Genomic DNA, 72,089 nt, shown 5'->3' on the forward strand with positions numbered 1-72,089 from the left:
CCGCAGGGTGTGTAAAATAAAGCTTTAAAAAAATAATTCATTGATAACTTTCCAATTTCTTAAAGAAAAACCTTTTACGACAACCCCATAAAAGTGTCAATCATCCAGACCCTTTAAAGTATCAATAGCTGAAACTGCAAGCACTTGAAACCTATTTATCTTGTGTAAATAAATATTGTGAAATTGACAGAATAGACCAGAGAGCCAGAGCTGTCAATCAAGCAATGTTTTCCCTGAGGCTCCGGTGTTTCAACAGGCTATTGGGTTTTAGGGCTCTCAACTAAGCCTCATTATGTTTTCTTGGCTTACAGCCCAGAAATCCATTAGAATAATTAAATGCCTGAGTTCCAGGGAAAACATTGATAGTTCTGGCCCTATAATCTATGCTGCCAATTTCACAATCTTTGTTTACACAGGGCAAAGAGGTTTGCAGTGATTGCAGTTTCTGCTATTAATACTTTAAAGGCTCTGGATGATTGCCACGTTTATTGGGCTGTAGTAAAAAGGAAATATTTTTCAGAAAATGGAAAGTCATGAATGAATAACTTTTTTAAAGCTTTTCTGACACATTCTACTGTCACTCTAGTGTTCATTGCTTCTATATAGTGTATAATGGGTAAATTGGCATAGAAGTGCCATAGCTTGGCATGGGGGCATGAGGGGCCATAGGGATTGTTTGGGGGGCATAGCTTGGCATGGGAGTGGGTAGGGGACATGGTGGATGGGGCATGCGGAGTGTGTGCGGGGCGAGGGGTGCGAACTTGAAGGCCTTTCTGTTTTAAACCCCACTGCATCAAGGCAGACCTTTTAAACAGCCTGCCTCTGCACCTGACAGCCTCTGTGGCTGCCTCTGAACTTTTTTCTGGGTGCGCTGGTCTGACTGCAGCCCACACCTGATCCCCAGAATGAAAATCCCATCCTTGCGGACACTTTCGCCCAAGGCAGCAGGGCCGAGACGGGAATTTTCCTGATTCCCACTACCTGCCTCAAGGATGAAATTCCAGCCCTGGATCTCTACTGTTTCTAGCTATCCATCACCTAGAAAACACTCTGTTCTATCTTTCAAAGGTCCAAAGTGGAAGACCTCACATTTGCCTAGGCTGAAATACATTTACCACATTTTTGCTCATTTAAGAAATCTATTAATATATCTTTGTAATTTTATACTTCAATCTGCACTACTGGAACCCAACAAAGATGTTTGCGAGAGCTGGGCCGAGAGGGGATCCCATGGCAACACCATCTACTTGTGCATAGATGGTGTCATTAAAACTGAACTCAACTGCATGAGTCGTCGAGTTCATAAGTTCAATGAATACTGATTCACGCAATGGTGGCAGGTCTAGATCGCCATGATATTATGCCGCAGCGCAAATATCTATGGCTTCCTTAAGTGGAACATTGGTGAATAGGCTGGCAGTGTCAAATGAGCACATGGACAAAGCATTGCTGTCGATATGCAAGTCCTGTATAGCCTTCACAGATGTGAAAGAATACTTCACCGTATATGTGGAAAACTTGCTCAAAACTGGTTGTGACAATTCATCCAACCATTTGGCCAATTCATGTTGTGCAGAACCGGTTATAGATAAGATAGAGTGTAAAGGGACATCACTTTTGTGTGTCTTGGGCAGTCCATGCCTACGCGGACGCAGCAAGCCACGAGGACGAACCTTGTCATATATATCACACCGTAGCTCATCGCTCTTACACAGTCCAGCAAGTGTTTTTTTTAGCTTATTTTCAAGCAAGGCTGTCCAGTCATGTTGAGTGGATACAAATTTAGACCCGTCATTAAGAATGGTGTGCATTTTGTTGACATATTCACGTCATCAGAGTGGACTGGGAGCAGCTACTTTTAGGTAAATCTGCGTCAGAGCAGTGGGACTCATTCAAGAAGGAAATAGGGAGAATGCAGGGCCAACATATTCTAGTAAAGATAAAGGGTGGAGCCAACAAATCCAGGGAACCCTGGATGTTGAGGGGTATACAGGATTGGATAAAGAGGAAAAGAGAGGATAATGGCAGATACCGAGGGCTCAAAACAGCGGAAGCTCTAGAGGAGTATAGGATGTGTAGAGGGGAGCTTAAAAAGGAAATTAGGAGAGCAAAAAGGGGGCATGAAAAAACATTGGCAGGTAAAGTAAAGGAAAACCCAAAGTTATTTTACAAGTACGTTAAGAGTAAGAGGATAACTTAGAGAAAGAGTAGGGCCCATTAAGGACCATAGTGGTAATTTGTGTGTGGAGCCGGAAGATGTAGGTAGGGTTCAAAATGAATACTTTGTGTCGGTGTTCACAAGTGAGAGGGACAACGTGGGTATGGAAATCAGGCAGAAGGACTGTGATATAATTAAAGAAATTAGCATAGAAAGGGGGGAGGTTCTAAGTGGTCTGGCAGGCTTAAAGGTAGATAAATCTCCAGGCCCAGATGAGATGTACCCCAGACTGTTGATTGAGGCAAGGAAGGAGATAGCAAGGGCGCTGGCAATAATTTTCAATACCTCTCTGGCCATAGGAGAGGTGCCAGAGGACTGGAGGACAGCCAATGTGGTACCGTTATTCAAGAAGCAAGGGAGGGATAAACCAGGGCACTACAGGCCAGTCAGTCTAACCTCAGTGGTGGGGAAGCTATTGGAAGCAATTCTGAGGGACAGAATTAATCTACACTTGGAGAAGCAGGGATTAATGAAGGGCGGTCAGCAAGGTTTTGTTAAGGGGAGGTAATGTCTGACCAATTTGATTGAATTTTTCGAAGATGTGACCAGGTGTGTAGATGAGGGCAATGCATTTGACGTAGTCTACTTGGACTTCATCAAGGCTTTTGATAAGATCCCACATGGGAGACTGATAACGAAGGTAAGAGCCCATGGGTTCCAAGGCAGTTTGGCAAATTGGATCCAGAATTGGCTGAGTGTCAGGAAGCAAAGGGTGATGGTCGAGGGGTGTTTTTGTGACTGGATGCCTGTGTCCAGGGGGGTTCCACAGGGATCAATGTCAGGTCCCTTGCTGTTTGTGGTGTACATATAAACGATTTAGAGTTGAATGTAGGAGGGTTGATTAGTAAGTTCGCGGATGGCACAAAAATTGATGGGGTGATAAATAGTGAGGAGGATAGCCTTAGATTACAGGAGGATATAGACAGGCTGGTCAGATGAGCTGATCAGTGGCAAATGGAATTTAATCCGGATAAGTGTGAGGTGATGCACTTGGGCAGGACAAACAAGGCACGGGAATACACGATGAATGGTAGGACCCTGGGAAGTACCAAGGATCAGAGGGACCTTGGTGTGCATGTCCACCAGTGCCTTAAGGTAGCGGGACAGGTAGATAAGGTGGTTAAGAAGGCGTATGGGATACTTGCCTTTATTAGCCGAGGCATAGAATATAAGAACAGGGAGGTTATGCTGGAACTGTATAAAACGCTGGTTAGGCCACAGCTAGAGTATTGCGTGCAGTTCTAGAATCCGCATTATAGGAAGGATGTGATTGCACTAGAGAGAGTACAGACGAGATTTACCAGGATGCTGCCTGGGCTGGAGAGATTTAGTTATGAAGAGAGGTTGGATAGACTGGAGTTATTTTCCTTGGAGCAGAGGAGACTGAGGGGGGACATGATTGAGGTGTATAAAATTATGAGGGGCATAGATAGGGTAGACAGGAAGGAAATTTTCCCCTTTGTGGAGGGATCAATAACCAGGGGGCATAGATTTAAGGTAAGGGGCAGGAGGTTTAGAGGGGATGTGAAGAAGAATTTTTTCATCCAGAGGGAGGTGGGAATCTGGAACTCACTGCCTGAAAGGGTGGTAGAGGCAGAAACCCTCATAACATTTAAGAAGTATTTGGATGTGCCCTTGCAATGCCATGGCATACAAGGCTATGGGCCTAGTGCTGGAAAGTAGGATTAGAATAGTTAGGTGCTTGTTCGACCAGCACAGACGCGATGGGCCGAAGGGCCTTTTTCTGTACTGTAGACCTCCATGACTGTATGACTATTCCATCCCTTTGTCAGGTTTACTGAAGTGTATGTCTGGGTTGGTCTTAAAGCCTTGCAATTCTGTAAGACATTCATGTTGCATGTGAAAGTCAGACAGGTCGTTCGGATTATTTTTTCCCTTATATTGGTATTCTTACAAAGTGTCCTGATGAATGCAAGACAGAAAGCTTTGACGTGTCTTTTTCTTCAGCAATGCTTATCATATTGTTAAAGGGTACTTAGACTGCAAGGGACAAGACTTCAGTTTGTGCGGTGAGTTTGATTCTTATCTACCATGCATATGCAACAACTTCACACATTCAATGCATTTCAAAAGTGGGCCAAACAGCAGGATGCCAATTTTGTGACGCTAATGATGGAGCAGCATAACATGGAAATCTGCCACTCATCTGAAGCATACCATTTGTGCATTAATAACAAATGCACCATTAGCCTCAGCGTTATTTTGACAGGAAAAATCTGGGCCAATATTCTTCTTCCATGTTGCGTCATACATATTAAGTGATGTTCTCTTGTGAGCTTTCCCTATTGTCTTAAAATGAACATTTCACTAGTACAGAAATACTTTCTCATGAATTTATAAATCAGCCGAAGCTTTTTAACTTTGTGTTTATTGTGATAAACTCCTTAAGGGTATCTGAGAATCTGCAAATGGATTGAAATAAATCTTCCACAGCATCTCCAATTTTGAAAAGCTTTTTTTAACTTTTCATTCATGGGATGTGGGCATCGCTGGCTAGGTCAGCATTTATTGCCCATCCCTAATTGCCCTTGAGAAGGCGGTGGGGAGCTACCTTCTTGAACCGCTGCAGTCTATGTGGTGTAGGTACACCCACAGTGCTGTTAGGAAGTGAGTTCCAGGATTTTTACCCAGCGACAGTGAAGGAATGGTGATATATTTCCAAGTCAGGATGGTGAGTGGCTTGGAGGGAAACTTCCAGCTAGTGACTCCCATGCTTCTGCTGCCCTTGTCCTTCTAGAGAATAGTGTTCATGGGTTTGGAAGGTGCTATCTAAGGATCCTTGGTGAGTTGATGCAGTAGGTCAATCATATCTCACCACGTCACCAGAAACTCGCTCTGACATTATTTGGCTCTTCCAATGGACCCAGCCACAACTCTGACAGAAGATCTCAATTTTCCATGGCTGGCAGTTCCACTCCTTCAGTGTCAAAAGAAACCAATACAAGTTCGTCTGGCTTAGGCACTGATTTCTTGACTAAGCAACCATACCATAAATCATATGGATGTTTTTATATATATCCTTTCACATTCATTCACTCAATTCATTGCAAATGATTACATTCTCTCCTTCCAACTATAGTTCTTGTATGTCTTTCATTTTGACTGTCAGTTTTTGATAATTATGGCGGTGAGCTTTGTGACATTCTAAGTTTATGCTTATGTGTTACTGTAACAACAAAAGTAGCAGAATGGGTCATTCACCACAGCATAGTCCTCTTCATAACAAGATATACTCCTGAAGATGCAGAAAATGGCCCAAGGTTCTTCACAGATACTAGAAAAACATATGCTGAGCCAAAGGAGAGATTAGAAGGGCTGACCAAAAGCTTGGTCAAAGAAGTGGGTTTTAAAGAAGATTTTAAAGGAAAGGACAAAGAGAAGTGTAGGGATTTGAGGAAGCAGTTTCACTAAGTGGGACCTTGGCATCAGAAAGCATAGTTATTGTTGCGGGGATCTAGTGGCGCAGTGGTAGCATCCCTAACTTCAGCTAGAAGCTCTGGGTTTTAGTCCCACTCCAGGAATTAGTGGCCATGGAAGATGCATTCATAACGTGGCCAAACTGGTTAATTATCAACCTACAAATGCTTTCAAAACATCTATGGCAGGTGGTGAGGGCAGGAGAGTTTCCTACAAAGAATGGGGTGAGCGGGAACTTAAATAGTTTGAGAGCCCTTGAATTGCAGTTTTAGATGAGCTGGAATTTAGTGAGGATATAGATTGTGAGGTCAGAGGACAACATCATAGAGGAATTACTTTGATGTAATATATTGGTCCAAATCTTCCGTTCCCCAGGGATTATACCCCGGAGGTACTCCGGAAGATGTACTGGAGGATCCTCTGGAAGTTCCCTTGCAATGACTGCCTGGGAATTACCTGGGAAGTTTAAATTTATGATGGGCAATTACCTTGCACTTGGAACCAGCCAAAACTCCAATTTAAATCAGAGACTTCAGATGGTTCTGACTCTCTTATCAGAATAGTTACCAGGAAAAGTTAGAAAGATTAAAATCGCTTCTAATTCCTGGGTAACTATGGTTCTGAACCCCTCCGACCACCCCCCAGTGAACCACCCGACTATACCCCCTACCCTCCAATTGCCCCCCACCCCCCAATTACTCCAAACCTCTGACTGCAGCACAGCCAGGTGCATTCTGGATGATGTAGTCCACCCTTGGTCACACCAAAGGGCTACAGGAGTCAAGGTGTCAGAGCAGGCCAGGAAGGCCAGGAAGAGCAGTGGTTACAGCAACAGCAAAACCCAGGACAGCTGGAGTGTTAGACAGGGTGGAGAGGAAATGCACCTTGCCACCTTCACAACTGTCCAAACTCCTCCTCAGTGATATTAATCCCCCAAACCTTCCGGGCCTGGGGGTGAGTGAGTAACTGCCGGTTGTGAAAGACCATAGCAGGATATAGACTGTGTAGCTTTGAACACCCTCAAATAGACAAGGAGGCAGAGTTAGGAAGAGGAACTTGAGAAGTTTGGGCTTTTCACTAAAGCTGCAAAGAGTGAGCCTGTATGTGTGAGAATGACTGTGTGAGAGAGTGAGTATGAGGGTGAATAAGTGTGTGCAAGACTGAGTGTGTGTGTGTGAGAGAGAGAGAACCCTGAGCCTGGGAGTGAGCTATACACACACACACACACACACAGACACAAAGGCTGCTCGGTGCAGGGGGGCACAACCTCCCCCTTCTCTTCTTCTTCCTTCCCCAAAAACTTATCCACACACTGGGCTGGCAGAGGAGGAAAACCAAGGTTGAAAGGCAACCTGCTTCCAACCCCCACTTTCATATGAATCCTGCTGAGGCCAGCACAGAGTGTGCGCCACCAGACGTCAATGCAAGGTCAGTGTTAGTTAAACCCAACTCCTTAGCTCAGACCCGGTCTCCTCCCCATTCCCTGGAGACCAAAACTTGGGGCCTAGTCTGTCGCTCCCTAGCTCTGCTTCTTAAGCGAAAAGACAAAAAAAAGTTTTATTAGTTTGGCATGTTTTAATGGTCGTTTTAATAATTTTTAATTTTTTAAATCGTCAATTTATTGCTTTGATATTAATGTTGTTTATGTTTTCTTCATACCTGAACATTTTGTTTTTAAATTCACATTTAATGTTGTGCCAAACCAGATCTCAAGCAGCTGCTGCTGGGTTTCTTGCTGAAGGAGAACAAGAGACTCACAAGAAGTCTGATTGCTTTTTGGAGGGCTGGTAAAAGGGGTTAATTTTGCTCCAATATAAATAGGCAGTGTTGAAAAGGCTCAACACATCTGGCGGCATCTGTGCAGAGAGAAACAGAGACCCTTCATAAGAACTAATGCAGATCATGAACTGAAGTATTGACTGTTCCTCTCCCCACAGATGCTGCCTGGCCTGCTGAGTATTTCCAGCTTATTCTATTTATATTTCAGATTTCCAGCATTTGCAGTACTTTGCTATACAACTATATGCTCTGTGCTGGGCATTTGTAAGTGTGGTTAGTTTCAATTTAAAATGAGAAAATATTTAACACTCAATGTATAATTTTTATGTTAACAAAGCCCACTTGTGTAGACAGAAATAGCACATTACTGCAGGTGAATTGGTTGGTGCTAATTGACTGGTAGGTTTTGCCATTTTTAAACTTGGAAGTGAAACTAGGAGTCATGCGCCAATAGAATATGTCGCTGTTAGATCAAGATATTCTCATTTGTGCATAGGATTGTTGTTTGCGATGCTTGATGTTCAAGTATTTTGGATATTCCTGCCAGATATTGCATAGGGCCAGGTTCAAAGAAGCAGAGCTAGTTGCATAATATTAATGACTAACTTGTGTGTAATTGTCTGACAAATCCGTGGTTGTAAAGTGTATCACACTGAAACCTGAGCTTTTGATGGACTTTATAAATAGAAGCATAGCGTACAAAAGCCAGGAAGTTTTGCTAAATCTATATAAAACAGTTTGTCCCCACTGTGACTATGGTTCCCAATTCTGGGCACCTGAAGAATGTGAGAGGGGTGGGTGGGGTTGTTAAAGGGTGAGGGCAGGGGGTGGGATAAGGAACTTGGAAACAGGAGAAGCACCAGGGACGGTGATTTCTCTCCCTGACCCCAGTTAAAATTATTCATTATTTAATAGATCCTGGTCTAGTCACAATATATTCTGTGATATCACCTCAGAATAACTCAGAATTTAAATGGTTTATGTGTAAATTGTTTCATAGATTCAGACTGATTAATTATTCTTCATTATCCTCCTCTTGTTCATTTACCAAATGGGCATTCAGAGTTGTTTTTCGAAATACAAAATAAATTATGACTTCTCCTAAACAATTTTTTTATTCATACACTGCTGCCTGTTGTGTATAATGCTTTATTTTGTATAGACTGGAATTTAAATTATAAAATAATATTTTGCTAGATTTTATTTGCTATGAAGGCAAATGCTTAAATTGCAAACCTCAACATTTTTGCAACCTACTGCATTTTGATCATTGATTGCAGTCCATTGAGTTTGAACAGGAGTAATCAACCAAACCATGAATAAATGTTAGGTTATGTTATGGACCTAAAACAAGAGAAGGCCATTAGGCCTAAATGTGATTTATACTTCATATATGTACTGTATATTGCCTTCATCGATCTTACCAAGGCATTTGACCATGTGAGAACAGGTGATCTAGTTAAGCTGCTGGAGAAAATTTGCTGCCCGCCAAAGCTGCTCAATGTGACCTCCTCTTTCCATGACAACATGATGGGCAAGGTCAGCTATGACAGGGCAACATCAACAACGTCTGCACTGACTCAGTCATGTTCAAAGGATGGATGAAGACCCAAAGACCTTCTGTACAATAAACTAGCCATTGGGTCATGACCTCCTGGGCATCCAGGTATCCATTACAATGATACACCTATAAGCGAGATATGAAGATGGCGGACATTGACCCTGATAAATGGGAGATAGTCGCTGACGTTCGTGGCCTCTGAAAGTTGACTGTTCAGAGGGCATTGGAAAGGCGAGCAGAGATGAATACCTCAGCTGGCTGAGAAGAGGGTCCAGAGAAAACAGCAAATCATGCACCTTCTTAGCCCACTGTCTACCTTGCAGCAATTGTGGCAGAGGCTGCCATGCCAGAGTGGGGGGTCCTGAGCCACACCAGGTGATGCTCAATACTGAGTTGACCACCACAGCTCAAACCATCGTCTTACAAGATGGAAGGCTGCCACATAAATGTTAAGCACTTTAGACAACAGAAGGCCATTAGGCCTAAATGTAATCAGCCCAAATTTTGCTGGACTCATTTCACTGTTCCCTTCAGCAGCTCCTGAAACAGAGACGTAACATATTCAAGAGCCTTCTGTACAAACCTTACTCTCTATCCCCTCCGAGTCGATCAGGCATGCCGCAAGAAGCCCGAGCCCATTAATTCTTAACCCCAAGTTTTACTATCTTCCTTGAAGGATCACAAGGGGGCCAGAGTTTCATGATAGACTCAGGAATCGCAAGTCGGGCCATTTCCCAACTTTGTATTTCTGAGTTCTGAAAGAATCCACATGCACAAGAATGTAATGCTCCCCACCGCATGAGTTTGGAGGCAGGGGGCATTTAATTGGCAGAGGGTGCTGGCTGGGGCTTCCGGCTGCCTTACCACCAACACAGATTAAGTCTGGGGCAGGAAGGCCCATTTGCTTATTGCGGCCCTCAAGTGGGTAATTAATGCCCACTTAAGAATCTCATCCCACCACCGTTGGCATTCAACCAGCAGCAAGCAGCAGACTTGCTACATCGGAAGCCCAAAAATCAAACTCTTGTCAAGTTTGCTTGTGGCCGCTGAAAGACACCCCCTGCCCTTGCCTTAAACTCCCCTCCCCCCCCCACTACACAACCTCCATCTTACCAGGCCCACTCCACAATCCACATCTGTCTTCACTCACCTTTGGCCTCAGGACCTCGTTGATCCTGGGTCTTTGGAAGGCTGCTCCCAGTGGCACTGTTTGCAATGGAGAGCTGCCAGTCTCTGATTGGCTGGCAGCCCTCGAGGTGGGGGATTTCTACCCCTAGGGTCCTTAGTATTGTGGGGGGCCTCTTAGATGCCTGATAGGCACTAAATAGGGCAGGCCTTCCCCCAACAGAGGCAACATGGGGCCATCACCAGCTCTCTAGCCAGTGAGAGAGACCCCTGTTGTATGGATTGAATTCCACTCATTAATTTCCCCCAAGGGAGTTGGAGATTGTCTGGAGTTGGGGCCTGCGTCCTGAAATAGGCCTGAGTTGGGAACAGCAGCATGTGGAGGCCAGGCCAGCAGCTTAGAAGGACTGTCTCCATTCAATGGGGTTGAATTGAATCATTGGCCCAATTCTATAGATGCCTGTTAGGCCCCCTAACCCTCACCCCCACCCACCCCATGCCCCTTCCATACTGCCCATGCCCACTTCATGTCCTCATGTGTCCTCCATATGGCCATGCCCCTACCCCCTTTCTCCCTCCATACCCCCATACTCACTCCTATCTCCCATGCCCCCTCCATACCCCCCATGGCCTCTCTATCACCACTCACCAAGTATTGACTATTGACAGGACTCTTGAGCCCTATAATAATACTGGGAAGTCTTTGGATTGCTCATGAAATAAATAAATAATTATCCATTCAAAATCCACCTGAACAAATTGCTTCCTTTATTGAGCATAAACTGTAGGTTAAACACACAGCCATTCAAACTTCATTTGAAAAAAAACTCACCCCTATTTAGTGCTCATAAATCTGTCAAAATAAATATATAGTCATTCAAAAGCCACTTCAAAACACTTTAAACCTATTAACTGCTCATAAAACTGTCAATGAACAATGCTCACAGTCGTCTTGACAATTGTGTAAACAACCCCTACTGAGCTAAATCCATCATTAGTGTTTGGAACTCAGCCAAGCATCCATAAGGCAATTTCATGCCACAATTGTATAAAAAAAAAACTCCAGAGCTCAATATAAAAAGGCTTTTAAAGTCACTCTGTTAGTTTTTTCAAAGGCTGAATAGATATCTGAACTTTAAATCAATATAAAAATCAAAGCACAGAATCCAGGTGACATATTGATATATGATTCTCAATATTGTTGAATGTAGAAGGGCACTTTATTCGCTGGAGAAAGTATTCTTTTGCAATTGAACACTTACACAGTGATGCTCAATTTAATGGCCACTTAGTTTTTAAGGACAAAGCCCAATGATCAGTCGCTGCTCTAAAAACATACTTAACTTATCATACATATCAGACATACAGCATATAATTATGACATTTGAAGTTGGTAAGATCATTTAAACTTACCCGTCAAAAGGTTCCTGACTCCACAGGGAGAACCCAAGCTTCACAAACTGACTGACCTGACATGTTTCACACAGTCTTCATGAAGCCACCTACCTCACGGGGGATCTCAAAACTCAGGGAAATTCAAAATTGATGCAGGCATGCAAAAGGTTGAATCCATTGTCATTTCGCTAGCGCATCGGATTGCAATCTGCAATGTTTCCAGCACCAGTCAAAATGGCGGCCGGCGGGGATCATCTGGCAGGTTTAAATTTACAGTCCCTCCCACCTCCATTTTTGGCCAGCCAATGTGGATTTGCCCAGCATCAGGACAACAAAATCTGGCCCAAGGAGCCAGCACTCAGTATCACCTCTACAACCCTGTTCCACAGTTTGATCACTTCAGAAAAAATTAAACACTGAATACCCAATCTCATTTTGTTTTTGCAATTTAAAGGGGGTCACCTAAAACAAATGAGCTTCTTCTTTTTACTGCACTTACTTCTACTCGTGGGTTAGTGTCACATTTTGGGAATGGATGTTTTTTAACTTGTTTTCTATAGGATGTCAAAAAAGTGTTACTTATGATGTTGGGAGTTAAAGGAATGTTCACAAAAATTTAAAAATGGGTCTGAAATAATTCATTTATAGGATGCTAAGGAGCTAGCCTTGATGTTTCCCCTTAGAATGTAAATAATCAGCAATTTGTTAGATTGTCATAGCAATCAAATACAGTCTCACAACCATTGCATTATTAAGTCTTTAATCCCTTTTTGATTATGAATAATAGATGATAAAACATGGGAGGAGTCACTTGGGAGAGGGGGTTCAATCTCAGGATAAAGGCGGGGCAGGTGAGTGGAGTCGATCGGGGGAGCGGGGAGCAGGGAGCAGTATGATCCCAGGTGGCTGCCAATTCTAGGATCTCGGGTGGGGCAGGGTGGTTGGAGTTCTTATGGCAGGAAGGTGACAGAGGGAATTCTGACCTCGGAAGGGGATGGAAATTCTGGGGGGACATAAAGGGAACATTGGAGGCCTTGTAGGAAAGATTGGGGCAGTGGGAGATGCTGGTGACTGATTTCTGGGGTTGCTCAGGCATGCTGGATCCAGCAGGTAGGTGTAAAGACACTCACCTCCTTGATCTGACAGCTCTCCTCTGCAGGAAGCTGTTAGGTTTCCCAAGGCTCACGAAACTTGGTCATCCATACTTAAATTCAAAAAGCATAATGACAACAAAGCTCACAGCCTCATTATCATATTTGAAGTACCAACCCACCTCCTTGAAACTGGTTGGTCACCTACCCAGCTTCTCACTTCAGTTGAAGCCAGAAGTGGATGGGTGGGAGGCAGGTTTGGGTTGGGAATCTAATTTTCAAGGCTTTAACCCCCTTGCCAACCCCAAATCCACCCATTATTTTTACTTAAACGCCACCCACCACCCACAGCAACAACGCTCCCCCCACCCCAACCCTGACAATTGAACTAATGTGTTTCTCATCTAACATCCAGATATGTACACTTTCTAGCAGGAGGTTAATGATTAGTGAGCATAAGTATGAACACCAGAGCTCTCTGATGTCGTAGAAATTGTATTCAACAAGATGACAGTGCTTTTAACATAGAAAAGTGTCTCAAGGTGCTTCTTGGAAGTGCAATCCGACAAAAGGAAATCAATACTGAGCAAAATACAAAGTTATTAGGAAGAGTGGCTAAAAGCTTGGTCAAAGAGCTTGGTTTTAAGTAGAGTCTTAGCGGGAGATAGAGAGGTGAAAATGTTATGGAAAGGAATGCCAGAGAGCAAGGCATAGACACCTGAAGACACAATTGCCAACACTGAGATGAAGGGACTGGGCGATGCATGAACCCAGATTTGGAAGAACATAGAATTATCAGAGGGTTGTAGGGCTGGAGAAGGTTACAACAATAGGGAGGGGTGAGGCCATGAGGGATGTGAACACTAGGATGAAAAGATATTGGAGAACTAGAAACCAGTGTAGGTTATTGGATCTTGGGGCAAGTTATGATATGGATCATTTGTTAATGGTGGCATATAAATGCAAGTTGTTGTATCAATATTTTGTGTTGCAGGCAAGAAAATGTAATCTACTAAAAGTAGAAGCTAAAAGTTGGCATTCAACCAGCGGCAAGCAGCAGAGTTGCTACATGGGAAACCCAAAAATCAAACTCTTGTCAGGTTTGCTTGCAGCTGCTGAAAGACACCCCCTGCCCTTGCCTTCAACTCCCCTCCCCCCACTACACAACCTCCATCTTACCAGGCCCACTCCACAATCCACATCTGTCTTCACTCACCTTTGGCCACAGGACCTCGTTGATCCTGGGTCTTTGGAAGGCTGCTCCCAGTGGCGCTGTTTGTAATGGAGAGCTGCCAGTCTCTGATTGGCTGGCAGCCCTCGAGGGGCAGGATTTCTACCCCTAGGGTCCTTAGTGTTGTGGGGGGCCTCTTAGATGCCTGATAGGCACTAAATAGGGCAGGCTTTCCCCCAACAGAGGCAATATGGGGCCATCACCAGCTCTCTAGCCAGTGGGCTTTTTTGATAGAAACATTTTGTCACTAAAATAGACATTTATTTAGCATGAAATACATGATTTAATTCTTATCCACTCATTGCTAATTAATTTATTTGTATCAGGTTAGTTGTGCAGAATTAAGCTTTTCAATCAAATCATGGGTTTTGCTCAAAAAATAAAACTGATCTTATGAGAACATCTTGGGCTAGCAATTAGAAAGCTCCATTTTTTGGGCAGGGTGTCATGGTCCATATTTGCCTTCACCGGTTTCAATATTTCCCTAATTTCCACGATTATAGTATAGCCTCAAGTGGATCCTGCGCTGCATTCCTCCCTGTAGCGCTGCCAGCAGCCTCTACGCAGAGCACTGGGTCCAGTAGCATTCTGAACAAAACACGTGCTCCAGAAAGCCTTTTCTTTTCAAAGACACTGTTGGGAAGCACGCCACTAGATAATCATGTAGGAACACACAGGGCCAAGGAGGATATTCCACCATGCCTGGAACTCACTTCTTTAGTGACACTATCCTGGAAGCACTGGTCAGACAAGTGTTGGCCAGGAGAGATACCATGTTTTTTACCTGGGGGCTGAAAGATTTCCGGACAGAGCCTCAGGAAGGAATGAGGGCAGGTGGCAAGGGAGATTAATGCCCAGAAGGTTTCCCACAGAAATTGAACCAATGCAAAGAGGGTTGGTGGCCTCACTTAAGCAGTCAAGATGAGTAATTGCCACTGTGCATCACATCTCAGACAAACCACACCACCTAGACGAGTTCTGCTGCAGGGACTCAAATGAGGACCTTGTTGGGATGGACTACAGGAAAATGCTGTTGGTGATGCATGCTGAGATGCTTGGTGCATTGACAGAACAGCCAGAAAGCCTCGGTTACTGTGTTGGAGACGGAGGAGTCCAGTTCAACCATGGCACGGGGTATTGTGCAGAGCTTGGAGCCCATCCTTTCCACTTTTGGAAGTTTTGGGCAACTCTTTGGAAGCAGTGCCAGACCAGCCCATAATTGAGTGTCTGCTAAATGCTGTCTCAGCTTCCACTGCAGCACAGGTGGAAGCCTTCCAATGTCTCAGTGCTGCAGTGGAAGATCAGATGGGGGTCCATGAGTTCCCTGGCTGCTGGAATTCAGGCTCAGACCACTGCCATTGTGGGTGCGGATCTCAGCACTTAACAGGGCATACAGGCTCTCACAGAAGTCCAGCAATCTATGCTCCAGCAGTTTACCAGGATTATTGAGGTCCCGCTGCAGGGAATTGCCAGTCACACTGTGGATTGCAAACCTGCTGTCCTCTATTAAGATGACAGTATTCCTATTCCCATCACTGCCACTTCATGCCCTAAATGATGCCTCAGCTGCCAGCCAAGACTGCTGGGGTGATGTTGTGATGCTGGTGATGAAACCAGGCTCTGAACACCCAGAGTTGCTCAAGGTGTCCTACAACGCCATTTGGTGACTCCCCCAGTGAAAGTCAGCAGCCTTCCATCAGCCCAGGTGCAGCCACTGGGGTAGCACTGCATAGGAGCAGTACCTCAGGCAAGCAAGGCAGACACTAAGGGATGTGCAAGGGTGACCAGTTTGGATTTTTTTGTATTATTGATATGTGGCTGGATGAAGTTATTGAGTGAAGGTTTTTACTGTTGGCCTTTATCGAATGATGTTGGCCAAAGGGACAATAATAGGAAGTCTGATATGGATGAATATTTGAGGAATGGTGGGTCCAGGTTAGGGTGGGGAAACTCAGTTAGCCTGAAGCAAAGCCTCATAATGTGGCCCCTCTTTCTTTGTCCAGTCGGGCGTGGTGAATGTGGTCTCCTTCCTGCCTACCTCTCCTCTCCTCCTCTTGAGGAAGCCTCTGGATCCCATGTGGTAGTGGCTGGGCCCTCAGAATGGCAATGCTGTGGAAAACACAGTACCACACCACAAACAGGTGTGTACTGCAGAGATGCCCCTAAGCAATCTGAGCAGCTTAAGGAAGCCAATGGCCATCGCGCAGTATGACGGAGGAAGGGGGTCAAGAGCCATGTGTGGAGGGGTATCCCTTGCCACCGAGCACCCATCCTGTAGTGCACCACAGCTAGCTGAAGCTAGTGGACTGGCGCAGGGCAGAAGCATTGTGGGTGCTGCCAGATAGTGGACATTCACTGAGCTGAGCTTCTTTGTGTGGCACACCAACTATGGTAGAGCTTACAGTTCCTGTATCACTCTCAGGTACGTGAGAAACCTGCAGTTGGTGTTGAAGCTGCATGCAGCTGATGGCACCTAGCATCATCAGGAGTTCTGCTTTCCTGACAAACCTACAAGTCCTTTCATCGTGGTTTTCCCTCCTCAGAAAGAAGAAGATGAAGTCCCCTCTATTCACATTTGGTGCTTCTGTGACTTCCCTGTGCAAGGCGAACTGCAAAATGTTGTTGATGTCATCTGCTACCCCCAGAAGGATCTGCTGACAAAGAAAGTAAAGGCAACAGTGACCTTTACTGCCACTGGGAGTGCCATCCTCATCCTGCTTTAAGCACCACGTTGGTGTGAAGGAGATGGTACAGCTCGGTGCAACCTTCTTTTGGAATCATAACCACCTCAGGCACTGCTCTTGACCCATGGCTAAGTTGGAGCGATGCTCCCAGTACACCCTTTGTGGGTAGTGACTTTTATGGAGAACTCTCCTCTTCCTTAATCCTCGCAGAAGTTCCCCTCTCTGCATTCTCTGCTCCATGTCCATACTACTCATGTTGCAGATTAAGTGATACCATAACAGCTGCTGCTATACCAATTTAAGGAAATGGTCTTCACCTCCTTCCTGTGTGCAGCAAAACTTCCAAATTGCTCCAGAAACTTATCATAGTGTTTCCACAAACTTTGTCTTCACAAAACTAAATCAAAAGGACCTCAGCTGCAGCTTGTTGAGTTGCCCTTTAAATTGCACCAGAACAGGACCCATCTTGTTTCGTAATGTTTGTTGTTTCAGGAGTAATTAACAAAGATGTTGCCAGTACATGTGTTAAATAAGTTTAATATCCTGGCCATGCATCACTAACATCATGATCACATCAATTCAAAGGCCAGGATTTTCTGTGTCCACTGGTGTCAGGCGTGTTTGGTGGCATGGGCGGACAATATGTCGAGAAGGCCAAAAATAGGTTTCATGACGTTGTGAAACCTGTTTGCGATCGTCTGCACCGCCCGCCGATGGCATTCCACGTTCTCCGGAAACCTCATTATAATACAACAGTATATCATCATAAGGCCAGCCCGCCGGAATCATCCCCTCTCTGCTAGATCATCTGCCCATGTTGGTGGGAAAACACGCCGATGTGTTTCACAATAGCATAGAAAAGGCGTGCACTTGGCGGGCTGCACTTGGCTCGGGACTTCAAGGTTTTTTTGCCTACCTTGCTTCAATCAGCACTCGCAGTCATCAGCGGCAGGTTTCACAGACAGCACCACATCACTTTTAGGGGGCCTCACAGGTAGGTCTCTACCTACCAGATCAGCCGTATGTGGGTGGCTTTTCAATGGCTGCAGCACTAGGGCTTGCTTGGTAAAGGGGGAGAAATGGCCTTAGGCAAGGGAAGAGGCTGCAGGATGAGAGCTGTACTGGGGAAGAAGAGTATCCCAGGGTGTATGTGGGGGCACATGTTGATCTATGCAAGTGCCCTCCAGATGGTGAGGGCTGAGGAGGCAATCTCCAGAGGAGATGAGGCCAAATGGACATGTGAGGGTATGTGTATGAGAATGGGTGGTGATGTCACTTGACCTGTCAGTGAGTGAGATGCCAGTGAATGTGCTTGAGTGTGAAAGTTTAGAGTGATGAGATGGTTGTCATACCCTGGTTGCACGGATGAGATCATTCATCCTCTATCTGCATTGGATGGCCAACCTCTTCTGTGCAACATTGGCACTGATCACCACTGCCATCGCCTACCTAGCCGGAGTGCTAATGTAGTTGCCCCTCCTGTGACTAGACTAGGCGCAGAGGACATCACAGCGGGCCTCCTCAGTGTCCAAAAGGCACTCGAGGGCTGCAGTCTTCTTGCCTTTTGGGGCCATGTCTTCTTTGCTACAGTCCTGGGCTGAAAGCACCGGGCGCAGCTGTACTTTAAATGTGGTGCCTGGCGTGATGAAGCAGTGGCGTGATGGCTTAGCGGGTGAATGAGAGCCCACCCGCCATGGAAACGGCATGTTTCCTGGGAATCATAAGTAATGTGACAGGTTTGGGACGATACGGTGTGAAAACCCGCCATTGCGGCCGGCATTGTTAATAGCTAGATAATCAAATAATGAAATGTCGTTTTACCCGCTCACTACCGCATTTAGTGCAAATCTGGGACGATTCCGCCCTTAGACTTTGGGCACACACAGGAGACGCACCTGCGTGAACTTTAGTAACACAGTGCAGGCCATGCAGGAAGTGGCCTGCTGCTCAGCCCTCATCCAAAATCTCGTGGTAGACCATCCTACCACTGAATATCATACCCTAAGTTATTTTGCATTAAGATTGATTATTATTTCAAACACAGAAAGTAGGCAGAGAGAGAGCCATTTCAGATCGCAGAAATATCCCAAAGTAGTTGACAATGAATTATTTAAAAATGTAGCTAAGTAAGGTGTACAGGCATTCCGTGAGATCCCACAAATAGTAATGAGATGATTGGTTAGTCATCTTGTTTCTAGTGGTGTTCTTTGAGGGAAGAAAATTAGTCAGAACATCAGGAGAACACTTCCTTTGAAGTACTGTCACAGGATCGATCTTTCTCAGTCACTAGAAACAGGCTGACTGGATCTTGGTTTAATGTCCCTTCCAAAGAACATCATTTTCAACTAAGCTGCACTTCCTCAGTACTGCACTGGAGTGTCAGCCTAGATTTTAGATAGTCTACAAACTGAAGTCAAATTATGTTATTTGGATCTGAGTGGTAGCTCAGCATGGAAACACCTGAATGTAATCTAAATGAATCTGTATTTATAAAATGTTTTCAATATCACAGCAGATAGCTTTACTGTAAACAGCAGGAAAAGCCCAATGGATGATGTACAATTTAGCATTTAGATAAATGGTAAGATAAATGAAAAATGGATTATTTGGTAGATTTAGATGAGATGTTAGATAATTTCCAGCAACTTGTACATTCTGTATTTTTTTAAAATCTGACTTTTCTCATCATTTTTAATCAATTGAAAGTCATGCTTCCTCTCTTCCTGTAAAATACAATTCAGAGTATGCACCCTTACTCTGTTTTGAACTCATCTGACTTTGAACTTGGCTGTTTGTTTTGAACACTGTCTACAATTCCCAAGTTTTGTATGGTCTCTGTTAAGACAGGCATTATCTAATCTTTTCTACTTCCTTTTTCTTTGTTCTCAGTTTGATTTTGGCACGCTTAGTGGTGGTGCCGTAGTTTGTGATTTCCACTTTCTAATGCCACCTGAACATGACACTGTGAATAGGGAGGCATCAGCTTCTTCATTATTAGCATTACCAATGGTATAATTTCATTATTTGAATATCTAGCTATTATGTTAAAATCATAGAAGATATGAAACATCAAGCCAAAAAAACCATGATTACTCACCCAGAAAAATTTCCATTTATACTCATCATACTTTGATGTGACTCATAGCAGAGCTATTTCACATGGTTATACAACACAAGCTATTTTTGTCTTTTGATTATAAGTTTCTGATATTTGTCTAGGGCGTGAACAACAGGAAGAAGCTTAGCAAATAAAAGCTACAAATTTGGCCTTATCCATTACAGTATTGCACCATGAGACTGACAAATGCCAATGTGGTCAGCAAGAAAGGATGTTGGCTAAACTCACAATACAATGTTAATACTGCTGTCATCTGCTGAGATTAAATGTATAAAGCTTAATAATGTTCAACAAAACAGTTCAACTATAGTACAGGAAACAATGTATCCACCTGGCTCTTTGGCAACACTTTTCTAAATAAAGCCATTTGCTGATTAATTACAATTGGAAAAGCAAGTTACTTGAGGCATGGACTTCCCAGAAGGGAAGCAGAGTAAATGCCCTTGAGATTAGCTGGGTGTGGTGCCAAGGAGCCAATGCAAAAATTAAGTAAATGGGGGTCGGGTGCAAAAATCATTCCAGTTGGTGGAATCATACCTCACAAAGAAAGATGGTCATGGTTATTGGAAGTCAATCAGCACAGCCCCAGGAAAATGCTGCAGGAAATCTTCAGTGTTGCTTCATCAATTACCTCATTTCTTTATCATCGCTGGGTCAAAACCCCAGCATGTTTCACGGGAGCACCATCTGGTCTGCAGTGTTTCAGGGAGAAGGCCCACCGCTCTCCACAGGCAAGCATGGATAGGCAATAAATAGTCTTTCCAGTGACACCCACTTCCTGAAAACAATTAAAAGAGTGCTACAAACAAAACAATGAGAAACTTGACGGTCACCCAGAAAAGAGAGGTTGTGTGATACAGTTGGCCAATTACTGGCTTAATTATTGAATTTCCTTATGGGTCTCCAGGTTTGAGTCTATTCCATGTAAAATATGATGCCCCGCATGAATGTCTAACACTATTTCAATCTTAGCCAATTATTCACTAGAATTGAGTCCACAGCGTCCAGCTCTCCAGTACCTTGCCAAGTAGCCATTCTTCAAGTGTGAGCTGAGATATTGAAGGCCAAAATTTCTGTCTTGTTTGGGGTCCAGATTGGAGGCAGGCAGGCCCACAATTTGGTGCTACTGGTCATTGTGCCAATTGCCTGCCACAATCCCGACCCCGACCCATTCTCAAAGAGGTCTGGTCAGGGTCAGGGTCAGAGTGGCTGTCCACCAGCAGGTAGCAAATTATTGACAAATTAATTTAATTGTAAGGCTTATTAAAGTCCCGTGCCTATACTGACTGGAATTTCCAGCTGGCAATGTGACGGGGGGGGGGGGGGGGATGGGGATGGGGGAACAGTGGGGGGGATGGGGGAACGGGGTGGGGGGGTGGGGGGCGCACAAAGGGTGACTATCAAGTTTCTAATTGTTCTGATAATATTCTTTTACTTGTTTTCAGGAAGTGGGTGACTATGGTAAGGTTGTTTATTGCTCATCCATACCTCCCAGCTGAGAGTATCAAGCCTTCTCCCTGAACTACTGCAGACCTTGTGCTGATGGTGCTCCCCCGAGACTTTCTGGGTTTTGACTCAGAAAGGTTGCACCTCCAGGATCATACCCAGGCAGCTGTAGGTCTTTAAAAAAATTTTGAAAATCATATCTTGCCTTTTCCCTCACTGTTTCCATCTTTACCTTGGCAGCACCCACCATGGTTGGTACAGCTGCCAGTCTGAGTGCTGGAGGACCTCCCACTGGCCCTCCAGCATCATGAACCAGCCCACCACGCTCACTCCCTGGGATTTTACTGGCTCCCCATTTCAAAACAGTGGAAGGCTTGTCTAGAACATGCTGTGCAGGGTCGAGGCCTGGAACTAACCCCCATGTCAGGTTTCCAAACCCGAATGAAAATTCAGCCCTGAGTGTTAGCAAGGGGTGAGATCATCAGAGCCAAGAATGATCCTGTTGCCATTTAACATGTACTTTCCATCTGAGTTCACTGAATAGTGATTTTTTTTTTCCCTTCTCTAGTCCATGGGCACGGAAACCAACAGCAATTTTCCTACCATCCCAGCTAGGTCAACTAACTCAGTACAGATTATCGATCAAATCTGGTCCTCCTTAGTGTGCATAGTACAGTACTACACCAGGTGCTGCACCTGTCCATTAAGCTCAGAAAATGTGTATACATTGTCATCAGAGCACAAGATGGAGTGTGCATAGTGAGGTGCCTGTGTAACAGGTTACGCTTCTACCTGCAGATGATGTTGCAACTATGATTTCTACTTTCTATTTTTAAATTGCATTATATAGTGCACAAAATTACAGTGATAATGTGCCACCTGCAGAGGGAACTCTTCTAGAATTCACATTTTATATAATTTACAGTGGTACAGGGAAGGCAGTTAGTTCTCAGTTCTAATGTGATGTCCACAACAGAGAGCCAAAAGTTCTCTGAAAACTACTGAATCAAATAAGAAAAAAAAACAGAAAAGTATTGCAATATGAATTTGGAGCACTGAATACAATAGCAAAATACTCTGAAATTGGAAATAAAACTGAAAATGTTGGAGATAATCAGTAGGTCAAGCAGCACTTGTGAAGAGAGGAACAGAGTCTCCTTCACTCTTCAGGTTGATGACCTTTCATCAAAACTGGGAATAATTAGAGACATAGCAGGTTCTAAGCAATCCCAGAGGCAAGGAACATGGGGAGAGCAGAAAATAACAAAAGAGTAGCTCTGTGGTAGGGTAGAAGGCAGGACAAATTGAATGACAAAAGAGATGATATTACAAGGAGATTGGGTGATTACTTTGCGGAACACCTTTATTATACACCAAGTGTGACCCTGAGGGTGGAATCATCCCAGATTTGCACTAAGTGCAGTAGCAGGCAGGAAAAACGATGTTTTACCCACCAGTTGCAATGGCAGCTTCTCACGGTGAATTGTCTCAAATTGTGCATTTCCAGGAAACACATGGTTTTGAAGGCGCGCGGGCTCTCATTCGCCCACAACGCCATCACCTCGCTGCTTCATCACGCTAGGCGCCATATTAAAAGTGCAGCTATGAGCGCACCTCTCGGAGCTCCCAGCCCAGGACTGCCGCATGGAAGACAGGATGGCCCCGAAAGGCAAAAGGTCTGCAGCCCCTCCGGTTTAGTGATGCACCCTCGAGCGCCGATTGGACGCCATGGAGGCCCGGCATGATGTCCTCTACCCCTGCTCTGGCTGCAGGAGGGACAGCTGCATCACCAATTCAGCATGGGAGGCTCTGGCAGCGGTGGTCAGCAGCAATGCCCTTCAAAAGAGGCAGCCACCCAGTGCCACTACAGGATGAATGGTCTCATCTGTTCTGCCAGGGTAATTCGCTCTTCTCATCACTCTCAACTCACACACTTGCAATCCCATCAGACATGCACAAGGATCTCACACCTCAAGAGACAACAACACTAACTCTCACACACACCCTCATATCTCCATCAGGCTCATACCCTCTCGAGCTCACATCCTCATTCCTGTCCATAGCTCCGCTCAGCAAACAAACATTCCGTGCAGTGCCATGTGTCTTGCTCACACGCTCTCCATCTGTTTCCATGCAGGAAAGGTCTGCTCACATCAGCAGGGATAGATCCCAGACCGGGTGTGGAGTGGCCCACATTAGGCCCATCACTCACTTTGAGGAGTGTCCCATTGCGCTGACTGGTGACGATGCGGACCGTGCCTGTGGTGACGGTGAGGTCGGCGGTGAGCACCCTCGTGAGGATCCTGCACCACAACATCCCTCTCTCAACACAACTGTGAGTGCTCTCCCTCCTGCTTTTGACTCTGCTGACATGCATTAATTATCTCTACTTTGGTTCACAGGGACCTCTGCCAAGTGACCGACACCCTCAGCCAGCCAGTCGTTCAGCTCCATCTAGGTCTTCACCTCCAGCCAAAAGTACACCTCCTCCACTGAAGAGCTGGAAATAAGCAGCCTGGAAGACCCGTCACAGCGCTTGCCCACACCCTCCACTAGGGCAGAGACACACACCTTGGTGAAACCTAGATCCAGAGCAGGCTTGGGTTCACAATCTGGTGATCACCGCATGGACACATGTCCGCAGCAGGAGGAGGCAGGTTCAGTCCATTCCCTTGGCACTCGGAGGACTGTTGGGGAAGAGGCATCTGTGAGGTCTGAGTCAGATTACAAGCATCTGGATTTGGCCTTCCAACTCATCCTGCAGAGTCAGCAGAAGGTGGGGGAACATCACATAGAGTTGTTGGAAGCCCTCAGCAGAGTAGCACATGAGTCGGAGGAGTGCATCTGCCTGCTCTCTAATGAAGTGGTGCCCACATGTGCGCATATGGAGGTATCCATGGGGAGGATGAAGGGTGCCATGGAGACCCTGATCCAGCAGAATGCGGAGATGTGTACAGACCTGCACTCCATCGCGGGAGCCACGGGTGAGTTCCTGCAGTGGCAACATGAGAGAGAAATGGGACACCTCGACATCTCTTCAGGTGCTCCTTTGCCTCAAGAAGCCAGGCCAGGCCCCCTGGGCACCTGAAGGGAGGAGGAGCAGCAGCTGGACACCCCTGGGTCATCCACTCAGCAATCTCAGAGGCTGTCCTCTCCCTCCGAGTCCTCTTTGCCGGTGAGCCCCTCAACCTCATCCCATTATTCTCACCCCACACGCTGGACTCTGCCCCCCTTACCCCACCTGGACTCCACCTCCACTTAGTCCTTCCCCCTTCCTGACTCCTTCAGACACCCTTACTTCTTCCGTCACCCTTAGACCTCCCCCCTCCTGGCTCTTTCCTCCAACCTTACTTCTTCCTCGAGCCTTACTTCTTCCTCCAGCATTACTCCCTCCCACTTCCCAACTCCTTCCTCCACCCTTACCTCTTCCTCCAGTCTTACTCCCTCCCCTCTCTGCACTCCTTCCTCCTGCCAGACTCCCTCCCCTCTCCACACTCTTTCCTCACCCTGGGCTCCCTTCTCTCTCCGCACTCCTTCCCCTCTCCGAACTCCTTCCCTTACACCTTCCACCTCCCTTATACCTACCTCACCAGTTGCTGTCTTCTCACGTTACCCCATCTTCCCCCCGTACTCCCCCCCAAACCCTCCCTGACACCTTCATTTCCCCCCTCTCGACCTCGCCCCATCTTGACACCTCTTCCTCTCCAAGTCGATCCTAGACCTTCCTGTCCATCCCCTCGACCAATATCCATTATGAGCAGACCCCCAGCGGTGACTTTCCAACTTCCGTGAGCTGCTTCGCAGCAGAGCCATGTCCATGAGAATCCACCCAGCATGCAATGGACTTTCCTCCATTGTGAGGTTGCTGTCGGCCTCCAGCATCTTCTACTCCTCGGATGTCCGCGATGTGTGCATGGCCCTGCGGTAAGTCCCAACTTCTGCATGTCACACTTGTCAAGATGTGTTCTGCAGCGGCGTGCCAACAGCTTCCGCCCTGAGCTTCTGATTGCATGTCTTTTAATTCTCCATCACATTCCCACTCTGACCACTCTGTTTTCAGTCTCCTTCACTGTTTGAATGAGGCTCAATGTAAGCTTGAGAAACATCACCTCATCTTCAGATTAGGCACTTTATAGCCTTCTGGACTCTACACTGAGTTCAACAATTTTGTATAATAATTTCTGCCCCCAGTTTTTTTGGGCAGAGGCTTTTGGTTATGATTCTGTATTCCCATTTACCCCTCCTTTAGGTCCATTCTTTTGTTTCTTGACTTGACGCATTACTATAGTAAGGCAATTAGGGATAGACACTAAATGTTGACAGCAATGCTCACGTCCCATGAACAAATTAAAAACAACAATCTACTTTTGCCTTGCATCATCATCCTTTTTGACATCACCAGAAACGTTTCTCCACAGATGCTGCTGAGTATTTCCAGCATTTTCTGTTTTTATTTAGGATTACAATATGGTTTGCTGCACTCTTACACACACAGGTCTATAATACTGCAACCAAAAAAAAAGGTTAGTATCTTGTATCAGCTTCTGGGCCCTTTCAATCTTTACCATCTGAAAGAAGCATCACCCTTAATCTCCCATCCACGGTATCTGGGAAAGAAACTGAAACTAGTAAGTGATGGTTGGAAAGGATGCCTAATCATAATGATATCAAATAGTAACACTTTGCATTAATGTTAATTAAGGTCACAAAGCTGAACTCAGAGTCTCTTAGAGAATCAAGCAGGATGCAAAGTGCTCCACCTTATTTCCATTTATTTAATCATTCTGTTATGTCCCTTACATGCCCAAAGTGTGGGCACAACATATACAAAAAGTGGTCCTATTATATTCAGTTGTGATAGATGTGTGCGTAGGAATACTTAAAACAGTTTTGGACCAAATGAGCTCTACACTTTTCAATATATAGAAGTGGCAGAAAATTCAAACCAAAATACAGAAGCAACACATTAGATGTAATTTTCTGTCAATCTGCTGCTATCTTGAGTATTGATAACAATGAAGCTTCTAAGGCAACTAGAAACTTGTGTGTAACTTACTCTACTGTAATCTGTTTTCTTACAGACCTTTCTTAGAAAATATACCATTCTAGACTTATTCCTTCTGTCATGCCCAGGAAAGGCATGTCATATTATGAACTTTCAGTCAATACCTTTAAAAATTAAACACAAACAAGCTGTTAATATGGCTACCACAAATTATGTAATTTTTGGCATTTGGATGACAGACAGCATCATGTCATCGGCGAATGCCTAATTAAATATGGACATAGGGAAGAGTACCTCACAGTCATTTGTGGAATTCAGACATTCCACTGTTTAAGAATGGGCCAACATCTAAAGACTATGGAGTTTCCAGACTGCCTGTCTCCATGTTTCATTCTGGACAAAAGGGAAGGTCGAAACTCAATGGAAACTGTCAACTAGATTGGGTGGGTCTCAGAAGTGTTAACCCAGCGGTCATGTGATTGAAACTGGTTTCAGGGGCTGCACCCTTACTATCCCACGATCCAGCAGATCTATTAGAACCATCAGTTGTTAGCCACTCTGAGAACCACACTCTAAAACAAGCTACAAGTCATCAAACAGCCAGTGTACTTAACCTGTTCCCATTTCAAAGTTCACCTGAGAACCAACCTCCTAGATATTCGACTACAAGAAACCTTACAACCTCCTGTGAACCCTTCACTTTACAAGACCCTCACTTCAACTTTAAATATCTAATCCATTCAAGAATTCACAGGCCTGCCACTTGGGAGACCTGACTGAAATCATAAATCAGAAACTGAAGTAATTGTAATCTGTAAAAATGCATTATCTTTATTGGTATCCAATTTGTGTGTGTGTGTGTGTGTGTGAGGCCAAGTGTGACATTGTGTTAATTTGGTATAAGTGTGTGAGAATAAATAACTTTCTTTATTTTTAACTCGTGGAAGCTTGCTGCTGAATAATTTAATTGGGATACACACTCCAAGCGTAAGAAAAGACACACCTTTTCCTGTACAAAACATACTGATCACGGGCAGTAAGAGAGCACATACATTCTGTCTGTGACACTTACATTGCACAATCACCAGGAATTTTTTGCTTAAATGGATAACATTTTCTTAAAACATTCTTTACAAGAGTACACACATAAGATATTTATAATTTGTATGTTATAATCTGACTTATATTTACAAACTTTATTCAAAACAGTCTCAGTAGCAGGATCATCTTTAAAATAAAAATTCTGTTCCTGTAAATGTTTAAAATTAAAATTATTTCAAAAATTGTAGCAGACTGAATCCACCTATATCACTCTTGTTATTATAATTGTACAGCTTCATATGGAGCCAGGATCCCATTATAAGCACAATACCAATAGGAGTATCATGTTGCAATTACTAGTAATTCTGTCCTACTGCTCCTAAGGGCGGAATCGTCCTTGCTCGCTGGTGTCAGGTGTGTTCGGTGGCGTGAGTGGACAATATGGCAAGAAGGCCAAAAATTGGTTTCATGATGTCATGAAACCAGTTTGCAATTGTCCGCTCAGTCCATCGATGGTCGGCCACATTTCCCACCATCGGACGCCGGGAACTTCATTGTAATACATCAGCATGTCATTATAAGGCTAGCCTGCCGGACTCATCCCGCCTGCTGAATTGTCCGCCCACGTCGTTGTGATTGCATGCGACATGTTTCACAACGGCATATAAAAGCATGCACTTGGCGGGCTGCACTTTGAGGGGAACTCGAATGTGAGTGTACAGTAACGTTGCGGAGTGCTCGAGAGGGACGCCTGTTGGACCAAGGTTTAGGGACATTGGGGGGGGATAAAGGCTGCCCTGCAGTTGAAGTGATTTTGGGTGGGGGGGCAAAAGCTGCCCTGTGGTTGAGGCGACTTGTGGCAGAGGGGGCAAAGGCTGCCCTGCGGTTGAAGGTAGCACACAAGCACATGCGGGGTTGGAGAGGCGGGTGGGCAAGGGAAGCAGCCACGCATTAAGGAAACCTTGTATAAAGTCCCTCTGCAGCTGAGACAGTTCAGGCGCAGCCACATTGATATGATTGGAGCCAGGCCTCTAGCTTCTCTGCCCACTCAAACAACGCAGAGGCATCAAAGTGCCACCAAGTGCTCCTGAGATTTTCACCCCTCGGACACAGACTGCAAACTAATGGGCGTTTTAGTGGACTGCAGAACAGTTGGACGACTGCACACATTATATAATCTCCTTGCTAAAGCTGGCCATGAAGTAGTCACTGGTGGAGAGGCTCACAGCCCCTTGCAGTGTCATCATCCAAGTTTGGACTAGCCTCCCCCATAGTTCAAGCTAACAGTGCAGCTTTGCAGTGTGGGTTGGGAGAATGCCTGCGCCTGAGCTGAGAGTACGGCATGCAGTCCAATGGACAAAGCTGCCGTCAGTTGGTTAGGTGGAGTGGGGCGGGGGAAGGTCGGGTTTCAGGCAGCCATGCAGCGCACTGATCTCTGGCCATCCAAGTGGTGGCCAGCACTCTCTGGGATGCATTAAGGAGACTTCAGACTTAACCAAGAAAGGTTCTTAGTACATCCAAACTAACCCACATGTCTCTCTCTTTCATCCTGTAGGAGAAGTACATCAGGATCATGGAGCCTGGTGAACTAGCTGTTGCCTTGTGGTGTACAGAGAGTGAAGACGATGGAGAAGAGAGTGACTGAGTGCCTGGCTGTGCAGAAGGAAGAGCAGCACTCTCTGGGAGAAGGGGCGACTGGGATTCCTGCACATGCCACCGAAGAGCCACAGCGAGCCATCGCTGGTCGGCGCCTAGCTAGATCCAGGGTCTACAGACGCCCCATTTCAATCCTGCAGGTGGCGGAGGACCAGTGTCGCCGAAGACTGTGCATGTCCAGGGAACTGGTCGGTCACATCTGCCAGTTACTCCAGGATTTTGCGCCATGGGGCCATGGAGGGCATCCACTGCCAGTGGCCATGAAAGTGATAGCGGTGCTCAGTTTCTATGCCACTGGTTCCTTTCAGAACTCCACAGGTGACCTCTGTGGGATATCACAAGCCTCCACCACAAGTGCATCCATGAGTTCATGGATGCCATCTTTGCGAGGGCACACAACTTTGTGCATTTCGCCTGAGACCAGGATAGCCAGGATGCAAGAGCGATTGGATATGCCCAGATCTAGGATTTCCCACAGGTGCAGAGTGCTATCGACTGCACTCATGTGGCGCTTAGATCTCTGTCACAACACGGGGCCAACTATGTCAACAGCAAGGGCTTCCATCCGCTGAATGTGCAGCTGGTGTGCGACCACCACAAATGCATTCTGTAGGTCTGCACACAATTTCCAATAAATGTGCACAACTCCTACATTCTCAGTCAGTCACAGATCCCTGACGTCTTCCTGGGTCCACAGGCATCCCAGGGATGACTCCTCATGGACAAGGGCTACTCGCAGAGGCCATAGCCGATAACACCCATGCGGCGGCCTCAGACTGCAGCAGAACGAAGGTTTAACGAGGCTCATGCTGCAACTCGCAACTTGCTGGAGCAAATCATTAGGATGCTGAAAATGAGGTTCCCGTGCCTGGTCTGGTCTGGTCTGGTGGAGCCCTGCAATATAGTCCACAAAGGTTTTCATGCATCATCGTCACTTGCTGCGCCCTTTACCACCTGGCGCTGCAACGGGGAGAGGAGCTGGCTGAGGAGGAGATACAGGAGCTGGGGGTCTCCTCAGATGAGGAGGACGTTGATAATGATGAGGGGGTCCTCGAAGGTGAGAGTGACAGCGGCCGTGTTGGAGGCACAGCATTGCAGGAACGACGTCCTGGACCAAGGTCTCCATGGCGGTCACCACTCTACCAGTGTTGACCTCAGTGCGTTGGCATACCAGTGCTGTCACCTCAGCCTGAAGGTGGACGGACTAATCCATCATGCCCTCCAATCTGAGGAGTGCAGCGGACATCCCTTCCTGATGTTCCCAAGCTTGACTTTGCAGCTCCAGCAACTGTGACATGACTAAGTCCAGAGGCTCATCATCTGACTCAGACTCAGCAGACTTCTGGCCTCCAGCAGTCCTTCGAGGACACCAGGGAAGTCCCTGCCGCTGCCTGCTGTGGATCAGACAGTGCAATGTGCTCACCAGATTGTGATCCCGAGGCTATTCTAAAGTTAGGTCCCACTGGGGTGTGTGTCTCTGCACTGGTGGAGGGTGTGGGTGAGCTCTGTGATGGAACATCAAGGAGGGTGCCTTCAGATTCCTCTTCAGAGGTTTCTTCGGGGCTTGATTGGAGGCCCTGGGTCATGGACTCCATTGGCTGTTTCCCAGATATGCCGGCGGAAGCAAGGGGGTATAATTAGTGCAAGGCAGCTGCCTGTGAAACTGGGCACATTACTCACAGCATGGTTTTGTGATGGATGTCGCACTGTTCCACTGCTGGATTTTCACTTGGTACAGCACCGCCGACCTCACCGTCAGCACAGGAATGGTCCAGATTCTTGCCAGCCAGCTGGGTGGCTCTGTTTTCAAAGTCCATGAGGATCTTGATTTCAGGTATTCCCCCACCGGTCTGTGATCTCTCCCTCTTGTTGTGTGCCAGTTTTCCTGCATGAATAGAGATGGAGAGAGTGTAAGCAGGATGCCTGCCAAGCCAATTGATATGTACGCCTGGCATGTGTGGGTGGTAAGTGGTCCCATGGATGGGATGGGGTCAATGAAGGTGTTTGTGAGAGAGTGAATCGTGATGTCCCTTGAACTGGCAGTGAGTGAGGGCCCTGTGGATGTGTGATGGGTTTGAGAGTGCATGAGTTGAGAGTGATTAGAAGAGTGACTTACCCTGGCAGAGCAGAGGAGATCATTCATCCTCTCGTGGTGCTGGATGGCTGTCCTCTTTTGCAGGGCGTAGGCGCTGACCACCACTGCCACTGCCTCCCAAGCTGGATTACTGAGGTTGCTGCCCATCCTGCAGGCACAGCGGGGGTAGAGGACATCACGGCGAGCCTCCACTGCATCCAAAAGGCACTCGAGGGACGTGCCATCAAACCTGGGGGCTACAGCTTTTCGGGGCCATGTCTTCTTTGCAGCAGTCATGGGTTGTAGGCACTGGGAGATGTGCATGCGACTGCACTTTAAATATGGCGCCAGGTGTGATAAAGCGGCAAGATGATGGCGTGGCGGGCAAATGAGAGCCCGCCCACCATGGAAACAGCATGTTTCCTGGGAATGCATAATTAATGCAGCAGATTTGGAACGATACGGTGTGAAAAGCCGCCATTGTGGCCGGCCGATAAAGCCGGTAATTTTACACGCCCGCCACCACACTTAGTGCAAATCTGGGATGATTCCATCCTAAACCTTTAAGATTATTGGCTCTTACCAGAGGACTTTGATATCGATTTTCATCCGAGGGGCATTCTGGTGCAACAAATAGTCCATTTATTCCACCACCCCTCACTATCTAATTTTGTTATCAATAATCATCATCTGCTGCTGGAGTTCCTTGGAATAGTACTGGTGTAGCAATGCACCATGCATTCAAATTTCATCACTGCAAATTATGAAATTGCATTTAATAAATTAGGAAAATCTGTGGGCTAGCACCAAATCATCATACTCCAACATAACCTGTTCTTCAGGGAAGGGAATCTGCCATCCCTATCTGATCTGGCCTATACATCACTTCTGTCCCATGTGTGGCTGACTCTTAATGACCTCCAAAGTGACCTAGCAAGCCACTCAGTCATCAAACAACTGCCCTCACAACAATAATACCGTGGGAACAGCATCACCACAAGGGCTGCACTGGTTCAGAGGGCCCTTTCAGGGTAACTAGGAATGACCAATAAATGCATAATGACCAGCATTGCCCACCTTCAGAGAATAACACTTTTTAAAAGTGTTTCATTGATGTTTCCTATTATCCAGTAACAGTGGATTTATTGTCCAATCCTACTAGGTCTGATGCAATTAAAAAGTCACATATCCTGTACACAGCTATAAAAATATGGAAATTAGGAAAGATATCGTATCAAATCCATTCCCTCTCAGATAGAAGGCCAGTGCCCACTATCCTTCATCATAGTACCAGACATGATCGGCTGAATGGCCTCCTTCTGCACCGCTACAATTCTATGGTTCTGTGGAAGTAATGGAACATTGGTAAGACTATACAAATTAAATGGACTCTTCTGCAAGTACAGTTGATCCTTGGGGAGAGGTTACCCAGAATAAATGCTAGAACTGGGATGAAATAACTCCAGATTCAACTTACTTCTGTAAGCAAGTCTATAGTGGAATAAGAAATTGCAGGTGTGTGGTCCACATTCATACATCGTTTCCATCTTCATAAAAAATGAAAATAAAGCTTCTACTATTAAAAATATTGACCAGTAAAATATCGCTACATGATAGTTCAAGAATAATGTTTTTATTTAGATAGAAGGGAATCTGTTGGATGATTAAACCTTTAAGTGAGCAGTGTGGGAGATTTCCCCCTTTCATAATTGGCCTCACACCATTGAATCAGGAAAGAACAGGGACACATATCTTGTTCATTTAGTTGCTCCTACCCGCATCCCTCATTTCAGTACAATAGAATGGCAAGCATGCATATACTGAGGGCTGGCACTGGCCATCTGTCAGTCTCGACAATGGGCCTGTGTAACTAACGAGATAGAGTTACACTATGTCTGAATCAGTGGGAAAACAACTCTACATACCAGTACAGCAAAAGCAAGAGACTGAGAGGTAAAACATAAATCTGGATAGGAAATATGGCCAAAAAACCTCTAGCACTACCATTTTATAAAGAAAACAAATACCAAATCAAATTGTGTATTCATAGAATTACAGTACAGAAATTTGGTCTATTGGGTTATGCCAGTATTAGCTTTTTGACTAGGCCTTTCTACTATAATCCCATTTCCTTGTCTTTTCCCTGAATCCTTCTAAATTCTTCTTTTACAAATTTTTATCCAATTCATTTTTCAAGAACATTATAGTGTGAAGTTTTAACTCACTCAAAATCCACCCATTTAAAATTGTGCCCATAGAAGTTATCTCAACAGTCACTTCTGGTAAAGCATTCCATTTTCTCATAATTCTTTGTGAACATTGTCTTGATTATCCTGTTGGACAGGTTTGCCACCGGATAAGGACCATGGGACCGGACCTCCGTTTGCTTCTCTAATCATTTCTTTGGATCTGAGCTGATAAATTATGCAGGGTGGGCCCTGAGTGGGATGTCCACCATTAATAGAGTCTGCTATTGCAAGGCTGGAAAATTCTTACCTCTGCACCAGCAGAAGTAGCCCCTAAATTAAAACTGTCCTGAAGGTCTGCAGGAAGAATTTATGCTAAAACTCAGAGCATGCCCGGGTCTAAATATAGCTCAGTGATTCAGCCCTCTACCTCTGAAAGAGCATTCGGCAAGCCTGCTGCTGTTGCCTTATGGCCTATTGCAAACTTTCTGCTGTTGTGGTGGAAAATCCAATTCCATATCTTCTAACTCCCAGTGATAATCCCAAGTCATTTAGTCCCACTGCACTGCTCCAATTCTGGCCTCTTGCACATTCCTGGTTTTCATTGCTGCACCATTGATTGTTGTGCTCCCTCGGCTCGAAGCTCTGGAATTCCCTTCCTAAACCTCTCTGGCTCTCAACCTCATTTCCTCCTTTAAGGTATGCCTAAAAACCTCTCTCTTTGACCAAGATTTTGGTCACCTGTCCTATTATTTCCTTGTGCTGCTTGGTGTCAAATTTTATTCAATGATGCTCCTGTGAAGTGCCTTTGGGATGTTTTATTGTGTGCAGGGTGCTATACGAATACAAGTTGCTGTTGCTATACATGCCTCTTGTTTACCAATTCACCAGCCAGTAGAATCAATCTTTTACTATTTACCTGTTTAAACATCAAGTTGCACTGAATCTACAGCACCTCAACTAGGCCATGTTGGTGTTTGTGTTCTACATGAGCCTTCACCCATCTTCTTTCATCTCATCTGATCAGTATAATCTTCTATTCCTTCCTCCCTCATGGATTTATATAGCTTTCCCTTAAATGTATCTCTGCCATTCACCTTAATTACTTCTTGTGATAGCGAGTACCACATTCTAACCTCCTTCTGGGTAAAGATGTTTCTTCTAAATTTTCGATTGGATTTATTACTGTCTTACATTTAAGACCTCTAGTTTTGGAACACCCCACAAGTAGAAATATTTTCTTTATGTCTATTCTATCAACTTCATTCATATTCTTAACGACCTCTATCAGGTCACCTCTCAGCCTCCTCTTTCTGCAGAAAAGATCCCCAGGCTATTGAGCTTCTCCTGATGTGTATCCATTCAGTTCTGGAAAATCCCTGTGAATTGTTTTTGCACTTTCACCAGTACCCCTATTGCCTGTTTTTTTGCATTTGGAGACCAAACCTGTGTGTAGTACTCCATGTGTATATTAATCAAAGTTCTGCACAAGTTTAAGTTAACTTCTGTGCTTTTCAACTCTATTCCTCTGGTGTTTAGTTTGTGATTTTTATGGCCTTATTAACATGTGTCACTATTTTTAGAAATTTGTAAATGTGATCATTTTGAAAATATCTATTAAATCTCCCCTTAACCTTTTTATTCAATGCCTGAAAACCAAATTTTGAAGATTTTTGAAAACAGGAAGAAAATCACCTCTAAGATAACTATTGCATTGATACAGAAATCCTAACAGAGATGTACCCGAGAACTGTGTTGCACTGATCATCTTGATAATCAGATTTTCCTAAAAACAGAAATGCATTTTATCCAGCCTGGCTTTTGATATTTGTTCCAGCTTATCATACAGACCACCCCTTCCCTGCCAACTGGTGCCTCTGTCCTACTGGCATCCAACAATAAGCTTGACTGCCGCTAGCCCTGGGAGACATGACACAGAGAGTGTCCTCATCTTGCATTAATTGCTCAAATTGAAACTATGCCACATCTCTTGAAGCTAGATGTTGCTCAGTATCCCTTTGATATGATAATGACATGCTTCTTAGCAGATGAATATGCAAATTAAAAGCAGTAATTTGGTGGCATGCACCTGCCGACACGTAACGCTATGCTCATGTACTCTGCGGCAACCCTAACCACACAAAAGCATCTCGGTGGTGAAATTAAATTCTAATGTTGCATATTTTAAGCAGATGCTTTGCCTCTTGTTACTGAAATGCCTATTTGGCAAAAATCGCAGTGTGAGACTACTCATTTCACACGGTATGCTAATAATTTGGCCAACATTTCATTTATGCACGCTGGGTCAAGAAAAAGCTATGATTTTTAACTGTATGTGCTTACGACTTTAGCTTAAAAAATATGAGAAAGGCATACAATGTAGAAAAGGGATTTACAAAGAAACACACCACTAAGTGTCATGAGTTCGAATACACAAAGTGCCATAGGTGTGAGTAAAATTTAAAATCATGGGTAATATATGTTTCCATAAACCTCCAATCTCATCATATATTTTATTCATAATGTTCATTTTTTTTCAAAAGTGCTCTATAGTGACACGCAGATTGGATGAATGTGATAAAACTGCACCAGTTTTGCTTAAATATTTCCTGAACATAGTGTAAGGAACGTATTATGGCTTTATGAAAGTTTCAGTTACTGCCTATTACTTCCTGGTTAATTGTTTTTGTTAGTGCTTTTAAATGGGAACATCAGTCTTTGGAGATGATGAGGCTACTTTCACAGCAAAGTATGCTCTGCACAGAGCTGAAGAAACTGAAATTCTCAAATTCTCAAATTCTCATCGCCAGAGAGGAAGTATTTTTCACTAATGCACACTAGAAAAACAAAAAGCATTCTCATAGAAAGCCACTGATGCAGTTCTCACAGCTGAAACAGACCAATTCGAATGACTATCCAATTGGTGTTGTGTCTGTCTTTTGGCTGGTTACCATTATAGTGAGCAGAGATCAGCATTCTTACTGGTCCTGAATGCTGATTTGCCCACATCATTTAGTATTGGGCAGGATAAGATCCCAGCTGCAAATGCTATTACTCACGTAATATTCTCTTTTTAATCTTGTACAGCGTCCTGTGCTGCCATTTTGTCACTGTCATTTAAAACAGCTGACTAATCATCAGACTGCTGCCAGCTCTTCCTTTCAACCAGAACACAGAGTGGCAGTGCAGAAGACAGCATCAAATGTACTTCATATAAGTGAATAAGTGTGTTTAACATGCAGGCATAGAGCTCTGTCATACCCTCCATTCCTTAATCATAGTAGTGCAAGTAAACAGTTTAACTCAGCATTGTCCATTCGGAGCACTATACAAAGAACAGCAGTGTTGCATTGATAAGGCCTGTATGACAAAAGTACCATCTGAAGCATAAAGTATACACACAGATATCTGCTTGTGCTTGATTCAACTTTACAAGTCAGTATAAACAAATAAAATATATTCAATAAAACTGATATAATACAGTGGTTGAATAAAGGGGTTTTCATCTATTTAATCTTCATTTCCATGGTTTATGCAATATCAAGCCTCTTTGATCCAATTATGTGCCTTGCATCTTGTCAGAAGCTATCTATTACCCTATATTTTTTCTTCATTTGGTGTTTGCCTACAAAAGAACAATTCACCACCAGTTTCTTATTTTCCCAACTATGGTGCCCCTCCAATTGCAAACTTTTCTGTAAAATAATTTTGCTTCAACACATCAAAATCACCTGACGTTACTATAAACAACGGATCTCTGGTCAAAGCAATTACTCCCACTTACATGTCTAACCTATTTTATTTTGTTGCTAGAATTCAATCAACGGCACTTAAATGGAGCAAAGTATAAACTCTTAACAAATAGAAGTGCTAAACTAAACACACAATTCCGTATAACATCAATATTTACAAGTAGGGATTGTACTGTTTGAAACTTGTATGCAGTTGCTGAAGAACTACACTTTTGTATGTCCCAACCAAAAGCATAAACACCATCTCTGCCATTACTCCTCTAGATAATTAATTCCCTACAGCGTATTTCACTCAAGTGGCATATGTGAGCAAAACACTTGCCATCTGACCACTTAATGATAACTAAATTAAATGGACTGCTGTTCTGTCAGGCGGGTAAGATAGGAAGAGCTCAGAATGCATGAACACTTTACACATAAGCAGAAAAAGTGAGAAATCAGCAACAGAACAAATGGATATTGACTACATTAAGTTTATCTCTGTTACTGACAGAGATGTGCAGTCAGTAACAAACCAAAGATTGCATACCAGCACAGCTTTCGCACCTTGTCACTTCAATAAAATACCCTTTGTGAAAATTTAGAACACTTGAGAAAAATATATGGTGATTTTGATTGACTACTTTAGAAAACTAAGCCAGAATCACATCTCAAACTGTTTCCAAGTCACTTGTCTAAAGATAAACAATCACAAAAGTTGTGGCACACTGTCAAATCTTTTCTGTCTAATAGCTGCTAACTCAGGTAATTTATCTTAAGTAGTGTGCACTTATGTTAGACATGTTAAGGAAAGTGCAGCATATCTTACCAATAAGAGCTTATGTAATTCATTTGAAATATGGATCTGAGTCAGAGTCTTGTCATCTGTCAGATGACAACAGAAAGCTTGTTGTGCTTCATTTCCAATTCCATCACTCATTTGTTCTGTTCAGGGAAAGACTATCAGGCTGACTGCCATTGCTTCCATGAGCTTGTCATAGCTTTGACAAGGAGTCACCAGTCTATCAACCTTGCTGACCTGGTTCTGTTTTTCATACTTTTTTCCCTCAACACATATTGCATACTTCTGAGTCTCAGCCCACCCACAAATACCCAAGGTAGCAGTGCAACACTACAATACTCACCTGACTGCCAATTCCCCACACCCTTTCCACCCAGGTGGGTGACCCCTTGAACAAGCTATGTGGCCTCAACAAAAAAAAAGTACAAGCTTGCTATCTGCTGGAATATAAATGTGTAAGCAAACATCAAACCTAAACTGTGTTTATACTACAAGCCTGCAGGGGATCATTTTCAGATCTGACCAGATCAGGATGATCTCTATTGAATACAATTGCCTTGTGTTTACACTTATTCATTACCCAAAATCAGTTTAAGTGCTGGATAGTAGTAAGTTATCTCACTGACACATGTACTCAGTCTCTGGCCCGGATATAAAAATATCAGGAAAACTCCATGCCTAGTATACAAAAAGAAGGGAGGGAAAAGACATTAAGGCCCATATACGTTCACTTGTCTGTGAGACAGGACAACTTCATGCACCACCTGCTTAGTCTCTAGTCATATCACATTTAGGAGCATAGGCAAGAGAAAATAAAACTGTCGCCATTTTATGGAAAAATTGTAGAAAATTTAACAATTCCAGTTCAGGTTACAGATTACCACAATCACCCTTAATACATCTAAGGCATTGGAGAAGGTGCAAAAAAAATTTACAAGTTTGATACCAGAACTGACAGGTTATAAGCATCAGGAAAGACTGAACAGACTGGGACTCTTCTAGAAAAGAGAAGGTTGAGGGGTCACCTAATATACGTTTTTAATATTACGAGCAGGTTTGATAGGGTAGATATAGAGATGTTTCCACTTTTGTCCTCTCTGGCAGATGGTAAAAATTGCACTGCATTACTCAAAGAACAAGGGAGCACTCCTGGTATCCTGGTCAATGCTTAGCCCTCAACTTACACCTAAAACAGAATGGTTCATTTATTTCATTGCTATTTGTGGAGCTGCTACATTTCCTATATTACAACAGTGACCACGCTTAATTGGTTGTAAAGTGCATTGAAACATCCTGAGGTCATGAAAGGCACTACATAAAAATGAGTCTTCATCCTGTCTCAGTTTAAAGGACCCCATGAGACCCAATTTTTGCTCCCTGGAGGCGAGGGCAGGATTGAGTTGGGCCTGCCGACCTTGGAAGCAGATCCCAGGTGGCCACGGGGGCGAGCGAGTGGCGAGATGGGCTGGTAAGTAGGGTCGCTTCAGTTCTTTGTGACTTTGTCCCAGTTGATTTAGACACTGTTAAGCCCACTAGCCCTCACCCCTCACACCCCCATCTAATCCCCATGCCCCCTCGTACCCCCTATGCCACTCCATCCAAATTCATGCCCTCCTACCCCCATGCCTACCCCAATGTGGGGGACTTTAAATGCCCTCTGAACAAGGGCAATTAGGACTGGACAATAAATGCCAGCCTAGCCAGTGACGCCCACATCCCAAGAACGAATAAAAAAAATGCCATCTCCATGGCAACATGCACCCCACCCATCCACATGCTCCCTCGCACTGCCATGGCCCTCCATGCCAATATTCCCTAACTCACCACAGGCCCCCTCATATGCTCATGCCCTTCATGCCAACATAAATCCCACCCACGCCTATGCCCCCTCATACCCCCATGCCACCTCCAAATACTCTGCTCACCCAGAATCCACCATGGGCAGATCTCAGGAACCATGTGGAGATAAAAAATGAACTTCTAATAATGTTATAGAGGTCTCACTCATACGCATTTGACAGCGTAAAAAACCTCCCAATCATGAAACCAATTCAAAGGCCGGAATCTTCCGTTCTGGAGTCTAAGTTCAGTGGCAGGCACAGTGCTGGGAGTGATTCCTGCTGTGAGGCAGGCCAGCTGATTTGTGTGCGATCTTGTGCTGTTCAGCTCATTACATATACATCCGCGAGGAGCTTGCCAAATCTCATGGTAGGGCAGGCGGGAAGTTGCCATCCGCAACGTTACCTCATGGGATTGAAGGTCCAGGCACAATATTTAGATTGTACCTGCACAGTCATTCATTCACTGCAAGCCAGGAGCTCTGGATTCTGAGACACCAGGATATCGCAGACCAAACAATGTGTGGACCCACAGTTCAGTGAAGCCTTTCAGGAGATTCTGCCCCCAGGCCGTCCAGGAAAGGTGGGAGGTGCTGTTTCCCAGGGATGGCAGTAGAGGCCCTCCCTTCTGACCTTGGCAGTCTGGGTGGAGGTCTCAGCGGTGGATAGTGTCTGTGGGGCCCACCAAAGAAATGCCCAGCAGTGTAGAAAAAGGATGGACAATCTGCTGCGCTCCACCAGGGTAAGTGGCACCTTCTACTCACTGCAAACTGACACTCATGAGGGTATCAGGCAGTGTAAGTGTGCGAGTGTACAGGAATGTCAGACAAGAGTTTGGGTAGCAGGACTCAGCAGCAGGTGGGACACGTGCACTGAATGTGTGGCAGCCACTTCACGCTCTCAATGTTCTATCAGTTGCAGGACATTGTGCTTGTTAATCACTTACTGGGGAGGGCTCAGGAGCTGCCATAGGTGTACATGCTCCTAAACTGCTTATGCACCCATTGGGATGACAATCAATCCTTCTGTCTGTCTACAAGACAAAACCGCCCGCAATATGAGGAAGCGGGCCAAGACTGGAGGTGGCATTCCGGACATTTTAGTCCTCACCCCTTTTGAGGAGCAGGCTGCTGAGATAGCCAGGAAGGAGCAGTACCGTGCCTATACTGAAGGTGAGATAGGACTCCCCCTGGAAGCAACTGAGGATGCCTCCAGTCTGCAGTTGTCAGCTTCGCCCACAGAGTGAGACACTGCTTTAGTAAAGGAGCCTGCTTATGCATTCACTAAATCTTTATTTTCTCCTTTCTAGGTACCAGCAAGAAAAGGGGGATGCCCACAATGAACACCAGCCACAGCTCCATCTCCAACCCCAGGATGCCTCAGAAGCCTCAGATGATGCACCGTCAAGGCGTTTACCTACACCTTCCACCAGCACAGATACATTCATCTTGATGGGTTCTAGAGTATGCTCGGGGTCACAGTCTGGTGAGCACATCACAGACATGGGTCCAAAGCTGGCATAGGAAATGATAGCCAAGGTCTCTGACACTGGGAGGGCTGCTGGAGACTAGGCCACTGCTCAGCCCCATGTAGCTGATGAGCCTCTGGACTTGGCCCTCAGAATCCTGTTGGAGATGCAAAGACAGGCAGGAGAAGGTCAGGCAGAGATGCCAGAAGCCATTGCAGACGGGACTGAAGGCTGGAGGGGTCCATTCACATTCTGTCTGCTGTTGTGGCTCCAGCATGCGAGCGCTTGGCTGCCTCGATGGAAAGGTAGGCAGCCACCTTGAGTGGTGGTCCAGCAGAATACGCAGTGGCTGCTGGATATGCGCTTGGACCTGCATTCCATTGCTTTAGCCATGGGTGCAGCACAGAAGTGGGAGGCGGGACACCTTAACTTCCCTCCAGGTGCCCCTTCTCCTCAAGGGGTCAGGGAGATGCACCCTCACATTCCCTTGCTGTTCTCTCCCTGTCCCATACAGTCTGTCTCCTTTCTACAGACAGCCTCCCTCTGTGCCCCGGGCAGTCTGTCTTCCTTCCCGGACAGCCTGCCTGGACAGTCTGTCTTCCTTCTCCGGACAGCCTCCCTCCATGCCCCGGTTAGTCAGTCTTCCTTCCCCGGCAGTCTCCCTCCGTGCCTCGGACGGTCTGCCTTTCTTCCCTGGACAGCCTCCCGCCCTTCCCTCCCTTAGCTTGACTCCCATGTCCAGCCTTCACCCAGTTTGGCCTACTGGCACCCGATCTGAGTCAAGAGGCTGAGACTTGTGAACAGTCTCCAAGAAGCCAAAGCAGCGGCTACTCACTTCACAGTCCAGGAAGAAGTCAAGCTCGTCAGATGCACGGCACTTATATACTGTCATAAATGTTAGCCTTCTAATTTCTCCCTGGTGGGGAATTTAACTTGGAGGGGGAACTTAATTTCGACGAGGTGGCCTTTTAATGAGCATGCATGACACGGTAATGCATGCAAAAGGGCTTCCCGACATTATTCATCAGGAAGCTCGGCCTGCCTTTAAAGTCTGAGAACTTCATTCCTAAAGTTCATCCCTCCATCGGGAAACTGATTTGTGTCCTCCCACCAAATTAATTTCCCCCCACCCACCAAGCTTCCCGCTGTTGGCAGGACCAAAGATTTTAAATCTCCTCAAGTGGTTAAGCTCTTACAAAAACAAACAAACTTCTATTCACGCCCCACATCAAAGACAGCTAATACTTTAATGGCTTCTTTAAACTGTCAATCAAACTGTGTACTCAGAACACTCTGCTAAGTTAATTGTAGCTTTTAAAACTAAGCTTAGCATTCATAACAACATTATAATAGCACTTGGGGAAATGTCAACAAAGACCTCTATTGAAACTGCACAACCAGATGGTAATGCTTTTTTCTAACCTACACCAGGTGGTCTATCAATCAAAACACTCCAGCAGAGGGTTTTTTTAATGCTCACTGAAACTTAAGCCTTTTTTTCATGTTTAAAGAGCAGGGGATTTGCAAAACTTCAGATCATGACACTTAAACAGACCATATTGACCTTGCAAGTGTGTTTACATCTTCTCCATTAATTTGTGACTCTCACACTGTAGGTTAAGGCCCTTGTAACTGCCCAAAACCAGCTGTTTTGAACTGAGCACTAAGTTCAAAAGACCCCGCTGAGTTCTGGTTTCTCTCCTGCGTGAATTACACCTTGCCCCCTTCCAGCAAAAATTGGACCTGTCGGAAATGGTGGTGGGACTTCTGCATCCAAGTACTGCCCACCACTTTTAAAGGTCCAGGGAGTTGGGAAGGCTGCGAAAATCTGGCCCCAAGTCTTTATTCTCTGAGACAGCCAGCCCAGTCTATATTGCACATTCAGCAAAAGCATTCCAGCCTGCCTATTACTTTCACATTATTTCATGGTTTCCCTGGAAAGTCTTGACAGACCCCCAAGGGTCAGCAGACTCTGTTTGAGAACCACTGGTCTCGGGCCACCAAAATCCCAGAATGTTATAACCGAAACTGTAAAGCCAGCCAACAGGTGTACTGCTTCCACAAAGGAATCACTTAAAGATTTATAGGTAAAATGCTAGCCATCATACATCATCCTTTGTGGCAAAGTATACTAGCATGATTTCAGATCACTCAATGTACTGAATATATTTTGCACACTTGAGGCAGAATTTTACAGACCCCGCCGGTGGGTTTGCAGGCCCAGGGTCCTGTAAAATTCCCCGGGTGGCCTTCCTGCTGCCATCCTGCCCACCACTGACTTGTCCACAATTTTATGGAGGGTAGGTGAGGCCTAGGGTGACCTACCTGCCCTCATCTAAGGGTTGCTTTCTGACTGGTCTCAATTTTGAGGCTGGCAAGAGGACTTCATGGGTGGGAACGAAGCCTGGCAGTTTACCCTGCTCAGGCTTCGGTTGGGAAAGTAAGGGGGGCACCTCCCTCAAGGGCTCCCTTTCCACATCGGGAAACATCCTCTGCCAAGGTCTATCCCCCTGGTTGTTCCCTCCCACTGGCCCCTTCATCAAGACCCCTACCCGACTCTCCCCACGCTCCAGGGCCTCACCTCCCTGCTGTGTGACCCTCACACCTACCTGGTTCTGGAATCTGAGGGCTGCACGTGGCCACTGCTGCCACTGGTGTTGCTGAGACTACAGAGCTGCTGGCCAATCTGATTGGCCAGCAGCTCTCTGAGGCAAGACCTCCACCCGAGTGAGGGATGGAAGTCTGGTCTCCAGCCAATAAATGCTCCTCGGAGCATTAAATGGCTGTGGGGCTGCCGTGATCGGCGGAGATGTGTTCCCTGCTGACTCTTCCAGTGGCAGGGCAGAAAACCCTGCCATCAAAAAATCCTGCCCATGTTGATTTCTAAATTGTGCTGATGATATCTTCAATATTGTTCTGAGTAATTCAGTACCACAGGTAAAAATGGGCACTGAATTGTACTAAGCACAGCATTGCATAAAGTGAAGGGCTAGCTTTTTTTCCCATAAAAGACAGCTAAGGCATTTATCTAAATTCAGGTCTGTCAAAGACACATTCTCAGGTTTAGCGGTATCAGTCACTCCTAGAAGTAGATCCTGCCCCTTTATGTTCACTCACATTGCTCAGTATCTACTGTTATCATAGCATAATCCAGGCATGTAACAATACCTCCCCCTTAAGACACAAATTGTCTTTTGCACATGCCCTTAAGTATGTTTCTCCAGATACAAATATTTAAGCTGCTTTTATTCCCACAGAGAGCAAGTGAACAGAGCAATGGTTATAATTACATTGGAAAAGAAGAAGAGGTCTGGAGAGCCTTGTGCCACCTCATAAACATTGATGGCAAGCTTCTGAAGTAAATTACACCATAAGGTAGAGATGATTGCAAGCTTCAGATATGTTTAGTTCAGTGCACTCTTGGAAAGTGTAGCTCATTGCTGTTAGTTTGCCAGATTCACTAAGGTCGATAAACATTTTCCACAACTGATTTCCTGGGCCAAGTTCCAGGTTTCCCAGTTGGTACTGACTGCCCTGGGAACCTCCTGTGCAGCCGTCCTTTTGGGATGACATTGCAGGTTTCCAAATACCTTCATTCTCTGTTTAACATCATTGAAAAGCACTTCCACAACCTCACCAATGAACCTGAAAGACAAACGGACATCTTTCTAAGGAAGAGCTGCTCCAAATTAATCTACTTGGTATGCTGTTTCTTAAGATCCCATAGGCCTTTATATTCAGTAACAGAAGGAAAGATTTCACCACCTCTCAAAATGTGGAGCTCCTAATAATTAGCAGTCAGGAGCTTACTATTATTATTTATATTTGGTTGCCCCCAGAATCTCCAGGGAGGGATGGTCGCCTCACATTTTAGTGGACAGCTGCAAATTGTACTCTGCCATTTTTGTGCTCAGGGTTCTGCCCAAGTAGAATATCTAAGCTGTTATGAGAAGAGAGCCTGAGGATTCTGGATGTTGAAGCAATAGGTTCATGCTTCTTGATAGAATCCCATCTTTTATTCCTTATCCCCCTAAATACCCATTCATTCACTCTCTCAAATATAAGCAAAAATTACAGCTCAACACACAGCAATATTTTGCCCAGTAGAGGTATATTTCAAAATGTTTTACTGCTCATTTTGTAAGATATGTTCCTTTGCTGCCTAGATAACCAAGAACAGGAGTTGGCAGAGAGTTGTAGAACCTCAACCAAGCACATCATAAAACTCTGCATCACCCACTCCCACTGATTAAAGGAGTTGGGGAGAAATGTTATGGAGCCAATGGATGTGATACCTTTTTGACAAGAGCACTGGGCACTTGGGTTTCCTGAGTTTAGTACTCCGATGAGGCACTCTTCCAGTGGCTTCAGCAAAGCTGGTAAAAGGCTACTGCTGGTATACTGTCAAATCTGTAGGCAGAGTAGCATTGTGCTTATGTTCCTGGGCTAGTAACCCAGAAGCTTATACTATTGATCTGAAGACATGGATCAGAATCTTCCGTTCAGCGTGTGGAGCCCGCCTTCGCACGCCGACGTGTAATTTGACGCGCGGTGACATTGGGCGTGCATCCCAACGTCACTGTGTGTCATTCCGATCTTCAGTTCGGCGGGCGCGCGCCGGAGTTGGCTGTGCACCCGCAGAACTGTCAAAGGCCTGTTAAGGCCATTAATTAACTAATTAAAGTGATTGTCAGGGCTGCCCGTCCAACCTTAAGGGCAGACGAAGAGCCCAGGCGGCCTTCACATTTTTCATGAAACCTCATCCACGGGCAGGATGAGGTTCCATGAAGTGTTTGTTAATTAAATAAAATGTCTTATGAAAATTCATAAACGTGTCCCAGCTCAAGTGTCAATCTCACATGAGGGGACATGTCTGGGTAATTTTATTTTTTTCTTTTTCCAATGTTTTATTGTTAAATTAATCTCCCTGAGGCAGCTCCATGGGTGGGCAAATCAGAGGGTGGCACAAGAACACATGAATCAGGAGCAGGAGTAAGCTATTTGGTCCATTAAGCCTGCTCCACCATTGGATAAGCCTTAAACCAGCTTATATTTCACCCCTCTCCTAACTTTACTCAGTTCTGCTGAAGGGTCATGAGGACTCGAAACGTCAACTCTTTTCTTCTCCGCCGATGCTGCCAGACCTGCTGAGTTTTTCCAGGTAATTCTGTTTTTGTTTTGGATTTCCAGCATCCGCAGTAGTTTTTTGTTTTTATTCTCCTTATCTCACTCTTAAATGGGAGGCTCCTAATTTTTAAACTGTGTCCTCTAGTCTCGCCCACAGGGGGAAACATCTTCTCAGAATCCACCCTGTCAAATCCCCTTAGGATCTTGTATGTTTCAATAGGATCACCTCCCTCATTCTTCTAAACTCCAATGGGTATCAGCCCAACCTGTTCAACCTTTCCTCATAAAATAATCCCTTCATCCTAAGAATCAGTTGAGTGAACCTTCTCTGAAATGCTCCTAATGCAATTATATGCTTTCTTAAGTAAGGAGACCAAAACTGTACACAGTATTCCAGATATGATCTAACTTAGGCCTTGTACAGATGCAGCAACCTCCCTACTTTTGTACTTGATTCCCCTTGCAATAAACAACAACATTCCATTTGCCTTCCTAATCACTTGCTGTACCTGCTAACCAACCTTTTGGGATTTCTGTACAAGGATACCCAGGACCCTCTGTACTGTAGAGTGGTACAGTCTCTCTCCATTCAAATAATATATTATTCTTACTGCCAAAGTGGACAAGTTCACATTTTCCCATACTCCTGCCAAACTTATGTCCACTCACTTAACTTACCTAAATTCCTATGTTGACTCTTTATGTCCTCTTGACAACTTGCTTTTCTACCTATCTTTGTATCATCAGCAAATTTAACTACCATACTTTTGGTCCCTTCATCCACATCATTGATATAGATTGTAAATGGTTGAGGTCCCAGCACTGATCCCTGTGGCACTCCACTAGTAACAGTTTGCAAACCTGAAAATGCCCCATTTATCCCTCCTCTCTGCTTCTTGTTAGCTAACCAATCCTCTGTCCATGCTAATATGTTACCTCCTGCATCATAAGCTCTTATTTTGTGTAGTAATCTTTGATGAGGCACCTTAATTGTTGAACACCTTTTGGAAATCTAAACACAGAACATCTACAGGTTCCCCTTTATCCATCTTGCTTGTTACTTCCTCAAAGAACCCTAATAAATCTGTCAAACATGATTTCCCTTTCACAAAACCATGCTGACTCTGCCTGATTATATTCCGATTTTCTAAATGTTTTGCTATTACCTCCTTAACAACGGACTCTAGCATTTTTCCTATGACAGACCTTAGGCTAACTGACCCAAAGTTTCCTACATTCACTCTCCCTCCTTTCTTGAATATTACATTAGCAATTTTCCAATCCGCTGGGACCTTTCCAGAATCCTGGGAATTTCAGAAGATCACAACCAATGTAACTACTTTCTCTGCAGCCACATCTTTTAAGACCCTAGGATGAAAGCATCAAGTCCAGGGGACTTGTCAACCTTAGTTCTAATAGCTTTTCCAGTGCCTTTCCCCTATGATTGTGATTGTTTTAAGTTCTTCCCTTCCTTTTACCTCAGGATTTTCAAGTATTCATGGGATGTTTTTTGAGTCTTCTACAGAGAAGACAGACACAAAATACTTGTTCAACTCTTCCATCATTTCTGTGTTTCCCATTAATAATTCCCTGTTTCACCATTCAAGGGGCCAATGCTCACTTTAGTTATTCTTTTTCTTTTTAAATACTTGTAGACACTCTTAATTTCTAGCTAGCTTTCTCTCATACTCTAATTTCTCCCTCATTATTTTTTAGTCATTCTTTGCTGATTCCTAAAATCTGTCCAATCTTCTGACCTACCACTAAACTTCACAGTATTGTATTCTTTTTCTTTCAATTTCAAACTATCCTTAAATTCCTTAGTTAACCATGATTGGCAGCTCTCCAGAAATTCAGGACAGAGGCTTACGGCACTGGATCATGGTTTGGGTATGTGTATGGGAGTCTTGCGGGGTGCCAACCTGGCAGAACCCAGCAAGGTGGGGTGAGGAGGTGAGGAGGTGGGGTGCTGGGGTTTGAAAGGCCATGAGGAAGGAGCAGCTTGAGGAGGCGCAAAATCTTTGGGGATCCCTTCTGTGGGGCCCAGGAAGCCCGTTAAGGAGGGACCATTCTCCTGCTCACCACCAGCCCGCACAGGGAAACCGGTCAGTTAAATTCCTGCAGCAGAAGGATGAGGCCCTTAAGTGGGAATTAGTTGCCCACTTAATGGTCGCAAATGGCCCACTGGTGGGAGGGCCACCCAACACCACCCCTGCTGCTGGTATAATTGTGGTCTGGACAGGGGGCAGGTGAGTATGTGGCAGGCAAGCCACTCGGTGAATTTAACTTGCCCCACCTTCAAATCAGCCAGCGGGGGAATGTAAAATCCAGCTTCATGGACAGAATCTTGAGGAGGTGACGGGGGTCTTGGCCGCTGGCTGGAGAGCCGGAGAGAACCCCATGTTGCCCATTTTCAGGAAAGCCCACCATACCTTGTGCAAGTCAATGACTTTTCTTCTAACTTTGCCTATTTTATAGCTGCTGTGAAATATTTGAGTAGCCATGTTCCACTAGCATTTTAAGTTTTAATTACAAATACTTCATAAATAACCCTCTTAGCTTTAATCTTGTTTGGGTTTTGGGCGGGCTTAAGAGGCAGCCTGAGTGTGAAGCACACTCACTGCAGAAAATTTCAGGCCTAGGTTATTTTAACTAGGTGAGGGTGCTGTATCCCAGCAGTGGAACGAGGGTTCCCACACATGGGGTGGAATCTTGTGACCACCACTGTGGTGAGTTTGATGGTGGAAGGCATTTAACCAGGCAGGAGGGTGGCAGGTGGCGATCCTGCCACCTTCCCGCCTCCACCCCGATTTTAAGTCTGCATCAGGAGGGTTCATGGCTGGCCTTCCAGTCCCATGGATGGCCTTCCAGACCCTGCTGCCAATTGAGGCTCTTAAGTGGGCATTAATATCATATTCTATCTCTGACTCACATTCCCTTCAAATGCAGCTCCTTGGTGCGAGTACAGGGTTTGGTTAGGTTTGCCAACCCTCCAGGATTGGCCTGGAGCCTCCAGGAATTGAAATTGAATCTCCAGGACATGGCTGTGTGCAACCCTGGAGAAAAATCATCAGGACATTAAAAAATATAGTCTTTTAATTTTCTTTGAACATTTCTCTTTACCAGATAAAAAAAATATTGAAAATGGGAAAAAAGGCTATTTGGCTGACAGTCAAACATCATCCAATTGGATAATGAGTTGTTTTGCTTTCCATGATGGTGTAGGAAGGCAGTACATCACAAGGATGAACGGGTTGGCTGGCTAATGGATAGAGTGTTGGGGAAGTCATATGACGAAGCCTCCAGGAATACATTTAATCACTGTTGGCAACCCTTTGTTTGTTATGAATGCTATGCAGAGGCATGTTCCCAAGGTTTTTTTTACAGATTTTTCCATTACATTCAAATAGTCCAAGAACTCTGATGATGAACATGTTCAACAAAGTTTAAATTATTATATATCAGTAATTATAGGTAATTTTTTTCAAGCTAGAGCTATTTTTGAGAGAATATGGTGTTGCCATGATACACAGGATATGAATTTGTCTCAGGAGGTATGTTGGGGAGTTAAGCTATCATTCACTTGTATTTGAGTTTATGAATTGTTCCCAAGGTAGGCTACATTATGCGAGGTGGAATTTGTTAGCCAACTCTTGGAATCTGGCCCTTGTGGAAATGTTGGCCTCAAGTACAGATATCTTTCTAGCCCCCATGTGTTCTGTTCAAATGTTCTTGCAAATTCCCGTTGTGCTAGTTTGGAGAAAGGCTTGTCAAATCCAGGAACTCTCAAAAAGGGGCAGGCTCAGAGCATTAGTGCGACAGTAACCTGCTTCTGGATAGCTTTTCTAGAGTTTATGATGTGTGGAAGTATTTTAAAAAATAATGATGACTTACCGTATCTTAAACATAATCTTCCAAGTGCCACAATTATATTAGATATAGTTCATCAGTTCTCAAAAGTTTCAGGTTTGTAAAAAGAGCAAATAAAAACTTATCACTTTAAGAGTCAATATTCCAACTAGCTTGACAGAGTTAAGAAAGTTAAATTTCTCAAAAAATGTATGATACTTCCCAGTCCAAAAAAATAAACATCAAATTTTACAGCATAGGAACAGATGCAAACTTGAGGCAACAATATGTTTAAACTTAGAAAGGTCAGTAAGTGGATTCAGCAAAATGTATTCTTAGTGTCACTTATTAATTTATCTTGAATGATAGCAGTCAACTTTTCCTCTGCAGTTAACTGAATAAGAACTTTTGTCATGATAAATTAACACAGAATGTGGAATTACTAAAGGATTATGTCATAATGAGTCTGCAAGCCGAATGGTTTCAGTTCTTGTTCTCAGCTGCCAAAATACTGCGCGCAACCCAGGCAAACAATATCCAGCACTGAAAGAAGCAGAGTCCTTTCAAAAGTAGAAAGTCCTATGCATATTAATGAATGCCTAGCCCCTCTTTTGCCAACACGTTGCAGCACTCACTGTGTCATAGGTCAATGCAGTGATTCTGAATGGGACTGATCGTTATCTATCCATCTTTAGCCAGATGAGAATGCGCCATAGTCTCATTAAAGAAATGTTTGTTCCGACATCAGTGAAACAAGTAAGCAACCTCAATGTGCGTTGGAAACCTCAGATTGAGACTGAATTTTAATTAAACATCACATAAACCTATTTTTCTTTGTGAATGAGTCTACCCAGCAAAGAAAAAATACATAATCTCTCTGGGGTTTTAAGCTATCTGGATTCAGTACATACCAAACCATCACTGCTCTTTCCCCACCTCTGTCTAAGTCAAATGTTTCTTGTTTTTACTCTGCTGAATTTTTGAATAGTTGGTACTGTTGTACGGAGTTTATGCAATATTGAAACTGGATCAGTAAAAATGTAATATATTCTTAAAACCATCTTAAAATTCTCTCTTCACTGACCTTCTGTTTGAATAAGGGGCATAATCATCCACAAAACTGAAAAATAAACACAGCAACGTAGAGATATACATTTCAATTATGCATATGTTTTAAGTACAATCCTGCCTTGGTACCTTCAACAATACAGTGATTTCTGAAATGTTATTAGCAGCAGGATACCACAGTATGATACTACTCTCAGGTTAAAAAAAACAAAAACAAAACTACCTAAATCGGATCCAAAAGCTATGTCACAGCACTTCTTCCTACAACAGAGCAGATACACTAGCAAGTGAGATAGGTTTTCAAGCTGTTGCTCAAGCTGAAACCAATTTGTAATTTCACATTTATTGTACTAGCAACAAATGATCAATTATCTAAAAGCTACATTTTGAATCAGTGAAGTACAGATGATAACTTGGTCTGCACAAACACATAGGGAAAATATTATAAACGTGTGCTTGCTGTGTGGAGCCTTGCATGATTTTCTATTCATTACTGGATTGAAAACCTACAGCTTCTTCAATATGCACTAGGAATGTGCATTCATAAAATTTACCTTGCATCCCACAGCTAAACAATTAAATTAACAGCAATCTTATGATGTTTTATTGTGTCTGCTGGTGAAAATTTATTTCCATAATAACAATTAGGAATTCTGTTTTACTTGTCATTCCCATTAGCATGAGTCAGCCAATTCTTCTGGACACTGGCCTTAGCAAATCCCTGCTAGTTTGTGTTGCACCTTCTTATGTGATACCCATTCATAAGGAACAGCACCACGAGCAGGGAAATATAAAAGTCCAGTCTCCAAAGTAAAATCTAATACTGAATGCACATTAAAATATCGTCATTGGCATTTAAAAAAGTATTAATGTAGATACATAGTGTATTGTCCCTTTATTCACAGGATAAGGAGGATTGTTCTTTAAAATTACTTGCTCTTGACCGAAATTGTCCTCTCAAGTACAATGTATACCTTTTTACGATTGCTATCTTATCCAAAAAATGGTGCACTGTGGTAAATTGATCTTCAGAGAAAATTGCTGTTAAGTGATTTGTTCTCAGATTGAATGACCTGCGTTTGTATTGCAAAACGCTTTGCTATCCTCCATGTTATGCTAACCTAAGCATTACTGCACCCCCTTTTTCACTTTCAGTTCTAATAGCAACCAAAGTCACTGATTACTAGAATTATCCATTTACTGCTTGGAAGGCAATCCTGCAAGACTGTATTCCCTTTGATCAAAGGGCTACCAGCATTCTTTCTACAGCAAATAAAGAAGCACATACACAATGGTGAATTATTAATTTATTACTAAACATTTTGGTGCGTTTTCCCACATTTATAGTGATTCTTCTAAAATCACAGCTAATGGCTAAAGACAAATATTCTGGGTTCCTTGCTGTCCAAGTTTTAGCATTATAAGATCAGGCATATTTGAGTAATCTGGCATTTGTATTTGGACTACTCAAAGTTTGAATTGTAAGTGTAAATTCTGAATGCTCATCCACAACACAGATTCCTCCATTGTCTGAGCAGGTTGTATGCCTTCTTTAAAAAACCACAATGTTTTATGACCATGCTGATTTGCACATGGACAAATACTTTTAAAAGGGTAAAATTATCAGCTTGGTGTAAGGCATGGTCTATAATTGGGTTCTCAACAACTAACACCCCTTCCTTGTCCAGTTTGCAAATGATCATCGAATGCCAAAACAGGAATAAAGTTTGCTCAGCAAAACATATGTTAGCAGTAAAAGAGAAACAAGTGCAGGACAAGTACAATACAATGCAAACGATAAACTGCAAATTTTAGCCTCAGTTAGCTCAAGAGAATTTAGCTTAAATGAAAAATATGAGCAACAGTGCTGAAACAGAGCTTTCATGGCTTGACTGGAAAAGGGAATAAAACACTATCTTTGCAGAAACTAAGCATGAGGTAAAACAGTTCTGAAAAAAAGAATAAAAATGGCTACATTGACAATAAAGGCTATACATACAAAATTGCATGGAATAAAGGTATTTCGAATGATGAGGTCAGGGTGAGCTGAAAACAGATACACCATTTTCTCAAGCACACTTTTTATGTCAAAATACTGTACAACAAACAACCAGCACTTGTCTGTTGACAACCAAGGTAAAATACCAGTGCTACATCACAGAATCAGAATCACAGAATTGTTATAGTGTAGAGGAGACCATTCAGCCCATCATGTCTGCACTGGCTCTCTGAACATTTTAACTTAGTGCCAATCTCCTGCCTTTCCCCCATAACCATGCACATTGTTTCTATTTAAATAATCATCCAATGCCCTCTTGAATGCCTCAATTGAACCTGCCTCCACCATACTTGCAGGCAGTGTATTCCAAGCCCTGACTACTCACTGTGTGATAAGGCTTTTTCTCACCTCGCATTTGTTTCTTTTGAAAAACACTTTAAAACTGTGCCCTCTGGTTCTCAATCTGTTTACGAGCAGCAACAGTTTCTCCCTATCTACTCTGTCCAGACCCCTCATGATTTTGAAAACTTCTATCAAGCCTCCTCTCAGCCTTCTCTTCTCTAAGGAAAACAGTCCCAACTTCTCCAATCTTTCCTCATAACTGAAGTGTCTCATCCCTGGAACCATTCTCATAAACCTCTTCTGCACTCTTCCCATCCTTCCTATAGTGTGGTGCCCCGAACTGTACACAATATTCCAGCTGAGGTCTAACCTGTGTCTTATATAAGTTCATAATAACCTCCCTGCTCTTGTACTCTATGCCCCTATTAATGAAGCCTAGAATACTGCATGCTTTAGAAACAGCTCTCCCTATCTGTCCTGCCACCTTTAATGACTTATGTACACATTCACCCAGGTCTCTCTGCTCCTGCACACCCTTTAGAATAGTATCCTATCACTGCTTGCTTGTCCCTACAACCACCCCCCACCCCTCAACTTCTCTCTCCCCCCGCCCACCTTAAACCAGCTTATATTTCACCCCTCTCTTAACTATACTCAGTTCTGTTGAAGGGTCGTGAGGACTCGAAACGTCGACTCTTTTCTTCTCCACCGATGCTGCCAGACCTGCTGAGTTTTTCCAGGTAATTCTGTTTTTGTCCTTTATTTTATACTGTCTCTCCATGTTCTTTGCATCAAAGTGTATCACCTCACACTTCTCCGCATTGAACTTCATCTGTCACCTATCTGTGCACTCCACCAATGTGTCAATGTCCTTTTGAAGTTCTAAACTGTCTTCCTCACAGTTTACAATTCTCCCAAGTTTTGTGTCATCCGCAAACTTTGAAATTGTCCTCGGCACACCAAGATCTAGATCATTTATATATATCGGGAAAAACAAGGGTCCCAATATCAACCCCTGGGGAACTCCACTACAAACCTTCTTCCAGCCCAAAAATTAGCCATTACTCTGTCTCTTATCCCTCAGCCAATTTTGTATCCATGTTGCTACTGTCCCTTTTGTTCCATGACCTATAATTTTCCTCACAAATGTGTGGCACTGTATTGAACGCCTTTTGGAAGTCCATATACACCACATCAATGGCCTTGCCCTCACCAACCATCTCTGTTACCTCTTCAAAAAACTCCAGCAAATTAGTTAGATTCGATTTTCCTTTAACAAATCCATGCTGACTCTTCCGAATCAATCCACATTTTTCCATGTGATTATTAATTCTATCCTGAGTAATTGTTTCTAGAAGTTTCCCCCCGCTAAGTTAAACTGACTGGTCTGTAATTGCAGGGCAGATCTTTACAACCTTCTTTGAACAAGGGTGTAATGTTTGCAATTCTCCAGTCCTCCAGCACCTCCCCCAAATCCAGGGAACATTGAAAGATTATTGCCAGTGCCTCTGCAATTTCCACTCTCACTTCCTTCAATATTCTTGGATGCATCTCATTTGGTCCCAGTGCCTTATCAACTTTAAGTACCGACAGCTTATCTAATACCACCTCCTTATCAATTTTAAACCCTTCTAGTGACTGAATTTCCTCCTCTGTCACCATGGCCTGGGCAGCATCTACCTCATAGGTAAAGACAGATGCAAAGTATTAATTTAACACTCAGCCATGCCTCTTGCCTCTATGTGTAACTCCCATTTTTGGTCCCTACTTGGCCCTACTCCTCCTTTTACTACCCTTTTACTATTGATGTGCTTACAGGATACTTTGGGATTTCCCTTTATGTTAGCTGCCAGTCTTTTTTCATAACCCCTCTTTGCTTCTTGTATTTGCTTTCCACATCCCTTCTGAACCTTCTGTATTCAGCTTGGTCCTCAATAGTATTTGCTACCTGACACCTGTTGTAAGCACACTTTTTCTTCTTTAACTTAATTTCTATTTCCTTTGTCATCTAGGGAGCTCTGGATTTGTTTGTCCTAACTTCCCTTTTGAGGGAACATGCCTTGACTGTGCCCAAACCATCTCCTCTTTGAAGGTAGCCCTTTGTTCAGCTACTGTTTTTCCTGCCAACCTTTGGTTCCAGTCTATCTGGCCCAGCTCCGTTCTTGCCCCACTGAAGTCCGCTCTCTGACAGTTGATTATTCTTACTCTGGATTGACCAATGTCACTTTCCACCGTTATCCTAAACCTTATGATACAATGATGACTGTCTCCTAAATGTTCCCCCACTGTCACTTGATCTACTTGGCTCACCTCATTCCCAAGAACATCTTAAGGTTGCAGAAGCAATATTATCCGTTAGGCTAAATAAGTAATGAAAACAGATCTCCTGCCTTGATATGGTGCCTGGGAATGCCACAATGCATAACACAGCTGTTCAATTATTTCCATTTTAATAATGCAAAAAAAACAGTAATGCTGATGAAGGACAGAAAACTACCCACATTTCTAATATTGAAAAGAGTGCTACTACCCCGAAGATGAAATTCCACCAGACATATTGGGGTGCATTCTACTTTTGTGATCGTCCATATAGAAACTACAACAGCATCTTAACCAGGGCATCAGTAGGGATTCTATCATTAGCCTCAGCATCCTTAAACTGGAGAGGGAAAAATAATCAGCGAAGAATCATCTCATGATGCAGTTCTGTGGCCCCATCAGTAAGTGTGGAAGTTTGGTATGCATGAGACTTGGCCCAGTTCCCTAATCGCCTGCTGACCGTCACAGTATAGGTTCAACCACGTCCAATAGCCCCTTAGTCGATGTTACTCAGCCTTTGGGAGAGGAGGAGGAGAAAACTTTGGAAGAAGAAAGTGTAAAAGTGAAAATTATTCCCTCAGTAAAAATGACTTTGAAAAATAGAGTTACTGCAACTTTAAGCAAGGGAAGCCTCTAAGAACAAGTTCATGATCAACAAACTGGTGAATCTGCGAAAACAGGTTGTGCTACAGTTGTAACATTTCTGTCTTTCTCTGTGACACAAAACCACAGCAACTATAAAATTTTTCTGCTGTTCATCACAAAAAATAATTAATAGGGTTTAAAGCAAGGAAGTTACTGCCCACAACACTCCTGCACAGTTTTATAACATTATTTTGTGCCCCACAGGGCTTCAGCTTCTGAATCTGAACCCTAAGTATTGTCCATTGTTTCTCAAAAAGAACACCGGTCATTTAAAAATGTAGCTGCTGGAGCTGACATTTAGTGAAGTCATGGTTTGGCCTAGTTCAGCAGCCTGTGTGGTGAAGCTTCGTACCAGTCTGATTGTGCTGGCAAGCCCCCCTCCCCACCCACACACTCGGCAGGCTAATTTCTGTCTCACTGCCTTGAATGAAAGAAGTCCTTTTACAAAGCTCCAGTCACTGGCACACTGCCTTTTTCATGGACCAAACTAACTGTCATCTTGGATGTAACAAATTAGTGCATTCTCAGAATAATAATTAGAGCAAACATGAACATGCCATTGTTTTGCTTGTATAATAGGGTAACCGTTTGTTGGCCATGTGACTTTTCAAGCTTTTCTATGACAAACAAAGGATTTCTGAATCAAGGCCGCTTACTCACCAAAGGAAACATCTTTCAGAATTAAAACAAATTGAATAGACAAGTTAACTCCTTCCTTTATGGTTTCTTTATTATTCTTAAGCCCCCCATAATCTGAAATGCTTTGGGCTCCATATTTTCATTTTGGTATTTATTTGAAATGATAAACACATGTAAAAACTGAGACCACAATTAACCTTACACAAGTAATCCTCAGTTGCATTTTGAAAGTGTGTGTTTGTATAGGTACACACTTTCTCCAAATGCACAAGAAAACAATTAAAATGTATAGTGGATGAAATTCAACTTCAGCAGGAATGCTAACAGGCAGTAGCAGATTGATTACTTACATATATTTTGCTTTTCATTAATTTACAATCCACTATCACTCGTTTTGCACCCCGCTAAAGTCGAATTTCAACCCCATTCATTCATTCAAAAATATTTTGTGTTGTTAATAATCATTGATTTTTTTGGTCATGTCTATTTGAAGATCACTTCAGATCACATCTTCCAAATGTTTATAATTTCAATTGAATGCGATTGTGCTAAAGATCAATATTATAAACCGTAAAACAGTCTTTATCTATGACCATTTGAAATCAAGACTTATGACTCCTTCCAAACTACAAAATCTACTTATCAAATCAGTCATTGTTTCATATATCTTTCATATTTGGTAAATCAAGGTGAAAAGTTAATTTAGTTGCCACTAGATGTCTGCAGCGCAATGTGATTTTCCTACAGTACAGTATTTAATATATTAACATTTTTAATTGCAAAATGGTTCCACGTCAGCTTTTCCTTTAATATAGACAAAATCTACACAGATCTGTGAAGATCAATTCCAACATAAGATCAACTTTTTGAGGAACAGTTGAGCACTAAAAGAGCTCCACTGTAATCAGCTTTGGTGACCTTAATTTATGACTAGTCTATTCATTTTTTTTGTCTTCTGAATTTGAACAATGAATCCATTGATGCAGCACACTTAGTGGCTTCATGTATATACTACAGACAGATGAGAAGGCTCCACATAGTCAATAGACAAAACACAGACTGTATACAGTCATCATGTTACAGGAAGTAAAATGACCTTTATACACTACAATTGTAGTGGCTGCAACAATTACATATGTAATAAGAACATATGCAATAATAATTTTGTGCTATTGTCCATGTCATTTATAAAAATATTTTAAAACTTTTTAACTTCTGCCGCTACAATGGGTGGAATTTTCCGCTCCCACCAGAGGCAGGAATTGTGGCGGGTGGGGGCACTAAAATTTGACGTGATGGAAAAAGTCAGTTTCCTCCCGGTGGGAAATTAGTTTGGGATTTTGTTCTCCCGACTTTGATCACAGGTTAAAGGCGGGTTGAGTTTCCTGCTGATCTATGCTGGGAACCATATTTGCATTCGTTTGCATCTCATAAATGATTATTAAAAGGCCAATTCGCTGGAATTACGCACCCCCTCCAAATTAAGTGCTCCACCAGTGGATCATTAGAACAGTCTATTTTCCGGCTGTACATAAGTGGCATGCATCTGGCGAGCTTCAGTTCATCCACGACTTGGAGGTCAGTAGATGCTGCTTTCGCCTTCCTTTAACAGCACTGATGCAGGATTTTGTGTGCCTGTAGCGCAAGCTGCACCACAGGAGGCAAGACCAGCAGGGAGGGGTGAGACAGAGGCAGGACTTTGTGGGACGGTGTGGAACACGGGAGGGTGGGAGGAGATGGAGGCAGAATTGTGGAAGGTGGAACATGAGGGGAGAGGTGGAGATGGGGGCAGGACTTGGGGGGAGCACAAGAGAGAGAGAGGGGTGGCAAACTCAGGACTGAGTGCCTCCCACTTGGGAAACACAAGAGCGTAGCAGGGAGACAGAGGCAGGACAAGGGGTGATCAAGGAACAGAATGCAGTAGTGAAAGACTATCCTGCAGCAAGAGTTATAAGACTGTCCAAGGAAGAGTCAGAGACTGTCCTGAGGCTGAGGCCACGCTGTCAGGGGCATATTAAGGAGACTGTGCCGGGGCTGAGGCCACGCTTTCGGGGGCATATTGAAGAGACGCTCTTGGGGCTGAGGCCATGCTGTCGGGGTATATTGAAGAGTCTGACCTAGGGCTGTATGGGCCATGTTAGAGGGCTCTGCATGGCATGCACAACTCGGTCCCGGTCTTGGGCAGAGGAAGGCTTCTCTGGGCAGTGACGGTTGTGCACAGTTTAATGTGCAGGGTGTCAGTCCCCTAAGGAATTTGGTCCTTAGGGTTTGAGTCATGGCATTGTGAGGCAGAGGGTACAGTAATATTCAGGGGAGGTATATGGATCCTGTAAGTAGATAGCTGAAAAGTCATAGGGGGATATTGGATGGTCTCATGGTTGGTGGGGGGGCTCCTGAAAAATAAGGGTACATGTGGCTTCAAGAAGGGGAGGGGTCAGGTCGGCATGGAGACATTAATGTTAAAGGGTCCTGGGGGAGAACAGGAATATCCACATGGACAATGATGGGGTAAAGGGTAATGGGAGGCTGCATAGTGACAGGAGGAAGGAGAATTAGGAGGCATTGACTATGGAGGAGGATGGAAGGAACTTAGTGGGTGATAAGGGGAGGTTGGAAGCTGGTCTCACAGATGAAAGTCAGCAGCACCATTTTCGATCTCAGCTAAGAATGATGCAGTTGGAAAAACAAGATAGGAAAAAAAATAATTGGGGAGAGGTCACTGGGCTTGTGGGAGCTCAGCACAGTAATTTTTGGCTGATTAAGGGGCACCCTATAAAGGTCCTGCTCAAACCATGGAGAGCATGGCTCAGCTGAGTGCTGGACTCAAGGGTCTATGCGCAATGAACACACTTGGCTCCTTTACTAATGGTGTGCATCCAGGTGAGAATACATTAAGTTTAGGTGCTCTGGCCTATGGTTTCAACCGGTATCTGATCCTTACAGAGGGATGTCAGGATGGATGTAGGGTCAAACAATCAAGGGTCACGTCTGCTGTGCAGATGCAGCATGGACCCTACAAGCCTCCATGTTCCCAATGCACTGGTCAAGGCATTCAATTCACCATGCTTGCAGTCATGACATAAGTGCAACGATTGGGTATCAGTAGTTATTGTCAAGGCCACTGGAGGACAACCACCAGAAGCCTGACAGTGGATCCTAGGACTTGGGTCTTCTCACCCTAATTAAGACCCTCATTGTGAATGCGTAGTCACGTCTGAGGGGAAAGCTTAGCCACCTGTTGTCCTCCAGGATGAACTCATCCAGCAAGTATCGATGTGCAGACTGAGGGCAAGTCAAGGCCTGCGTTCCTGCCTCGCATATGGAGGGAGACCATTCAATGGGAACTACCATTGATTGCTCAATTGTATCCGTTCACAAGAACAAGCAAGAGTTGAGAATTCAGGCTGCAGGCAACACTGCCTTCTTGATAGCTTTGATTGGAATGAGGAGAAGAAAAGGCCGTCATCAATTGGCATAGATGCGGGAAGACCATTACCCTGAAGAACAAGGGCCAGCGGAGTCCCAGGAAGTCCCAGATGGTGATTAGGAGGGACCAAATCCACAAAGATATTTGGCGTGACCAAGGGTCAATAGATGACACAGCTCATACATCAAGATGAGCGAAAGACAGTGACGCAGGTGCCTTTGCTTGTCTAGGGAGGTGGTAGCTCACATTTGCCACATTCTCTATAAGGAACTCACACCACATAGACTTGTAGGGCATCCAATGGTGGTTACTGTGAAGGTTACCATTGCACTGAACTTTTTTGCAAGTAGATCCTTCCAGGGCTCCAGTGGGGACCTTTGCAGAATCTCACAATCAGTGACAGACAAAAGCATAAAGGGGGTGACAGATGCCCATTTTAGTAAAGCTCAACAGTACCTCTGTTCCGTATGTATGAAGCAAGCCATGCTGCCAGAGCTGTGAGATTCGCTTCGATCTCAGGCTTCCCGCAAGTGCAGGGCACCGTCGACTGCATGCATGTGGCCTTGAGAGCTCGCTGGCAGTAGCCAATGAGATTCATATATAGAAAAGGATTTCACTCTCTGAACGTTCAGCTAATATGTGATCACAGAAAGCAGATTCAACATGTTTACGCTAGGTACCCAGGGAACTCACATGACTTGTACATTTTGAGTCACTCCCATGTGCTGGAGATATTTGAAGGAGCTTGGCACTTAGAGAGTTGGCCCCTCGGTGATAAGGGGGACCCCAAGAAGACATGACTAATGTTGCCCAATCGTCGGCCACAGGGCGCATCTGAAGAGAGATACAATTCTGCACATTCCGCCACAAGGTCCTTAACAGAGCAGACTATTGGCCTCTTAAAGATGCATTGCCAATATTTGGACAGGTCATGCAGGGCTCTCCAATACTCACCATAGAGAGTGTCCTACATCATTGTTGCTTGCTGTGCCCTGTACAACCTAGCACTGCAAAGGGAGGATGTGTTGCCAGAGGGAGACATGGAGGAGCTAGGTGTCTCCTCAGACAAGGAGGACGTGGAAAGGGATGAATCTGAAGAGGGTGATGATTCAGGCAAGCCACAGGAAATTGCCATTGCATGGGCACAATGTGGCAGACATGCCAGTGACAGATAGCTACAATATTTCAAGAGGAATAAGGTGAAGACAAGTTTTTACAATCAAAGTTCTCTTTAGGCTTTGATGCTGGGGATATAATAAAACCCTCTTTGTCAGCGTCAACATATCACGAAAGGTCATCAATCTCACAATGATCACAGAGGTAGCATAAGTCATGTTCATCCCTAACTGTGAGCTCATCCTTGGAAGGTGCAGTATCTTAAGGAACATGTGGCTGCTGCAGAATGTGATTAGCACTCCACTAATGCACCTCCTTAAGCAACTACACATAGTGCATCGGACTCGAAACATCAACTGTATCCCTCTCCGCAGATGCTGTCAGACCTGCTGAGTTTTTCCAGGAATTTTTGTTTTTGTTCTAGATTTCCAGCATCCGCAGTATTTTGCTTTTACACATAGTGCAAGCCTTTCAACCATGGCGTTGAAAAGTCAGTGGGCATGGCACCCTCAAGCGCCTGAGATGTCATTGCAGACATGGATGCATTCATGCCAGTATGACAGCAGCTTAGCAAAGCAGCTCTAAGATGAAACACACTTGTCAATGGTTAGCGCTTGACCGTCTCAAGAGGGAGTTACATCCGGACAGCACCATCTCTCCAAACGTGAGCTGTCATGCATGAATAATGCAGAGGCTTCATCTTGCTGCCAAGCCCCAAATTGGACATCAGGATGCAGTGACCTGTTATTCAACAGCATGCACCAAAGCTGCACGTTACATTCACATTGTCCTCACAGATAGTGGCTCAGCAAGATCATCGTTTGATTATTGACAACCATTCATGACCCTGTATTTGTCGGAAGCTTGCCAAGTCTACATCCTGTATTGCCTTGGCATTTGGGAGAGATGTGGCCCAATCAGTACCGAGACAGCAGCCAATGACAACTTCTTCCCTTCATAGGTCCTGCTGGGCACTTAGGACATGTGCCAAAGCATCACTTTCATAGCATTAAAGTCCTTGATATCGTCCATCTCATAAAGGCCAATCCTTTCTATCTACTCTAAGTCAATGAGTACACAGTCATGTAATGAAGTCCATATCGATTTGCGTACTGTGCCTTTACAGAAGGATTCCGTAAAGCACCACTGGGCAGCCGCTCAGGAGCAAAGTACAATATGCAGAGGTAAGTAGGAAGTTTCATCAGGATGAACACACATCTCTGACATCACACACTCAATTCCATCTAGGAGACATTTCCAATGTCACTGAGTGGTAGCAACTTCCGTCGTTCAGTGCCATACATGGGGAGAGTAGGAACAAAGAAAGGAATAACATTCAGCCTTAAACGCAGAGATGAAAACAAGCTGCAGGGAGGCATGAAAGGCTATGATGCTTGACGAAGACTCACATTCATAAAATAAACACCATTGAAAGGTACACTCGAGAGGAAAGACTCTAACAATGTCACGACAAACACTTGTTACATCCACAAACTACACACTTCAGTGCGGCAGCATCAGCATAATCACTAACTTTGACGGCAAATTCTTCTGAGGCCAAATAATGTCTGCCTGAAATGTCAGGGTCACATGTGTCTTGTGCAGCCATCATTTTCATATATGAAGTGTTGTTCATGTTGCAGATTTGGAACTAAAGGCGATTCACTGTGATGAGATTGAGAGAGACTTAATGGAACTGAGGGACCACATGGGAGATAATTGGCGGGGGTGGGGGGTGGTGTGTCATTTTGTACCCTTGAATGAACGTGGGACCTTTCATCGCATTGATTAGCCATTCAATACCTGAAACTTGGAGAGGGATAAATGCAAACTATATTTACAATAGCGCAGATTATATTCAGTGAATGAACACCTGTGCCATCACTGTGCATTCAAAACTTCTTAATTTTCCTAACCCTATGTCTAGGTGCTGCCCTGACACCTGCAGCAGAGGTGGGGGCAGCCTGCTGACTGCTATGCCCTGTTGTCTGGGATGACTTTGGCGGGCGGTCTTTGGCGGCCTGAGGCCTCGATGGCCTCATCCTGATAAGGGTCTCCTGCTCTGGGGCAGGTGCACCCTCCTCGGCCTGACCTGCTGGAGTTGATAGGGTCACAGGCAGAGGTGATTTGGAGCAGCAGGACACCCTGAGATGATCACCAGATTGTGAACTTGAGCTACTCTAGAACCAGGACGCACCAAGGTGCATGTATCTGTGCTGGTGGAAGGTGCAGATGAACACAGTGATGGGTCTTCATCTGATGGTTCTTCAGCATCCTCATCTGAGTTGGTCTGGGGGCTGGACTGAGGCACTTGCTGGAGGTCTGTCTCTGCTTTTTCTTGCTATTGGCTGGAATAAAGAGAAGAGATAATTCGTGATTGACTAGGCAGGTTCCAACATTATAGGTCGCTCACAGTCATTATCCCCATGTTGTCGATGTATATTGGATGGACCCTCACTGGCTTGTTGGAGGAGGCCAATCTTGCCTTCCATGCAGGAATAATCGCTATCCTCCCCAGAGAGCTCTGCCACCTACTCCCCATGGGAGGAGAGCGTCCTCAGCTCAGGAGTTCTCCCCTCAGGTCTTCGCTCCCTTCTTCTGTTGTGGGAGATCTTGTCCTGCATAAAGACAGATGGATTAACTGTGAGCACTATCGATGAAGGAGCAGTTCGGAAGCACACATGCCTGTTGTGTGTGTTGAGCCCTCCCCAATAAAGAATTAAGATGCTGTTTTGCAGGATCTTACATTGAGATATTGAGTTTGAAGTGGCTGGCAGATAGTCAGTGCTGATGTCTCATCTGCTGGCCATGTGTGACATTCCTGTGGACTCTGACCCTTAGAATGTCTGATGTCCTTATGAGAGTGTGAGTTTGGAGTGTGTAGAAGTTTAAATTTGCCCTGGTGGAGCACATTAGTTCATTCATTTTTTTCCTGCATTGCAAGGTGTTGGCCACTTTGTTTTTTTGTTGGCCACCGTGTCTGACATCCCTGGCAGCCTCCTCCCAGGCAGGCATGATCAGGTGGGAGGACCTCCTGCTCCAATCCCGAGGAAATATGACTTCCCATCTTTCTTGGATGGCCTGGTGGAGAATCCCCGGGTAGGCCTTACTGAACCACGGAGTGGAGGGTTTTGCTCTTTTGGGCGCCAGGGTGGAGCAGAACTTAATCTGCAGTGAATGAATGTCTGTGTGGGTGCCCTTTAAATATAGCGCCAGACCTTCAACCCCATGAGATAACGACGGGGCAGACAAACCCCTGCCCATTCCACCACGGGATTCGACGAACTCCTTGATGATGCATAATTAATGAGCTCAAAAGTGGAAAATCGCACAGATTAATCCAACCTGCCGCTCAGTGGGAGTCACTTTTCTAGAACAAAAACAAAAATACCTGGAAAAACTCAGCATGTCTGACAGCATCTGCAGAGAGGAATACAGTTGACATTTCAAGTCTGCATGACCCTTCATCAGAACTAAGGAAATAGAGAAATGGGGTGAAATATAAGCTTATAGAAGGGGGGTGGGACTGGTAGAGCTCGATAGGGGGCAAGTGATAGGTGAAGGCAAAGAAGAAATTGCCAAAGATATCATAGACAAAAGGACAAAGGGGTGTTGACAGTGGTGATAATTTCTGCCTGCCACCACGCTTAGTTTACAGAATGAAAAATTCTGCCTAATAAGTTTACAAAGGGACACTGTCAAAAAGACAAAATCCAGGTCAACCAACATTTAACAATTCCAAGTATAGTGTTGTTACCGGGATGGAGGAGTGTGCAGTTTCTCTAGCCTCACTACTTCACAGGTTGCACCATGCATGTAAATGTTTAATTCGCTCACCAAAATGGCCAATTGTTTACTTTTGCTATTGTTAGAACCAGAATAAAAGAGACCCTGAACCAGGCTTCTTTCAATAAACTCAGAATGATTGGTTTATTATGAAATGAAACTTTTTTTAAAATGCAAGTTACAAAAATTGGTTAATATACAGTTTGCAATCCAGATGTGTAACTATATACCCCTTTAAATACCTTGTCAGACACGGTGGCCAACAAGGTATACACACACATACACGTACACACAAAGGACAAACAAATAGAGTCTCTGCAGAGGTTGGCGTTTAAGGAGAGAAAAAAACATCTTCTGGCCAATGTGAAAACTTTATGAGAAAAGATAAAGTTTGAAGGCTTTTGATACTGTCAATCTGGTGTTCCTGTGTGAAAAGATAGATCACTGGTCACAGTAGCTGTCTGGAAGTTCTTCCCAAAGGGGCTTTGGTGTGGAGGAGAGCAGAGCAGAATCAATGTCCTTGGGATCTCTCTCTCATCTCAGCTTCTCAGGTTTCTAATTACAGATGACTTATACCAAAATGAAGATTTCTAGCTGGAATCTAATAACCACATTGAATTTCAGTCGAGGCAGGGAGAGAGCGAGTTGGGCAAGCTTCTCCTTTTCGGTTTATTCGCAAAACTGATTCTAAAATACAAGTTCAAAGCAGGAGCTCGTCTCAGTCATGTGGTTTCCAGAAAATCACCAGGGCCTAATGGCCTGAAAAAGGTAGCAAAACTCCAGCAATTAAAGTTCAAGTAAACAAATCATTCTTATTTCCTCAGATACCTTGCCAGTCATTTAGCAGAAGTCATGTGCTTTCTTGGAAAAGGCAGTTTGTTCACAGTCCAAAGTGAACTTACCGCCTTTTTAAAAAAACCCAAGTCAGTTTCCAAGAAAGTGCCCAAATAACTCAATGTCCTACCAATTTTAAAAAAACATGTAGTTAGTCGTTTGGTAGTACAGAACTTGAATATTGCTGAGAAAAGAGACATGCCGATGCTTTTCATCTTGCACTCATCAGGGCACTTCCAAGTATACCAATATTAGGGAGAAACAACAATTTATACTGTATGAGAACAGAGTGCTGACTGGTTGGCAAGTGGACTCTGATTGGTAGAGGCGTTGCCATGGAGAATGCACCAGTGATGGTGACTGACAGTTAACTGACAGCTAAATGGCAGAAGACAACCCTTAACTGGCATAAGCACAAATACATAACTTTTAAAAGATATTTACAAGGTCACGTCTTTGTTCTTTTTAAAATAAATTAATGCAAGCAGAATCTTGCAATAATACCTTTTGCTACTCTATTTCGTTTACCTTTGCTACACAAGGCTTTTAATGATATAGCATCAAAAATAAACTAGCAAACCTCTAAAGGTTAATCTGAAAACTGTTTAAAAACGGCTAAAGTTAGTGTTCGGAAAGAGTCATGACAACATTTGCTCTCTCATAACATTAAAAACATGGCACCCCACTCACACCTTTAATATTCACTTCCTCCACCATCAGCACACAGTGACGCATTGTGTACCATCCACAAGATGAACTGCAGCAACTCGCCAAGGCTTCTTCGACAGCATCTTCCAACACCTGCTTTCTACCGCCTAGTGTCAGCCATGGTTCAATTGATAGCATATTTCCCTCTGATTCACAAGGTTCTAGGTTCAAGTCCTACTCCAGGCTCAAAATCTTCTGCCCTGGTGTCTAAGTTTGGTGATGGACTTGGAAGTGGGAGTGATTCCCACTGGGGGATGGAATGGGTGACCACGCATGACCTTGTGCTGTTCAGCTCATTCCCTTTGTATCCTGGAAGAGCTTGCCAAATCTCACAGTGGGGCCAGGCAGGAAGTTGCCAACCTGACAATTACTTCATGGGGTCAAAGGTCTAGGTGCCATATTTAAAGGGCACGTGGACAGTCATCATTCACTGCTGGACAGGAGCTCCAGATTACTCGCCTAGGATGTCACAGACCAAACAACATGTGGCTCCTATGGTTCAACAAAGCCTCCTGGTGATTCCCCTCCAGGGCGTCCAGGAAAGGCAGGGGCAAAGGCTTTTTCCCAGGGATGGCAGTAGGAGGCCTACCCATCTGATTCCGGTGGCCTAGACGGAGGTTGCAGCGAAGGTTAGTGCCTGTGGGGCCCAGCACAGAAATGCCCAGCTGGAGGAGTCTGTCCACGTTCTGTCTGCTGTCGTGGCTCCAGCACGTGAGTGCTTGGCCGTCCTCATGGAAAGGGTGTTGGCCGCCATGGAGACCCAGGTCCAGCAGAACGTGCAGTGGCTGCTGGGTATGGGCTCAGGCCCACACTCCATCGCTCCAGCCATGGGTGCAGCGAAGCAGTAGCCAGGCGAGAGGGGATAGAGAACCTCGACCTCTCTCCAGGTGCCCCTTCTCCTCAAGGAATCAAGGTGTTGCCATCGGGCACACACAGCGGGGAGGACAGACAGCTCGGCATCCCAGGACACTCCGAGGGTGCCCTGCCGCTTCACTTCTCCTCTGCCAGTGACCCCATTGCCTCCAGCAGGTCAGGCCGAGGAGGGTGTACCTGCACCTGAGCTGACCTTGGGCCACCAGAGGACACCCAGCAAAGTCATCACTGTCAACAGGGCATAGCAGTCAGAAGGCTGCCTCCAGCTCAGCTACGGATGTCAGGGCTGCGCCTAGACGTAGCGGTAGGCAAAGAAAAATTAAGAGGCTTTGAAGGCACACAGGTGGCATGGACGTACAATCACTGCATACAGCTTTGGCACTTGTAAATATATGTTCACTTGCACTGTTTAGAAGTTTCCTGGATTCTGTCTTGTTGCTAGCTGCTTCAGTGGTCACGAGCAGTAAAGGGTCTGGTATGTGGGGCCCCATCAGGGTCCAATAATGAACTCCTATAGATTCACTTCTCTCACATCATCAACAGAGTGATTACTCAATAATCCCATATGTGCATGATTGAACACTAGCACAGTTTGGCACATGCAAGGGATCAACCCACCAGCAGGGAGATGTTAACTAGTGCAATTTAATTGAGCTATCATAAATCAAGATCCATTAGAGCAAATTATAATGTCTTTAGCCAGAAATGAGCTGTGGTCTTCCAGCCATCAGAGGATAGGAAACCAAAAAGTAAAGAAATGTCTCCGCAGCTTATTCTGCCTGGAATCTGTTAGCTATCAGATTGGGACCAACCTGTCTACCACATTGTATCCTTGCCATGGCCTCTGCATGTGGCTCGACGGCATCCTGGCCCTCAACAGCTCCATCCCCTTCACCGTCCTCATCTTCAGAGGAGGCATCTCACTCCTCCCTGTCTCCCTCAGCCAAGTCATCCCCCTTTGTAGCACGAGGTTCTGCAGGATGCAGCAGACATCGATGGTCTGGGGCACTCTCTATGGTGAGTACTGCAGACCCCACAAGAGCAGCCAAACATCAGAAACACATCTTCAGGAGGCCTATCACTTGCTCAATTATGGGCCTCGTGGAGGCATGTGCAGCATTGTCGCTCTCCTCAGCAGCACTCTGTGGATGCCAAACTGGCGTCATCGGCCAGGTCTACTGGGGATATCCCTTGTCTCCAAGGAGCCAGCCCTGCAATTGCCGAGGTCCTTCAAAATCCTGTAGCACCTGGGAGTGGGTCAGAATGCAGGAACCATGAGAGCTCCCTGGGAACTGAGCACAAACATTGTGCCTTCTGTGATCACTTATCAGCTGCATGTTCAAAGGCTGGAAGCCTTTCCTATTGAAGAATGTGACTGGCTGCAGTCAGGGAGCTGTCAAGGCCACATATATGCAGTCAACCAGAGGTTGCAGGAAACTAGAGATTGCTGCAAAACTCAATGCTCTTGCAGCCTGGCTTTTGGGATGCAGGCGGAATTGGACAAGTTGGTGCGCTGTCCTGAACAGGGCATCTGTCACTTCCCATATACACTTGTGTGTTGTTGACTAAATGATGCCACACAGGTCCCCAGTAGAGCCCTAGAAGGTGGCACTGGCAAAAAACTTTAAGGCAGCAGTGACCTTTAATGCCACTGACATGGGATTGCTTCCAAGTCCTTGAGGCCACAGGTCCTCGTGGAGAAGCTGGCAGATTTGCACAACCACATTTCTGGACATCCACAGGCCTTTCGCTCATCTGTCAATAGCTGCATCATCTGCAATATAGTCATGGTCAGACCAACCCTCCCTGTTGCAGTGGACCAGCATCCTGACTAGCTTGAGGCCCCACTGCCTCTTGCTGCTCAAGGCCATTGATCTTCCTGGCCCTGTGCCAACCTGCACCTGTCCCTCCTCCTCCTCATCTGGATGAGTGCCAAGAGAAAGACAGGATTGCTGGAGCTCGCATGATCTTAGCCTCAGTGGATCTGTGAACGAATTGAAGGGATACAGACTTAAAATAATTAGCAAAAGGAGTAAATGTGATGTGAGGGAAAGATTTTTCACCCAGAGGGTGGCTGGAGTCTGGAACAACCTTCCTGAAAGTGTGGTGGAGGCAGGTTCAATTGGGGTATTCAAAAGGGAATTGGATTTCTATCTGAAAAGAGAAAATGTGCAAGGTTACGGGGATAAGGCAGGGGAGTGGGCCTACGTGGAATGCACTTTCAGAGAGCCAGTGCAGACCCAATGGGCCGAATGGCCTCCTTCTGCACTATAAAGATACTGTGATACTGTGAATAAATGTAGTGAGCATATTATTAACAGATTTTCCTCCATCTCAGAGTCACCAAGCCAGAGCTAAGCCATGTGCCTGGTTTCCATCTAGACATAGCATCCCAAACCACCCCTTCCAGGTGAAGGACTTCCTGGAGGGCCAAGGATGAGTGTTCCTCCCATTCATACATGACTGCGCATGGAGACATTGCTCTTGGATGACGGTAATGAAAGCCATGTGCAAGAACCCTCCTTTTCACACTATTCAGCCTGCCTCCACTTCCCTCGAAACTCCAAGGAGAGAGACCATTGCCTTGTCAGCTATGATCATTCTCCATTGGGAGGATGGAGATTTGGAGTGGGGAGTTTGCTGCCGTTCACCAGCTGTGCCCCTTGGAGGCATCCACCTCCCTCCCTCCCTCCCTCCCTTCATCCCTGCCTCTGACAGCAGCAGATGGCAAATCATACAGAATGAATGATGGCTCCAGACCTTGCTGGGATCTCAATGTTATAAGACCCATGAGTCGTGAACAAACCTGCTCCTGTGTGGTCTTTATCATAGAGAAGAAAACACAACTGAGCATTATTGTCATTCAGTTGCCTCATGATTATTCGGGTGTCTCTTTAGTCGGCCAACTGTGTTGATCTTGAACTCCACCCACCCAGAAAGACCCTCCTCCCACTTCAAGTTATTGTTGTTTTACATCGACTGCAGGGTTGCATAGATGAGAATTGAAAAACAGTGTGCGTTACATTTGAAACTCATTCCACCACCTTCTACCCCCCCTCTGTCATTCTCCAACTTCCCCCATCACCCTTGACCCACCCAATATAACCATTCCTCTCCCCCCTGTCATCTTTGAACTTCTCCTTGTTACCCTTGCACATATTACCATTCACCTCCACGTGCCTTCCCTCCCCTCTGAGCCTACACCCGTTACCGTCCCTATGCCAACCCTGATCCTGGCCTTTCTCATTATCAAAGCCATCTGTTTCATCTGTTTCCATGGATGCCCCCCTTCCACCCCTATGAAACCTTCAGATATCTGACAACCAGCCTTGACATGCCACCCTACCCCATTCCACTCCCACCCTCACTGTGACTCCACTGCCCAGTACCCTCAGTTCAGCTCCCAGGATCCCACCATCAACGGCCCTGACCCCGCCTTCTAGGACCATATCTCTACCACTACCATGCCTAGAAATCCCACCCCCCACCCCTCCAACCAACCCAGGCATAGGACCCCCAGACTGAACAAGAAAGGTGATTCCCTCCACACCACATCACTGCACCCTCCCATTCCTTTGCTGACTCCTTCTCCAACCCAGACAGTCTCTCCCTTCCCTGGGCAGCATCCCTGCTCATCCTGGACAATCTCTTCCTTCCTTCCTTGGACAGCCTCCCTCCCCTCCACCCTTCACTTGCCTCCCCTGTCAAGCCTCCACTCCAGCCTTTGCTTGCGTCCCATGTCAAGCCTCTGCTCCACATTCCGCCTACCTCCTCTGTTAAGCCTCCGCTCCACTCTTCACCTGCCTCCCTGTCCATCCAACGCTCCACCCTACCCCTCTTCCACCCTTCACCTGCCTCCCCTATCCGGCCTCTGTTCCACCCTTCGCCTGCCTCCCATGCTCAGCTTTCGCTCAACCCTTCCACCCTTAGCATGTGTACCGTGTCTAGCCCTGCGCAGCTTGTCCTACTGGCACCCAATGGGAGTCAAGATTTGTGAATGGTCCACAAGAAGGTCAAAGCAGCATCTACTCACCTCAAAGTTGTGGAAGAGTTCAAGCTCGCCAGGTGCACACCACATATAAACAGTCGTAAAGGTGAATGTTCTAATTTCTGACAGGTGGGGAATTTAATTCGGTAATGGGGATCTTGATTCCGGCAAGGTGGCCTTTTACTGAGCATGCATGTAAAAGGGCTTCCCAACATTGTTCATCAGGAAGCTCGACCAGCCTTTAACCCGCCTTTAAAAGTCCCAAGAACAGAGTTCCTAAAGTTCATCCCGCTGTTGGAAAATTGATCTTTGACCTCACGCCAAATTAAGCTCCCCCACCTGCCAAGGCTCCTGCTGCTGATGGGATTGAAAGATTCCACCCCTGGGTTTGAACACAAAAATCAAAGCTGATATTCCTGTGCAGCACTATGGGAGCATTGCACTGTCCAAGGTGCCATTTTTTGGGTGAGACGTTAAACCGA

Source organism: Cetorhinus maximus, chromosome 19 (genome assembly GCF_964194155.1).
Source record: "Cetorhinus maximus chromosome 19, sCetMax3.hap1.1, whole genome shotgun sequence".
NCBI classification, from domain to species: Eukaryota; Metazoa; Chordata; class Chondrichthyes; order Lamniformes; family Cetorhinidae; genus Cetorhinus; species Cetorhinus maximus.